The sequence below is a fragment of the Centruroides vittatus genome, unplaced genomic scaffold (genome assembly GCF_030686945.1).
Source record: "Centruroides vittatus isolate TY-2023 unplaced genomic scaffold, ASM3068694v2 contig_862, whole genome shotgun sequence".
In the NCBI taxonomy this organism is placed as follows: Eukaryota; Metazoa; Arthropoda; class Arachnida; order Scorpiones; family Buthidae; genus Centruroides; species Centruroides vittatus.
Window position 1 is genome coordinate 1,826,938 of NW_027122562.1, and position 72,089 is coordinate 1,899,026.

A 72,089-nucleotide genomic window follows, 5' to 3' on the forward strand; every position below is an offset into this window, starting at 1 on the left:
ATAAGTTAATGCAGAGGTTATCCAAGTTTCTGTTATAGCGAAGATATCTGGTTCAAGCTTGGAATAAAAAGAGAGTTGATTAGAGGAATTTTATGTTTAAGACCTTGGCTATTCCAGTTGATAATAGTAAATAATTGGTTGTTCAAATAAGTTTTATCGTATTGAATTTTGCTTTGCTTCTTAGTATATCAGCTTGTTGTATTTATTAACCTAAGACGAAAGAAAGGTATCCACATATACTAATTTCCCGGTATTTAAACTATGAGTTAATTTTTCACGTTCAATTATTAAAGTGTCATTACGTAGTTTGATCTGAGGATTATGCTTTCGCAGTTCGTAGAAAGTTGGGAGTAGGTATTTTCGTCTAATCCTTGAGCTTATAAAGTCCGGTGATATTTGCATATTTTTCCATTCTTCTAGCAAATTCTGTTGTTTCTTCCGTATAAAGGTGGAAAAATGCGATCACCAATTTGATTATTGCCAAGAGTTAGTCTTATAGTTGAATTTGGTAATTTAGTTAGTTGAACTATTTCCAGGATGTCTTCTTGAGCTATGTTTTGCAAGTTTAATGAAGTAGTAATAAAATTATAAATTTCTAGTCTAGAAATAGTTTTAGAATTGGGATAATTATATATAATTATATTATTGTGGTGATGATCATTAATTAGAGAGCCCATTTTAAATTGAATAGTCCTTATCTACTTGTTATTTCTCAACCTGTTGTTTTAGGTTATTTATTTGTTCTTCCATTTTTCTACTGTTCTTTAGTTTCACGGATGTTTTCATGTATAAGGCCAAGATCTTCTTTTATAAGGATCATTTGACTAAAAAGTTTATCGTTAGAAGTGTTAAACAAGTTGGAGATTTTGTTCCATAGGACTGTTGTAGAGGTGTCTGGTAGGTTGTCCGGCTTGTTAAGTAAAGTAGGGTCAAAGTTAGTTGACTCACCTGAGAGACTATGAGTGCTTACTTGTGACAAATTCAGGTTAGAGTTCACGTCCTCTATGAAGTCTTCATAAGAGTTTTTTTCGGAACTTAAGTTAAAATCCGTTATTAGCCTGGAGTTTGATGAGGATGGTTGATTCTTTTTGCCGTCTGGTTTAAAGCGATTCATTGGCGGTCTTCCCCGCTTTGGTGGAGAACGTTGCATTTTTGCTAATATTATTGTTACCTCTGGTGATATTAGTTAAAACAAATATAAACTTTTTTAACACTTTAAGTTAGTCCGAATCAATCAACACTTAAACTTTATGCAGATAACAAAGTGCGCAGAAAAAGTCGCCAGCAGCCTTGACGGTTGGAACACCTATGCAATATAATATTAAGATGGCCAACAAAAATTGTGCAACTTACATACGGTATATCATAAATTGTAATAAAAAAAAGTCATAAAAGCTGGGGGTCATATAACAATTATTTGCTTTTCTATTCTTTTTTACTTATAGCGAATGTTTTTAAAATATAAAGAAATTTTCAATAATTTCAAACATTTCAGATATATTTACATAATCTATTTTTGTTGTTATCCATTCAGTAACATTCGACTCTTAGTGACCCTGTGAACAATGGTTTTAAGACTTTTTTTAAATCTGTAATAGCTTATATAACTATCTGTAACGTACTTTGAGAAGGTCTCAAGTGAATCTTCTTATGCTGTGTTCAAAGTACTTTAACTTCTGATTAGGTTTAATTGATTCCATTGAACAATCATTCTAACTTCATCTTGATCAGAATCTTTTATAAATTCCAAACAATAGTTTTCATTGAAACTTATAATTATTAATTAGAAATTTTTTAAAATAAATTAGATAATATATAGGAAACATTATATAATAATTTATTTTTATATTAACGAAAATTTTCCAGAAGTTTAAACAATTATGAATTAAATATAAAATATAAAACATTAAAAATTCTAATTTTATAACTTAATTTATCGAGTTATAAATTAAGTTATTATATAGAAAATAACTGAAAATAGAGTTACATTATTAATTAACTCTTTTATAAAAATTTTCCGTAAAGAAATTTAATTTAATAATTTAAAAATTATATAAAGAAGAAAACTAAAATGTCTTCAAGCTTCCATCCTGTCTAATCATAATCATAAGGTACAAACAGTTTTCAATTGAAGACATTTTAGGTTTCTTCTATATTTATATTAAATTGTGAAATATACCGTCTGCCTTTTTTAATTCAAATTATGTTAATTTAATAAGTATAATTCTTTTAAGGATTCTTTAAGCGATTTCCATTACAGGTTTCTATAAAAATGTATAGAAGCTCTAGTAAAAATTTAATACTTAAATGGTTAAATTGCGATTAATATTTTAGAGAAAGAACTAAAATTTATAAAAATACGCACTGTAATATTTCAATTAATTTTAAAGCTTCATAACAGGATTCTATTTATATGGATGGATATTGGTTTTCAAAATCCATAACTGACCCAACTTCTTCATCAAGTAAACTTAATTCCTGTAATTCTTTTACTACATTCGTCGGGTTTTATGCAACGAAAACATTGCTGTCTAATTCATCTGAAATGAATCTATGTAAACGTTTTTATAGTTCATAAAATGTATATGGGTCCTCTGCATTTCTCTACCACCGGTCTGACCTCTTTGCCTTCCTTAATATTGGCATCGCTGGCTTCGGGTTATGAGATCGTTTAAGGAAAGTTAATATGGAGATTAATGGAGCTCTTTCAAGTTTCTTTTACTCTTCTGTCTACGTTTGTAACAATGTTTTCATTGACCTGCTCACATTCCGTTCTTCTAATGCACTCATTAGAAGAGCGTATTCATATTGCTTTAATGTACTGTACTAGACAGGCTGAAGGAGATTAATAGAATCAAGGAAATAGCTTCAAACATATAAAAAAAGTACAATAGAAGGGCTAATTAAAAGATGTGAAGGAGGTAAAAGGTTAAGAACCCAAACAAATCAGTTAAAAATCGCCAAGTTCACTTATAATATAAACATCAAGGACATCATGAAGCAAGTATCAAACAAAAACACTCCAAAATAGTTTACAAAAGAGCTCCTAATTTGTATAGTATTCTCAGAAATGACAAAGACATACTTAAAAATGAAGAAAAAGCGAGCGTGTATAGAATTCCGTTTGAATATCAACAGTTAGGAATTAAGGACTATATTGGAGTCACTAGAAGGAATTTTGCTGTAAGACTTAAGGAACACAAATATGACATTAATAAAGGACACTGCAACACAGTTTTGTCAAGTATGCACAAGCGGAGGACTCTGTAGTTAAATGGAGTGAAGCAACTCTCCTCAAAACCATGCGGTCCCCATCATTAGCTTTGCAACAAGAAAAGATTGAAATCTATAAAAGTAAATTGAGAGATGGCTGCATTAATGCAAGGGATGAGGATGGATTAGCTTCTGCATGTTCTATATAAAAGAAAAATTAAAATATAAAAATTCTTAGTCCGTATCCGCACTTATATTGTGATGCCTTTTTATGTATTTATTTTATTTAATTTATTTTATTATTTGTATTGTTGTGGCTTTAATGTATTTAGTATATTTTATTTTGTTATTTATTTTGTTAATGTATCTATTTTTTCGTTTTAAATTTGAACATATAATGATCGAACGTTCCATTTATTACAGTTTTGAAATACGTTCGAATGCCAGTTCACCTGAGGATGGCCTATTACGTTAGGCTGAAAACGTTTGTGTTTAATTAAATAAAGTATTCTCAGCGATAGAAGGTGTTAAATGTTTTATTAAGTGTTTTTAAAAAAGCTCAGTTTGATATTTAATTTAAAAATTTTCATTTTATAAAAAAATCATATTAAATTATTAAGAGATAATTATCTATTACCAAGCGATAAATAACTATGTAATGAAGTAAAAATTTTAGTGTAAAATTTATTATAAAATATTAAAGTTGTAATATTTACAGTTATTTTAAAATATTTTATAAATATTAAAAAATATTTTGTGATAATTTCACTTATTTTATATAATAAGATGTATTATATTATAATAAATGTTGAAAATATTCTGAAAATTTAGTTTTTCTGCAAAGGGCAAACTAAATTTTCAGAATATTTTCAACAATTAATTAAATAAAAACAAATTTTATTATTTTATTGAAAGATAATAAACAGTATATAATTTCTACATTCTTTAAGGGAATAAGAATAGTGTACATTATTTTATGAATACTATAATATTGTAGGCCTAATATTGTAGCTCTTGTTTTAATTGGAGTAATAATACATTACAATAAGTTATATTTTAGACAAAATGTAGTTTATTTATAAGATTCTCCATAAATTTTTTATTTTTATAATTATAAAATAAGCATTATATATTATTACCAATAAATGTTACTTAGTAGTCTTATGTTCTTATTATTATTTTCCATTTTTCTTATTGTAGATAAAATCTTTTAAATAATACTAATAATAAAAAAACTATGATATTAATAGCTCAATGAAAATAAATTTTAAATAATTTTGATATAAATCACGTTTATCATTTACTAATAAGCGTGCACGGAGTAGTGCATTAACACGTGAACACATATTAAAGTAAACGGAAGATTATCATCATGCGACAATAACAGTATAATCACGTGTAATGCATGTGGATACGATGTGTTCGCCAAGCCGCCAAGGACAGCTAGCATCAAAGTTACAATTAAAAAAAAAAGAAAAAAAAATAGACAAGTGATGAAGAGGAAGCTACCTTCACCCCTCAGATTATAGCATCCCTATCTAATCTCATACTCATTATTAATATATATATATATATATATATAACTTGAATGTTAAGTAATGCGATTTACTGTTTATAGTAACCTTGACCGAATATATTTGTCCGTGTCCCCTAAATTAATTCTGTATTCATCACTGACATTTGGAAAGTTTCCACTTACGAATTTAATACCAAACACCTAAAAATAAATCGAATTCGGCAGGGGGCGCTTCGAAATCCTAAACAAAACAGTCCAACATCTTTTATAAATGTTTAGAAAATGATGAATTTGACAAGGAAAAGGTCTGTTCTGAAAGATTGCTTGAATTGTAATAGAAACGAATACGAAATGAAGGTAAATCCTGTTACATATGTTAACGAACGAGAAAAACAACTGACAACGATTGAATTGAGGAATGGAGTTAAAATGCCTTTGCTTGGAATTGGTAAGATTTATTTTTTCAATTAAAATGTTTCAATTAATTAGAAACGTAACACGTGCAACAGCTGACGTTTGATTTCGATTTGTGTTTTTGTAAAAATATACAAAATTACATGCGTGTATGGTAATTGTTAATAATTAATAAATGATTAGAAATTAAATTTTACGATTTTGTTAAATGTTTCAAGGATTAATAGTTTTATAGATTTTGAAATTATTTTCACTTGATTTTGCTGTTCATACCTACTAATTTGGAAAAAAGATAACTAGATTAAGAAAAAAATAATAACATCCTGTTTCTTTTCATGCTGTTATTGTTTTTTCCCTTTGATTTTACTTTCTTCTTTATTTTTTATATTATATGTACTGTTATTTTCTGCATATTATATTGTTTACAATTCCAGTTTTGTATTGAAAATAATTACTTGTTATTTACACTGAAAAAATGAGAATTATATAAAATTGACAACTAATATTTAACATGTGAGACTTTTAAAGATAAGAAAATAAAATTTAATCTTATCATAATTGACACTTCTAATTAGACTAATTTACTTTTTATATATTTTTTTCTTATTTAAATTTTGATATTATGAAATTGATTATTAAATTTAAAACTTCTTAATATTGAAAATAACTTTTTTTTATAGCTTGATGAATAATTTCAGGATTATTACAATTCATTTATAAAATTTGTTTGCTCAGCTTAGATAATTATATGAATTTTTACTAAATTATAATAATATAGCAAATTTATGTAACATTATGTTACTTAATTCATTTAATGCAAATATAATTATTTACAGGAACATCTCACAGCGGAGGATATTCACATAATGCTGTTGTTTATGCTCTAAAGAAATGTGGTTATAGATTAATTGATACTGCGAAACGATATGGTTGTGAAATATTTTTGAAAGATGCTATAAAGGTGTTTATATATTATTTTGAATTCCATAGTATCTAAATATAAGTAGAATTAATGATATTGGAGTACTAGTTCAAAATTTCTTAGCTATTATAAGATAATATATTTTATGCTTAAAATTTTAACAACTGTAAACAATGTACTTAAATCAGTTTTATCAATGCATTCTATTGATAATATAAAGAGATGATAACATTAGTATTTTTTATAATTTCTAAATAACAAAATAGATTTATCTATAATTAGTTGTGTATTAGAAGATATATAATAAAAATTTATATTATTATTAAGTTTAATACTAATTAAAAATTTTTAATAACTATCTTAATATTTTATTCAGTTTGTAAGTTATTCAAGGCATTCCAACATAGACAATTATTAATTTGATATATTTTTTAAATTTAGGAAAGTGGCGTGAATCGAGAAGATATTTTTTTAACAACTAAATTATGGCCAACAGATTATGGCTCCGTATCTACCAGAAAAGCTTTTTATGAAGCGATGGAGAGATTAGGTGTAGATTATTTAGGTAATTAGTGATTTAAAAATTCATTTTATTATTTATTTATTTAGGTTAAACATTTTAGATATAAATTAGTAACTTCAGTTATCTTTAGGCTACTTATAAATTTCGGAAATGAATGAATAAAAGTTTCAGAGTTATTAACAAATAGAAGTTATTTGGTTCTATTAATTTTATAGATATGAAAATTAGAACTATAAAAATTTGTTATTTTTCAAGTAATTTTGATTTAAAAATCTTTGATTTTTAAAATACCTTGTATAGTTTTTTTTACAAGATTTTTTTGTTCAAATTTATGTTCATAGTAATTTTCAATGACTTTAGTTAGATTAAAAATGAAGTTTTGTATCCTATAAATAAAAATTATTAACGAGAAATTTTCTTATAAATTTGAATTTTTTTCATGGTATATAATATTTTTAAAATGAGTTTTAAGTCTTGATGGTTAAAGTAAAATTACAAATAACATTTTGTATGAAATAAATAAATTCATTTTTAATTTTTCCTTCTAGTTTAGAATTGAAATTATGAAATTTTTAAAAAATAAATTTATTGGCCTTAATGAATATGCTTAACAAAATCTATCTAATTAGTTTTTTATCATCAGGAATAAAAATAAAACTAAATTTTCATTAACCTTATTTATAGTAAAAAAATTTTTTGTATAGCCAATTGTTTATATATATCAAAGTTTGAATGTAAAATTTCCAGAATACAATTCAATTCTATATAAAAAAAAAAAAAAAAAATAACTGCATTGCATAAACAAATTTTATAAGCAACAATAATAAATGCCATAATTTAAAAATTCCATATTATGTTTCAAATAAATATTTTTAGCCTAATCTAGGCCATATGCAGCATTGGACAGAACTGAATATTATTTACAATTTAGATATGAAATGTTAAATTGTTACATTTTGAATAATTTTGAAAACTTAAAATAAAAGTGATTTTTGAATTAATTAATATAGTTTGGTGCCAGTTACATTTCTCCATTATATCATATATTTATTATAATGTATGTTTATAATATTTAATTCATTTTGTCGCATAACTAGATTAGATTATATTATATAAATAAAATCAATTTGGAATTTATAATTAAGTAGCTATTTAACTAGATTTGATTACATAGTTAATTTATAAATTTCAGTTTGATTTCATTTTTACTGTTTTTATTTGTTATATAATGTTATATATATATATATGATATAATATATTCATATATTATATAAACATTTCAAAGAGTAGAAATTATAGATAGTTGTGTTACAGATGATTCATGAACAAAAGTTTTACAGCTAGTATAGTAAAAATATAAACAATATGATTGTATAATGGTTCAAAATTATGTTATATCTTCAAACAAAAATGAGTTTTGTTTGAAGATATAACATAATGAAGTTTGAAAATCAGTTTTGAATATAAATGGAATAACTTGATAATATTTTCATTAGTTTGCTGGAATTACAGATGTTTTTTCATACATATAAAATTTAATTGATAATTTTAGAAAAACTTTATTTTGGTTTTAATAATTATTTTGTTTACAAGATGATAATACAACTTTTTTTAGTCTATTAAAAAATTTTGTCTAAATTATTCTTTTACTTATTCATCTTTTATTTCTTTCTTCCTGTTTTGTGAACAAAATGCCAGATCCACATTACAGTTAGATCTAGATCTTATCTCAAAATTTTAAGATCTTTGAAAGGAAATTTTATTATACATGGAGATATACCTAGTTTTAACATAAGTTTGATGTTTAAGAAAAAATCTGTTTAACATTAAAATTTATAAACAATAGTAATTTATTAATTAAATGTTTCAAAATAAAAAAATAAGAATATTAACTTAATATTTTTAATATGTATTATTAAAAGTAACATGAATTTCCTAACAGAAATTATTTATTTAGAACACATAGTAATAACTTATTTTACATAAACACATTAATAATTCTAGCTTTTAAATGGTGAACTACAATCTAACTTTTTTTATAGAGTTGAAAAATAAAGATTTTAATAAATTTTCTTTGCCATTGATAAGCAATGTTTTCATTCTGGGTTGCAACATCTTTCAAAAAAAATGTTGCAACCTAGAATTTAAAAGAAACTGTCTAATAAAATCACAGATATACAGTATTAACATTAACTAACTATTTTATCTCAGACCCTAAATATTCTATAAGAAAACAAAGTAATTTTAATTAAAAGTTATTATCTTTCAATTATTTGCAGACAGCACAATGCTCATTATATAATATTATGCTATTATTATTCAAGAGCCAACAATAAAAAAACATACAGCAGTAAGTGAAATATATTATTTATATATCTCATTTCTGCAAATTGAGTATTTTGAGTTTCGGTTTTAATGATTATGTATATAGATAAATATATAGGAAAATTGAGAGTCACAAAACATGTTCTTACATTAAGGTGTGAATTATAGCTTAGAACAATTTTTAATGTTTTTGACATCGTAGCCTACAAAAAGAGGTTTATGTCAAGATCATTTAATTGTGTGTAAGTTTTTTGATTGTATTCATCTGTTATTTTTAGAAGTTTTACTTTAAGTTGCCAGCTGTTTTGTGATTCCTGGACTGGAATAAAAAGCATATAAATAGGCAAAAAATCTCAAACTTTGTTTGTATAGCCCTTAATTTTCAATAATGAAATTAGTCAAAATAATCCTGGGCTTCTATGTACAATTATGTATATAGTTTAGAAAGCTTATGCAATTGAATAAAGATGATATATATATATATATATATTTCAGAATCTTAATTTAAGAATATCACAATATAGTATGATGTAAAACATTGAAAATTGAATTCATTTCAAATGAATAAGATAAACTATGGAAAATAGATTTTAATGAAAATAAAGCAATAATAATGTCAAGTTGATTATTTACCTTTCACAGCATACAATAGCGAGGTCGAGGCCGAAGTTTTAAATGCAAAAATGTGTATGTCAGATGTTCAGCGCTGCTTTCCTGTAAGCCTGGAAGTTTGACAATGACGTTTGGAATGTCGGGCATGATTCCACTGACTTTCCAAACACCATTGTCAAACTTCTAGGCTTACAGGAAAGCGGCGCTGAACATCAGACGTACATGTTTTCGTGTTTAAAACTTCGGCCTCAACCTCTCTAATAAAATTACAAGTAGGTTATACTTTGTGTACAATTTAAAGTATAATATTATAATACAATTTAAAGAAAGAGAAACTTTATTAATAAACTACCAATTTAATAATTAATAAAGTATGATGTAATATTCAAAAATCTGTTACTACAGTTAGTTCAATTTATTTTTATTGTTTAAGTAACAATGATTTATAAATTTGTCGTTTCTTTGTAAATGCTAATGAAAATATTGTGGATAATTTCCATTTTCTTACTTTTTATGTATAGATTTATAGCATAGATTTTTAAAACATACATCTAAAATACAAGGTAAATAAATGCTTAAAAAACTAAATAAAATATCTCAGATACAGATTAAATTAGGTTCAAGTATCAATTGTTTACACTTTTAACAAAGTATTATTACTATAATAATAATAATAACTCTCCCCATGGTCACCACCTGGTTTTGGTGAGAGTGCACAGTAATTTTATTGATTCATAGAGCAATGCAGGCTGGAGCACAAGCTCCTGATAGGGACACCCATGCCAGTAAAGTCTATGGGGAGAAATGAAGCTAAGAGTGACCACACCTACATTCTGTGGAGATATTTAACATGATAGTGTGGCTGTTGGCCATATTAATGTATATTTTTGTATTTGATAAATTTATAAATTTAAGTTAGGTTTAAGATTTCTTTTGTTTCTCTCCCTTTCCTGTTGACAAAAAAAAGACTTCCTTTTTAATCACTTTACTATCTAATTGTTTTACTACCTGATGGGGAGTGATGCCTCCAATGAAAAACAGCGTTGTTAAAAACAAAGTAATAAAAAACAGAGAGGAGAGGAAAAGAAGAAAGAAAGACAGAAGGGATCTCGGCTCTTGACGAGAAAGGTCGTGGAGCACGGGTTGTAAGTTGGAATGACATAGGATAGGAATTGAAGCTCGACGAGTGAAGTTGAGACGGAGAAGCTATCTAGTGTTAAAGTAGACAAAAAACTTCCTACTGAACTGCCAGTTTTATTGGACAGATTTGACAGTGGATTATCGACAAAGTGAATGAGAGGTACCTACTGAAATAGATGATCGGAGGCATCAGTAACCCTGCCCCGTGTCATGGAGCACCCAGAGCAGAAACCCGGGTATTTCCACCTTCCCCTTTTTCTGTACTTATATTCTCTCTTTCTTCCGTTCTTATAGTCTGTAAGTAGGTTTAAGATAGATAAGGACCCTTGTAATATTAGTAGTATTGTTTTATGTATTCTGGACTTTGTAATTTCACTGCCTACACATTGGGATCCAGTGTAAAAAGAACCCTGTAGCGTAGCGAATAAAAGTATAGTTTTGTAAATTAACAAAGTGTATTTGTTAATCCTCGCTTACCATTCTCTGTCAGTTATCACAGTAGTAACCAGGTCTAAGTGTGATACCAGCTTGCACATCACCCGGGTTAACAAAGTTGACGTTCGTGGGTTAGGCAGAGACTCATGTTCAAAAAATAGGCCACAGTCTCCCTTGCTTATCAGTGGTTAAAGCAGTGCTGGCCTAAGCTAGGCTACTGCAATGCCCTCAACAGATGTGAGGAACCAATCTAGCCTTGGTGTTTGTGGCAATGCATCCACAGACCACAAAGGCTGGAAAATCATGCCAATGGATGAAATGGACAATAGAAATGAACAAATTTATTATCCATACTTACTACACCATCACAAGACTCAAACCAAACATGACAGCATACAGACAACAACTACACCATAGATTTACACAACAATATCCTCCTCACTGTCACTGAACAAAGGGTTGTTGATCAAAAAAAGAGCAATTATACACAACAGCCTTATACAAATAACACTTGAATTTATCAAACAACATGTTGCTGATCAAATACATCAACAGACATTTAACATTAATGAAGATCATGGAACCTGCCAGGATAGTCCAGCAACAAGCACTGATAATAGCACATACACAACAACAATCACTAGTGATACTACAGACACTTCTTCATCCACCACTGATAACATAAACATAGATTCAGTTAATATGCTTTCACTTTTATTTCAGGAAACACTCACTAAATATACAGGTACTGTACAGATCCCAAAGACTGCGAATACCAAAAATCAACACATCCAAGGTAGTAGGAAAAACACTAAATTATGTAAACAATCACTTACACTACATTCATTTAACTTCTACACTCTTAGACATTCATACATTAGTTTATTCTGGGGCAATCACAATAGTGACATACCATTGAAAATACAATCACAGACTGTATACACACAAAACACAACTCTATCACAAGCCTGCCTGGCAGAGAAGGATATAAACACAAATAAATGACATTAGCAATTAGGAAGGCTGACACAATACCCTAAAAACAACATAAAACTCAAATTAAAGAAACAGCTCAAAAATTAAAAACGTTTTCAAGAAAATCATAACACACAAAACATGAACATCACAACACACACATTACAGAATACATTGATAAACGAAAACAAAAACTCTCAGCCAAAGCATATATACTCAAACAATACAAAACATATTTACTACAAAAACAATAAAACAAATTATTTACAAACAATGAAAAACTCTTTTACAGACAAATCAGTACCAAAACAAACACTGATACACAGCACACCAACATAAGAAGAACTCATAAATTATTGGTCTTCCTTTTGGTCCAGTGCACACAATGCTGATGCAGACAGAATTGAGGAGGAGAACAAAAACTTGTACAGCATACCAACTATGCCTATGTCTGAAATAAACATACACGACATGTGCTAATATGCTGTTAACAGAACACACAACTGGAAGACATCTGGTGTAGACAACATTCACAGTTTCTGGTACAAGAAGTTTACATCACTGCACTAGGAGCTAGCTAAATATTTCAGTAATTTAATCAATAGATTGATAAAAATTTTAAAATATGATTACAAATGAAGAATAATAGAGAATGATTATATTAAAGTTACATTTAGATATTATTAAAAAGTTATTATACCAAAAATATTTATAAATTATCTACTTATTACAACAACATACATTTTTAATAAATTTATCTTATTCAATAAAAAATAAAAATTAGAAGTAACAATAAACAAACATTATTATCGATGTCACGTTTTAGAGTTTTCACCTCTAAAACGTGACATCGATCACCACTTACAAGATAGCAGCGCTCGATGTCACGTTTTAGAGATGAAAACTTTGGTTGCAACTATGCTATTGTTTCTTCTATTTTTTCTTATAATTTTCACATTGATGATCGATAGGGTGTTTCCCACGCCAAATATTGTATTGCAAGTTGAAGAAAAACACTGAGATCAGTGTATGCGTGTTCCTAACGGTTTGGAAAGAAGTTTTAATTCAAATTATTAAGCATTCTGTTCTTTGTCGGATTATTTTCCGTTCAATTTTTTCACTAAGTTTCGTTTTCGCCTGATGAGTGTTTTTCTTCAACTTAGAATTTTCACATTATATCCTTTTCAGACAAACTCTCAAGGAAGCGATATTGAAATCAATTAAAATTAAAATAACTCATAATTTCTAAATAAAATTGACTTTTTTTTTCTTTAAACAGAATTTTTTATTTTAAATGGTTCAAATTATTAATATACATATGAAATAATTCTTTTGCAGATTTATTTATGCTTCATTGGCCTCTTTGTCCTAGTACATGTTCTGACAAATGGAATTTATTGCATGATACTTGGAGAACATTAGAATGCCTTTTAGATGAAGGTATTATTCCTACTTTGGCATTAAATTATGTAAGTTTAATTATTGTAATAAAGCTTATATATTTGTTCTTAGGTCGCATTTCTGCAATTGGTGTTAGTAATTGTAATATTGATGATCTTGTAAAATTTCAAGAAAATTGTACCATAGTACCTCATGTTAACCAAGTCGAATTTCATCCTTATCACAATCCAAAGGATCTTAGAGACTACTGCAATGAATATAAAATACAATTTGAGGTAAATTTTTAAATAATTTTATATAATTGCTATTTAATGAGAAATATTCATGAAAATAATTTCATTTATATATTTTATTAGGGTTATTGTCCTTTAGGAAAAGGTAAACTATTAAAAGAAATGCCAATCATTGAAGTGGCAAAACGTTGTAATAGGACACCAGCTCAAGTTTTGATTCGATGGTCAATTCAGGTATATAAAATTCTTCCATTAAAAATATAAAAGTGCAATATCAAATTCTGATGCCTAAATATTATTTATTATCCTTCATAGAATGAAGTGATTACAATTCCCAAATCAACAAAGATTGAACGAGTTAAGGAAAACTCAATGGTAAATTTATGAAATATTGCACTTAATGTTTTCAGTATAATAATAATAAATTTATTAAATATCCATAATTTAAATATGAAATAACTTTTACATTATTATTCATACCTCAATATGCTTAATTTTATATACAGAGCATCCAAAAAGTTACTGTGCAGTGAGAAATTTATAATGACATTAAAGTTATATGTATGATATTACATATGAGACCTGTAAGTTTATATAAATACCATACATATAACTTTCTCATTGCACAGTAATCTTTCAGACATCCTATATGATAAATATTTAGAGTTTTTAAATATCAAACTATATAAAAGCATTTTATCCAAAATATTCTGTAGTAAATATTATAGTTTGAAAATTTGAATTTATATATAAATTTTTTTCAATTGATCATATGAATATTTCTAACTACTGCAATAAGGTTGATTGTAGTTGATACAAGTTCAAATTAGTATAAGTTATCATTTGTAATCTGAAGTTAATTTATATCAGCCAAAATTTGATTTTAGTGAGCATTTTCAGCAACTAAAGTGTATGAAAAAGAAAAGAGGGAAATCGTATCAAACAATGTTGTTGAAATATTTTAGAAATTAATAAATACATTTTTTGTTTACATTTATGCATCAACTTTATTGAGTTGTTTTTCAATTAAATGGGTAAAATTTAATAGTAACGAAACAAATTTTATAAATAAAATCTCTATTATTGCTTTTCATTCAATAAGTCTGGTTAACTAACACATTTTAATTATTCCTAGCTATTATATTTTTTCCTTTGTTGTTCAATATATTTTAAGTTTTACAAAAAAAAAAAAAAAAAACATTTTCAATGGTTTGAAACTAATTACATGACTTTTTGTTATAATTGTTTCAGGTAATATTATACTTTCGTTTTATACTAATCATGCAATGCTATCACAATTACTCATTCTAATTGTGACCTGTTTCTATTTAATAAAACATAAACAATAATTTTTAAAAGTTTTTTTTAATTTTTACTCCTACTATTTTCTTATACTTCTGATATGTTTCAGTTTGAAAGATTTTCATCTACAAGGCATTCACTTAAATTTCTATCTTGTGGCAAAAGAGATTGTTCCAGCATTGCACAAGTGTAAACATACTTATTCCAGTGTTAAAATAAACTGATGGAAATCAATTTAAGACAATTCAGCATAATATAGAAATAATCTGACTGCGAAGGATAAAGACTACATTGCAGAAATTGATAGAAAAAAGTGGGTTTTATTTTGTTAGAGACCATATAGAAAATGACTGCATTCAGTGGTAATACAAAGAGGTAGATAGTTGAGAGTGGTGTTATAGATGGCATGTAGCATTTTTAGTGTTACTGTTTTACAGCTTGTTATAGGTCTCTCCAGTTGACATGTGTGTCAACTGGAGAGACCTATGACACTACTGGGTACACATCATATACTTATGTTTTTAGGTGACTCCACAGGAAAAAATCAGAGGGTCAAGTCTGTAGTATGACATAGCACTGTATTGTATTGGTACCAGACACTGGCTGTATTTGTGTCAATGGCAAGTCATTAAGCCATTTGTCCACCATCATGTTCAAGATATTCAGATAACGTTTACTATTCAGTGTGCCATCAATGAAAATGTTCACTCAGAATCCACAGTAGACATTTAGGGTAAAACACACTTTGTGTCACATATGTTACAGGCATTGTGGAGCATGTTTTGTCCAGTGGTGCACATTGTAATAGTTAAACAATGCCTCACCAGTACCTAAAATATACTGAAGAAGTCGTGGTTCATGATATACTGTAAATTTAACATTGCATCATTTCAATCACTGTTCAGCTTCCTTTGCATGTTGTGCTGGTTGCAGATAGCAGCAGAATGGGTACATGTCATGGTAATGTATTTGTGTCTGCTGCAGTCTACAACCTAATCAATGCTGGAAAGATCTCTTTTGCCTCTGAATATATGTTTAAGTAGACACCCTGTATATGTATCTGCTAAATTTTAGATTCAAAATTAAACATACATTTTATATATCAAATAGTTTTATGGAAATTTAAAAACATTGATGTAATTACCTAATAAATCTGAATTTTTAATCAAAGTATATAAAAGTTCTACTTTAGCTTTCAAAAAAAAAAAAAAAAAAGGAATGTTAAGAAGGGATGCCTATATTTTATATCAGTATCCTATTCCCAAAAATGGGACGTTCTGTAGAAAATTGTTAACCTTGAACCTATTTTCCATTATCTTAAATGGGAAAAATTATAATACATTACAACGTCAACTCAAAACTCCCAACAAATTTCTGAAAATGACATACAAACTATATAACTATATATTAGAATATAAAATGCTTAAAACACTGACAAGAATATTGTAAATAGAAGATATTTAGAGAATAATATATTACTTATAAAGGATGATATCTTTGATGCAAATTATAGAATAATAATACATATGGATCATCCTCAAACAATTGATTGATTTTTTAATATAGTTAAAAAACAGTTGCTTTGTATGCAATAACATGTACAGTGGTGCCTCATATAACGTACTTAATCTGTTCCAGGTGCACGTCCGTTAAGTGAAACGTCCGTTATACGAAACACATTTTCCCATAGAAATACATGTTAAAACATCTAATTCGTTCCGCAGCATAAAATAACTGTGCTGTATCATTAAAAAATGAACATGGGGTGCATTCTTTCATTCCTCGGTCGTCGAACGGCAAAAACGGCCACTTGTAGCAGTAGTTTACGGTGGAAAGCAACATGGTGTCTTCCATGGCTCAGACAGTTTCGTTTCCGGATCCATTATGTGGTTTTATGAATGAAAATTTAGAAATTGTGAAAGCGCGAGTTAAGCGCACGTGGTGATGTAAGTGTCTTTTACGATTTTTTTTCGAATGGTAGCCGGCATTCTAATTTTTTTCGTGGCTATTTTGAATGCTTTTTCAACAAATAATCCATTTTATGGTTTAATTTTACAATTGGGACTCTTCTTTTGCCTTTAAAAGCTCATATTTTAGAATTATGCATTCCTCCATCACGATACTATTGATAGTGCGGGCGCCGCCATCTTTCTTTCTTTCACCGTCATTCCTAAATGCCTACAAACAGCAGCGCACTCCCGTAGTAGCGGAGAAGCAGATCGACCGCTATTAAAGAACGCACCCACGGAGCAGTCACCAATTATGCCGGAAAGTCCGTTGTTCGCAGCGTCCGTTATTCGAGGCGTACGTTATACGAGGCACCACTGTACTGTCCAATCTCAAATATCATGTGTATTATTTCCCCTGCTATATCATAAATAACAGAAAAATGATTTGTTTTGAAAAATGCAGACAAAAAATGTCAATAAAAATGGTACTAAAATGCAATGCATTTTTAATGTTTCTGACATTTCTTTAATTGGAGAATTTAATGATATCAGAGCCTAAAGTGTGTTTGAGGCTTTCTGCTATAGGAAGTATTGATATTTTATAACATTGACACCTTTTTCAGAACCAGATATATTCAAAGATGCATAATTCATTTTTTGATACTCAAGATGATTTACAAAATGTCTACACATATAATTGTGACGTTCAAATCAATTATATTTAGGATCTAACTTATGACTTTTCTTACATATTGTTTTGTTAAAGAAGTTGTATTAAATTTTTGGGGCATAATTATAAATTCTTATGTAAATATTATCTGAAAAACATTGTATTGAGAGAGATGTATATTTTATGAAGTTTGGGTATTAAAAACCAAAAGATGATGTTCTGGAAAGATGAAAGAAAGATTAAATATGTTACTTATGTATTTTGTGTTATATATACAGTATATTTTATATATGTGAATATTCTTAAGCAACTTTTTTGTGATTCTAAAATATAATTGCAGAAATAGAGAAGTTTTACTGTAACTCAAACACCTGTAACTTGAATATTTCTTTAACTTGAAGAAAGCACTTGGTAGATCTCAATGGGATAGCATAGAGATTTAAAATCTCCAACTTGAATTTTGTCAAAGTTGAAGGTTTTCATGGTCCCCTGATCCCCTGACACTAATTTATATTACTTTTAACTTTCCTGAGTTGAATTTTAATATTTATTCTATCCAAAATGATCCTAATTATCAGAATTCCATAAAATTTTCAGACAGTTGTATCTACTGTCCAACACCCATTTGTAGACAACATTCCAGTTTAAAGTAAAAGGTCCTCTCACTTTATCTCAACAAGATGTATCTGCAAAACTGTTAGATTTCACTAGTTACATTGAACATTTTGCTGAAAGATTTTACATGAGCTGTTAAAAAAAAAAAACTATCAAAGATAATTTATATAATATAAGAGAGATAAAAATACAAATTATTCAGAATTGGCATTTTTCACTCTATTGTTCTCTAACGTGAATTGTCTGTAACTCAAAGCTTTTCCTTGCTCCTTGAAGCTTCAAATTAGAGAAGTTTTACTGTATTTCAAAACTTTCTTGATAGAGTGAACAAACACAATATTTTCAAAATATATATATACAGTAAAATTCACTTGTAGTCATTTTGGGATTCAATTATACTGATAATATCATTCATTCAATTATTATTATCAGTATAATTGAATCCCAAAATGATTACAATAAGTGGATTAGAATTTTCACTACTACTAGTTCAAATTACTTATTCTACTTAATGTTATCTTCATTCAATTAACATTGTTAATTGAGTGAAGATAACATTAAGTAGAATAAGTAATTGGAACTAGAAGTAGTGAAAATTCAATTATACTGATCATTCATCATTCATTCAATTATTATTATTAATGAGTAATTGGAACTAGAAGCAGTGAAAATTCTGATTTTACTAACTTTGCACTAAAAAGATATTTTACAAATTTTTTTTTTTTTTTTTTTTTAGAGGATTTTTAACTTGATGATAATTGTAATTAATAAACCTTCATTACTAATTTAACATTATTTAATCTGTCTCGCATATAGTTTAAATTGCTGGCATTTATTTCCTAAACTACTGTGTTGCAAGCAAACAATGATTAAAGCTATTAACATTTAACATTTTAAAGCATTGATTAAAATCGATTAACTCTCCAACCCTGCTGATAATGCACAACCATTATCAGCAGGGCTAGGGACTTAGTATTTGTTTTTGCTGACTTTCACTTCAGAATTGATGGATTATATATATAATCCATTATTTCCTCACTGACATGTAAGGCCGCGACTCCACTAGCTGTAAAAGGGCCGTAAGGCCGCGACTCCACTAGCCGTAAAAGGGCCGTAAAACCCCTCACCGTAAAAGCTTTTAATCACGTGACCATGATATTTTACGCCTGAGCAGGTCGTAAAACCAACGTAAAAGCGAGTTGAGCAGTGTTCAACTTTCGAAGTGAATACGACCGTAAACCGGTACCATCCACCAATCAGAAGTCAGTTAAATCTAGGTCATCGTAACACGGTGCGAAAATGGCGGAAAATGAGCTTTTATGTATGTTCTCTCGTGGCTACTCTAGAAGATCTGGAAAGATTTATCGAAAACATCTGAAAATATTCATGTATCTACGACAAGAGGTATCCCGATTATAATAATGGACGCCTAAAACACGCGATATGAACGGCCAAAGGAAAATCCTTCAATTTAGAGGAGTATATAATAAAAAAGCTAAGCTTATAAATGCTGTATATTATCTTAATAATATAATAATAAAAGTAAATATATGAAAGTAAAGATATTACTTTACTATATTTGTAATTATAGTATAGAGAAAACTCGTAGAATATAATTATTGTCTTTATATCGATATATCACGTCGCGGCCTAATTCTTTAGACTAATTTACTAATCAGCAGTGTACTGGTAAAGTAAATACATATTATTTGAACATAGATAAATATAATAGTAATATAATAATAATAGCTGGTGGGCCTGGCGTTGCTCGGGCAAAATCAACGATAGTGAAGATTAAGATTATTACATTATAGTCAACATTACCCATTTTCACAGAATGCAAGAATTGGGATCCCCTGTTTCCAGACTAATTAGAGAATTTTTATATGGATCTAAAAATATGTTCGATTTCCTGCAAAAACGAAAAAACTGCATCTGCGTCTTGCACGTCGCTTTCTCTTGTTACTTAATTAACACTTCTATTGTTACATAGCACTTTTATAGTTCACAATTCTATTGTTACGTAACATTTTTATTGTTTACAATTCCATTGTTACGTAACACTTCCATTGTTGACACTTCTATTGTTACGTAACACTTCCATTGTTACGTAACACTTTCATTGTTGATGGAAGTGTTAAGCCTTAATCATGTCTCTCCCCCCGTGGGGAGGAATTTCGAAAAATCCCTTCCTAGTGTGCATTCTCATGACGTACCCTAACTGTGTTCCAAATTTCAACTTTCAACTCCTAACCATTTGGGCTCTGCACTGATTTTTATTATTAACTCGTCTCCGTAATGTATTTAGAAGATTTAATCCTGTCCCACTTCCCTATGGGGATGAATTTCGAAAAATCCCTTCTTAGTGTGTGTTCTCATAACATACCCTAACTGTGTACCAAATTTCAACTTTCAACTTTCAACTCCTAACCGTTTGGGCTCGTCTTGATTATATATATAGATAATGAAGAATTTTTTTGTACTTACCAAAAGAGGATAAGATTTGATCAGATGATGGCTGGTAGTTGATGGAGAAGGAAAATGAATCAGTATTTGAAAGTTTTGGAGTGTTGGATGAAGTTTTCTTTATACTTTTACACTAGAAATTTCTGATGCAGAGGGCTATTAGAGCCCTCTGCATCAGAAATTTCTAGTGTAAAAGTGTATGCATAGAATTGAAAATAATTCTGAATAAAAAAAAACTGAAATTGGATCTTTGCTTTGTGCATCTTGAAATATACCAAAGTAGATGTGATACCATTTTTTAAAAGTAATGCTTTTTTTTACATTGTCCTTTTTCAGTAACAATATTTGTTGTCTGCATATTCCATAAATTATTTTAACTTAGCAGCGTTAAGAGTTCTTTACCTTTCCTTCATCAGAAACTTACATTTGTATTAGAGTTCATCTAAAGTGAATTCTTCATCATGGGATTGCAAAAACTGATCATCATCCAGCCTCTCTTACAAGAACCAAGAGCTTTGCTTTTGCATCAGATACTTCATTAATTTCTCTAATAGTCTGTAATGATTGAGGACATAATTTATTCCATATGTCTATGGAGTCACTTTTTCCATGCAGCATTGATGAATTCTGTAGTTTTCCTAATGTCAAAGTTGCTTTAGTGAAGCTTCTTTATTCACCTCAGTACTATCAACCAGATATTGCAAAGCAATTGCAAATAATAAACCTTCAATGTTGCATTAATACCCTGATCCATTGATTACAACAGAAATGTATTTGGGAAAAGAAAAAGAACCTGAACATTACAATCAGCAGGCCTATGATGCCCAGGAGCATGAGGAGCAGTGTACAAACAATATTGTTATCTTCAGAATATTTATTTATGAAGGATAAGAAATAGATTTTGATATAGTCATTGAAGACTTCCCTTAAAGCCCAAGCCTTGTAGATTGATCTCCAGGCAACAAACTTCAGGATTCCCTTTACAGCATGAGAATTTTCAAAGTGGTAAACTAGCAATGGGTTCACTTTTACATTGCCAACACAATTACATCCAATAAGCAAGATAACAGTGTGTTTAAATGCTTTATATTCTGAGACTTTCTTTTGATCTTGAGAGATACAGTAAAAGTACATGAAGGCATCCATTTCCAACAGAGACCCATTTTATCAAAGTCGAAGATTTGATTTTGCATTGTACTCTCCTCTTCCAGTAATCTTGTGAAAATGTGCCGGAAAAGGCTGAGTGTATGCTATATTTATTTATACGCAATCTTTTTCACATTCTTCTGAAATGAGATGAGGCTTTCTGTTTGAGTAGGATTTCTTACATTTTCAATTCAGAGTCAGCAGATATTGCTTCTTTGATTTTTGTATCATCCTTCTTAAATCTGTCATCAGTGATTTTCTTTGAATGATAAATTATTCAAACAACTACGAAAACTCGATAAATTATCACAATAAAGTCATCCATGCCGTTTGCCATCGGGCTATATAATGGCTATATTAAAATTATCAAACAATTTGACCCTAGAGGGAGGCGTTAGGCGCCATCTCGTAATAAATTTAATAATTTATTATTATTATGTTTATTAATTATTAAATTTATTACGAGATGGCGCCTAACGCCTCCCTCTAGGGTCAAATTGTTTGATAATTTTAATATAACCATTATATAGCCCGATGGCAAACGGCAGTGGTTGACTTTATTATGATAAATTATTCACTTTGCTTTTTCATAAGCTCTTTAAACATTGATATGGCTTCTGTTGTATAACCATAGTTGATCAAGGTAATCCACCATTCATAAGATACATTTGAAATTTCTCAAATAACTGGTGATGACTTATTACGTGATGCAAATTTAAACAACTTACAATTGTTTTACAACTTTTTATCTTCTCATGATTTGCAAAAATCATATATATTATAGAGTGAGATAACCCTGAAAATAATTTAATATCTTTCCCCCCAGTTCAGTCGTCTATCATGTCCATCTTTTGTTCAATAGTTAAAGCTTTTTGTCATTTCGTCTTTCTGCACTATTTAATTTTTATTTATTTATTTTTATTTTGTTTTGAGCCCATAACCCTCAAATTGCACAGAAATAATTCCTTTATGGCAAAAAGAAAAAAGGCTGCTGTGCCTGATAAAGTGGTTTTAAAACGGCTTGATAAGCAAGCCAGTGGCAATGCATTCTTATCTGGTTGTATTAAAGTGACTTTGCTAGGCAACATTCCCAAAGAGTAAATACAATTCAAAACGTAAAAATTAGACATGTGCATAACTGAAGATTATGTTGCCAGTTTTAGAATAATATAAATACTTTTTTAAACCATAATATTCAAATATTACTTAATATTTCTTAAAAGTTTTTCTCAAAACACTTGTGATACCAAAAAAATTATTAGTTCAGTTCTATTTGTTTAATTTAAACATCATTTAAAAAACATTTTTATCAGTAGATAAAATGTTTTTTAGGAAACGATTTAAGACTATTGGCAATCATAAAATCAGAGATAACGTAACATAAGTCCTGTATGACTTCTTGTGTAGGTTAAAATATGAAATGCCCAAAGATTATTTTTTATATCATTATATCTGTTTTTCTTCTCTTTTCAGATGTATAAACTATAAATTTTAGCTAATTAAATAGCCTAAGTTTATTATATTTTTTGATTCTTCACTTAATTATGTATTATAAGGCATCCTACAGTATGTATGTCTGCTGAGTGTATGCTATATTTATTTATATGCAATCTTTTTGACATTCTTCTGAAATGAGATGAGGCTTTCTGATTGAATAGGATTTCTTACATTTGATAAATTTATTGATATAATTTTAATATGTTTAAAAATTATAATCAGATATTCCTAAATTTTGATGTTCTTTAATTCCAACTTTTTTTTCAGGTTTTTGATTTTGTAATTCCTGAAAAAGAAATGATTATTTTGAACAATTTAAATGAAAACAGACGTTATATTGATATCAGCAATATGCAATATAAAATTGACAATCCTCAACCAGATGGATATAAACTGAAAATGATAGCTGATAATGGAGAAGAAAAACTGTATTATAGGAATCACAGTTAGTTATTACAAATAAGAATTTATAGTTTTTGTATATTTAAATATTTGTAAATATTTATGTATATAGTAATTTTCATTTAATTGATTATTTAATGTATATTGTTATTTATTGTCTATAGTTGTGATTCATACAAATATTTAATTCACTATTGAAAATTTAAAAAGAATGTCTGTTGAACATATCATAAGACAGAACCATTTAATTTAAATATTTTCAAATGTTTTTAGGAAAATAAAAACCTGACGTTGGACAAAACTAATGTATTTAGTTTGGATATTGTTTTGTTTTCATCTCTAGTGTTTTGATATAAAATTTAACAAATGCTGTTAGCAGTGCAGAATAATTTATTGTAAAATTTATACATAAATTTACAGTCTTGTATACACATAAGATACTGTATTTGTGATTTAAAGTGTTATAATATTTCAATAAATTAAAATTGTAAATCATAATCTGTTGTGTTTATTACACAAGAAATTCAATGTTTGTTTCATTTAAAAATACTTTTATTCTATAATATATTCTAAATGAATAATTAATATAAAGTAATTTTTAAACTTATTCACAAAAATGGAACAAAGCTACCTTATTTCATATACAAGATGTTATATTGATGCTAAATTATATTTTCTAGTACTTTATAAAGGTACAATGTTCGTGCTTTGATTTATGCAACGTAATATACACGCGATTGAGCGAGTGACCTATATACAGTATGTATTAATGCTTTGAATCTATATTTAAAGTATAAATATAATATAACAATGGATATAATATAATATTTGAAATATAATTTATTAGAAAAATTAAGGTCATTGCAGAAAACATCCATTTCGCTACCAAAAAAAAAAAAAGCGTTTGTTTAATTCGCAAAATTAACACGCAAAATTTATATTTATGATATTTAACTAATAAATTTCTTAATTCTTCAAAAGTAAACCGGTAAATTTTAAAATTTGTCCGCAAATGCATAAATTAGTGCAACATTGATTGATTGGTTGCCGATTCACTCAAGAGCACCAATCTTTAATGCTCTATGACCAATCGAAATCCATTTTTCTATTTTGAAAAGTAAAATTTTCGTCACCTGAAAATAAAGATTGCTTTAATTTTTTAGTTAGCTTGATTAATTAATTAAAAATCGGCCACTGGGAGTGCTCACATTCAAATAAACGTGTTCCATTTTGTCAAGTAAAGTTGGTATTACTCTTTAGGCGTTACGGGATAAGAAACAAATCGTCAAACTGTTCATTATGGTGCTATAATATAATACTTTATTACTGTACACTTATTTACAATAATCTGAAAGGTAAATGACGTAAACTACTATTTTTTAAAACTATTTTCGCCCTGCAGGCACTAAGATGGCGTACAGAACTTTTACGGTTTAAATAATAACATTTGCTGCTTCTGTCTTCAATATATAAAAATATAACATACATAAAAATGTATAAAAGAAATATTTAACTTTGAAGAATTATTACGTGTTTACCATTTTTTAAAATCAAATTTACTGGTAAAAAGTATCAAATTACCTGTTTGCTTTTTGATACTGTTTTTACCTGATTAATGGTAAATTTTACCGGAAGTTCAATCATTATTCCTATTAAATACAAGTAGCTATATTTATTTAAATCTTTTGTACTGATTAAATTGCAGCTTTCAAAAAATATTTTCAGTTGATAATGAAAACTTTTTGAACTTCTTTAATTATAATCTTAGTTATGAATGTGATAAAAATAACCTTTAATTCTTTGAAAAATAAATTGTGTTTTTAAATAACTTAATTTAGACATTTGATTTTAGAAAATTAATATGTTAAAAGGCAGATCAATGATTAAAAAAATTAATGTACAATTTTTACTTTCCTTTTTAAAAATTTTAAATTATGATAGCAATTAGTAAAAGAAAAAAAAAGATCCAATAATATAGTTTTGATACGTTTTATTTGAATCTCATGATTCAATTTACGCTATTACACGAGTTTTATGTTATAAATTGAATTATTTATACTCAATATTACTTTTAAATGAACTGGTTTTTAAATACAGACCTAATTTTTGAAGACTCTATAACATAATTATTTATTACATTCTAATTCTGTAAATTCAAATTACTTAAACAATTATTTATTAATTTATTTAGTCAAAATTTTCATGAAATTCCTCTCCAGTATATGGATATTAAAATAATAGGAAAAAATACTGAATTTTGTCAATCAGAAGTATTTCTTCTTACATTTTACAAATAATCCATATAATCAATATCTAACCTTATAAGTGAAAACTTTATATATAATTTTCCATCAAAACCGATTCGTTCTGGAGTGTTACATCAAAAAATTCGTGCTTATTATAAGCTACAAGATACATCATAAATAAAGATAAAAGTTGTTTTTGTCGTAAATGCAATTTTTCTAATTATAGATTGTCTTGTGTAAAGTTTTCTTACATAACTTTTGTATATGTAAGTCTATTTTAGTATATTGATAATTTCGTCTATTTAACTAGTAAGTTCATAAACTATGTGATTTGTAAACTGGAAATCCTAGTTAACAGCGTATCTACCCAATTAAAACTTAGAAAAAAATGTCTTGATCTCGACTGGAACCAAATTCATATCCTTCGGTATTGTGCCAAATGTTTTAACCAGCTAAACTAATGACATAGAGTTAAGAAATTTCTCGAAAATTACGAAAATTTCTTAACTATTTCTCACTACTGAGTCTGATTTTGATTATTGACATATATTCATCCTATTTTCTAATAGTATATACCCAATAATAAGAAACTCTATTAGAAAATAGGATGAATGTGTTGTGACAGTTTAATTGCTTAGAACATTCGTAATATGCTTGTAAATCTCGCTTTACGAAAGCACAGATATATTTTTCTATCTGGATTTTGGCTTTCTTTTTTTTGTTAAATATGTCGTTTATAATTTAGGATTGTTTTTTGTTTTAAGAATTATTACGTGAAGATAAGAAGTGTATTAATTTCTCTCTTTGCTTAATTTTTTCCTACCACAATTATAATGTTTTGTTTTCTAAATTAGGAAGGGCTCCCTAAATTAATATATGATACTAACAACTTACAAATCAAATAACATTTATTTAAAACATTTTCGAGACCAACAACACGCCATCATTAACAGAACGTTATTCAGTGTGTTCACTTGATTTTCTATCAGCTCTCTGAACGACCAAGTTGAATGAATTCTGGTAGAATGTCTCATGTGATATACATTTTCTTAACACTGGACAATACTGAACTTATAGAATTAACATGAGAGTGACGTCTAAATATTGCTTTGTAATTCTAAATTTCAAACAAGAAGCGTTTTTTTATCGTAACAACAAACGTTCAAAACTCAAAGATTTAAAAACATTCATAAAAATAATACATTTAAATGTAAAAGTTTTAAATAAATGTTATTGACTTGGAGGTTTCTAAGTTGTTAATGTTAAATGGTATTTATGGTTTTTTTTTCGTTTAGTTTTTCATAATTTTATCTTTTCTACGGATAGTTTACTTGCCTAATAAATTTATTATAAATTTTTAAATAAAAAATAAAAAATTGTATCAGGTTTATTAGAATGTTTTATATTCACATGTCAAATTATAAAAGTTTTTGAGGAAATTATTTATATTAAATTTCTGTTAATTCAAAATTAATAAAATATAATTTAATACCAAATAAAAGTTTAGTTGAAATTAATTAATTTTATTTTATTTTACAGATTTAGTTATATAAATTAGTTTTATTTTGCAACATTACTTTTATGCTTCATTTGAAGTTTCCACTTGAAATTCTACATAATGAAATTATTGTGTGAAATTTAATTAGATTTCTTTGTAATAAAACAAATTTAAATGAAAATAAACTTTTAAAAAATACAGTTTTTATGCTAAATTTATGATTTAATATTAAATCTTCATAAAATTAATTTTTTCTAATATCCAAATTCAATATTTCTTTTTGAAGTAGTGTATTTTTAAATTTAATACCAAATTAGAGTTAATAATAAATTTCAGTTTATAAAGTTAAAAAATTCTATTTCCATTTAAAATGAAAATTTACTTTAATATTAAGTTTTAATCTTTAAAAAACGCTTAATTTCACTTTTTAAATATAGATTTGAACAAAAGTAAACTTATACTTTTATTTAAAAAAAAAGAAAAAAATACCAACTTCCTGTTTATGTTACAGAGTAAAATTAATCTTATTTTTTTAATTTACTAGAAAATACATAATCTTGTTTAAATATTGTATATATTATAAAACTCTTATGACACTTAGGAAGTAAATTCAAAGCGGGAGGGCGCTACAGATGTGATTCTAGACGTTAACATCGCGCACAAAACAAGTACACGTTTCTGAGCTAAGTATAGCATTCAGCAGAAAAGATAACGGAAACTCTCACTTGTAGAAAAAACGAGGCAAGTATATTATAATTATTAATTAATACCTTCGAAAAAAATCGAAAATATCTTTAAGAAAAACGTTATAACATAATAGCGTAAGTACGCATTTATTTTGTAGGTCAAGAAGATTGTCCGTTGTACAGGCTGATAGCTTAAAATATCTTACTTATTGCTGTCTGCAATAGTAATGAATATTTACTTTAATCTTATAAGTATAATTGTAAACATTTCTAGATGTAAAGAAATAAATAAAACGCGAATTCGATTATCATTACGCTACGATTTATACTTTTAATAGATTAGCTTAATACTGTATATTTGTGTACTTAATAATTATTATAATTAAGTAATTTATTTAAAATATTAAGAAGGGATAAAATAATTTAATTTTGAAAGCAATAGTTAAGATGTTTAATTAAGTTTCCACTTGTGAAGCGTTAAATGCTAGGAACAGATATACGATAGTGTACAGTTGATTTCATCTGTTTGAACGTATAAACATAAATATATTTATATGTTTAAAAAGCGCAGCGAGATTTTTTGTAATAAAGCCAAAATTCCATGACTGACTTATGAATTTCGAAATTACTGTTTGTTTGCGAGTCGAGTGTCGGTTCGCTGACCCTATATAAAAGTGTTCAGTTTTTTTGAGTCGAGACTTCGACGACAACAAAGCGGATTCGATTCGAATAGATAGGACTATGCTCATTTATTCTTAGAAGTTTGGCAAGTGGACCGTTTCCTCTTCATTTCCAGTGCGTAATTAACCGAAACTGACTTTTTAAAAATCGTTTATCTAGACTTAAATACGGAAGAAATTTTTAATAATTTTAAGAAAATTATTTTACAAATATAATTTTAATTATTTTTGAGGTGTTTCTAAATGGTCAGATTGTTAAAATAATATATTCGCTATTAATTTTTTCTACAATGTTTTATATATATTTATTCTAATAGAAGGTTGGGTGATTAGTATTTAGGAGGATATTAAGAAAGATTACTTTGATTCGAACAACTACATTGAAATCCGTAGACAGCATCTGCTCATGTTGACTACAATGCCAAGATTGACTTTGTATAACCCAAAAAATTTATTCATCGTTTCCTGTTTTATCAAAGAACAAAGGAATTCTTCAGAATGAATTCTTCACTTCCTAGAATAGTTTCGTATAATTTGAATAATTTACCTTTCTGATTTTAATTAACGTTCTTTTCCGTATTATTATTAAGTCTCTTTATAATATTATACATTATCTCGAAGTAATCACCGTAGAAAAAATAACAATGAAATATTCTTATAATGTCAAGATAATTTTATAATAAATATAACATAAGGAATAAGTAATTATTAGAATGCCAATCCTTAATTTTCTACCTGTACAAATTTTATAAATAGAATGTCTAACAATACTGAAGTGTAATAATAGTGATGCATATTTTTATTTCAGGATAATTAAATGATTCCTGTTATCTGCAATTATATTCCATGACTTACTATTCCTCAAAGCATTATCCTAGCAAGTCCTTAACCACTTATCCTCGTATATCACTTCCTAGTAGAAGAAGATTACTTACTACTACTACAACTCCCAGTGCAACTACTGCAGTCAATGAGATTAAAACAGATAAAGAAACCAAAAAGAAGAAAACTAAAGAAAGAAAGAAAAAAGAACCCCCTAAGCCCGTTTATTGGGAATATCTTCCTGATATCTTATTAGAAGATATATTTTCATATCTGAGCATCTCTCAGAGGCACACAGCATCTCAAGTGTGCCCTAACTGGTTTAGAATATTTTCTTCTCCAAATGTGTGGAGGACTTTTGTTTTGGATGATAGAACTCTAACAAGACGTAAATTTAATTATTATCTTGGTTATCAATATATCTTGGATCATCAAAGAACTCAGATTTGTTTACATAGAGTTGGTCGCGCTATCCGCACACTTATTTTCAGACCGATTCCAAATTTTTTTAATTTATACGAATTTATGTCAATTGTTACATATTTTTGCGAATTCTTTGACGAAAATCCCATGTGTTTGGTTAAAAACTTACATTTTCGATTTGCTTGCGATTCGGCTTCTAATTCTTCAGAAGAAGTTTTCGGAACTGGAGGAAGATTGCTTCAAGCGTTAAAACGTTTAATGAAGAATCTAATCGGTTTAAGATATTTATCTCTTCAAGATTTATTGTTAGATACGCCTGAAGCAATGTTTCTGTTAGATGATGTTGTGCAAAATTGCTCAGAAACTTTAAGAACTCTACGAATTGTAAATTGTACAAAAGTTCCTTACGCATTCATGCACGTTGGAGTATTTTTAAATTTGAAGACTCTCATTGTTTCTCCTCAACATCTGAGTGATGATATTGTGATTTTGCTGGGTCACACGAAGTTAGTTGATCTGTATATACTTCAAGTGAAGCATACTGACGTTGCAACACCCGTATCGAGAAAGACGTGGAAGGAATGTCGAAAAATTTCACCAAAACTTCGTGTTCATCTCGTTATCGATGGAAAAGTCAAAACGGAGGTGAGGATTGAAAATTCCAAGCTAAATAATCAAACCTTAAATTAAATATCTAAACAATAAACAATTTTGCATTTTAATAATTTTCAAAAAGTACTTTAGTTATTTTTTAATTTATCTTTTTAAGATCTTATTTTTACTATGAATAGATTTTATCTTTATTATTTGTATGTAAAATTATAATTTATATTAATAACTAAGCTAATAAACAATGCTCATTGCAATATTGCATTTTGTGATGTTTGAAATCAGATTTAAATATTGAAAATTATTAAAATAGGTTAAACTGCTTTTTCAGCATTAAAAAAAAAGCTAAACTTAATAGCAGGAAGTATTTTTTTAATATCTAAAATTGTTATTTTTGGCTGAATTGTGCCCAGATTTTTTCAGATGTCGTAAGCAAGGACAAGATAATTTTGTCCACACAATAGAAATATATCTTCCTTTATACTCAACGCTATTAATAGTTTGAAAAATTACTTGAACGTGCAATTATCTTTCTAATTATAGGTAATGTGGCAAGAAGGCGCTCCAATAAGATCTATAATTTATAAAACACCATATAATAGAATTACAGTACAAAGTGCATTAACAGCAGCAACTATGTATACAAATGATTTGGAATGTTATGCCTTCATTGGAATACCAAGATTTTATATGCCAAAACCGTTCCAAGAAAGAGGTGATTCACCTCTGGTAAGAACATTCATGTTCATTTATAATTTTTAATGAATTTAAAACTTACTTATATAAAATATTATACTGTATTTAGGTATTACTATGTCGCAATTGTCCAAATATAAAGACTTTAGTGATTAGAGAACGTGTATCGACGGCGACAGTATTGTTAATGGCTTTCTACTGTAAGAATATAGAGACTTTTATCGTAAGAAGAAATGCCATAATTAAGAGATGCGATTGGCCAAGAAATCCCGATTGGACTGATGAATTCTATTCTTGGTTAAAGACTGCTTCACAATCGTATGAATCTACAGCTAAAGAAGTGTCTTCAATATTAGGAAGAGCATGGAAACCAATTGGAGATCAAGAATTTAAACTGTATAGAATTAATTCTTATTTATAAAAAAAGAGAAGTTTAAAAATGTGGAAAAACTCGAAGTGAACGTGAAGAGATGTGATTGTGGCAAGATCGACTGTTTTGCTTAATTTTGCTTCGGCTATCGCTTAATGCAGATTGTTTTCTAATATCTGAGATTATATCGATATTATTAATTTTTTTTCATTTTAAAGTTTATAGTAAATTGCTTAGAAAAATAAAGAATGGGGACCGGCTCAATGCACCATTACAAAATTCTTTGCTTTGAAACTAAAAATTACTAATTCTATTGATTTTCAATGAGCTCAAAAAATATTAAATCAAATTACATTTAAATTTATTAATAAATTAGTTTGATTAAAGCTAACTTATTGATAAATATGATATTTTATCCTTGTGAATATAAGTAAATTCATTTGTATATGAGTGTCTATACATTAAGCTGGTCTCATAATGTGATATTTACAATAAGAATAATATTTTTTATTTAGGAATAAATTGATTTTCTTATTTTTACTGAAGCTATCCATGCTTATTAGTTTGAATATAATATTACCACATATCAAATTTGGATTGTTTGTTATATTTATTATACAGTTTGGATGTAGGGCCTATGTTAAATTTAATCGAAAATATAATCAGGCCATTGCTTTGTTGCTCAGATTTATAATGGAGCATGTTACGATCTCAAAAAATATTTAAAAAATTATTGCAAAAATATTACAATAAAGTTTCAAGAAAGAACTTAATGAAATGCTTTGATGCTAGTTCACAATACTATATATTTGTGATTAATGAATATTTATTAATGACTATTTATCTTTGTGTAATTACATTATTTTGTATATTGTAATATTCCTAATAAATGATTTTTGCCTAATTATATTCTTTTAACAATTTAAATATTATAAACACAGTAAAATTCTTTGAGTTGGTATCCTTCTAAACTGGATTCTTAGTTGGAACCGGAAATATCTATAATGACTTTTACCGGCTATTTATACCATTCGACTGGTAAGAAAAGCGTGATGAAGTGTTTTAAAAGTTTTTATTAAGAATAGCGTTAATAATTAAATAAAACTACGTATAGAAATTGGCTTATATTTTGTTTATTGTTTTCCTGTTCCACTAGGAATATTCTTTAAATTAGACAAAGTTTTATGAAACCGTTAATGTCCAACTTAGGCTTTTCTTTATTAAAATATAATTGCTCGAAGTTGTCAAAATTAAGTTTCAACATTTTTATTCTTAAAGTAATACATTTAAACATTGCAATTTTTGTGAGATTATATTATAAGATTCTACTGTGCGTTTATGCTTTCAGGCTAGACTTAAAACTTCATTTTTCTAAAATACTTTCACTTTCCAGAAAACAGTTTGTCTAAAGCGGTTCTCATAAAACTTCTAATTTTATCTATAAATGTAGGAGACTGATTTTCATTATTATTTTCAACTTTACTATGTACAGGACTTTTTTCTGTTGAACTGCGTGTTTTTGGTATAGATTTCAATTTCCTAACACAATCTCCTTGTAAACACATCTGTAAAATAATGACAATTATAATAATAATAGTGTAAAATATTAATTATATATGTATTGTATTATAACATACGGTAAACGAATATATTTCATGCAAATAGTACCTGAGCCAGTTAATTTTACAGGAAAATTTTAATATTCCGAATCCGATGAGTTAAAAATAGCAGTATGTTTTTCTTTTAGAAATACTGTACTTTAAATTACCTTGTTTTGTCCACAACTGCTACCTTCCAAAGCAGGGTGAGCGGGTGTTGCCCAATAGCCTTGAACACACCAAAGTTCTCGACAAATGTTCTAAAAAGTTATAAAATTTATAAATATTTTAACGAGAAAATATTTATAAATTGAATAATTTATAAAGCTAATACTTGCATTATAAGGAGGTTTAGAATTATTATAAATTTTATAGCCTTTTCCAAGAGCGTATTCACATTGAATTCTAGGTGGATATTTCTGCCCCGGTAATCGAGGATCCATTTCTGAAGTTAAATCACCGGCATTCTTATCATCCAATAAACAACTGGACTGAGGCATCCTGAAAAGTTTTTTTTATTTATATTATTGATATATTTTGAGACACGAGATAATTTTATTATACAATTACCTGAGGAAATCTTCTAGATATCTATTGCTACAAGGTGACCAATTAGTTTTTCCAGGTCCAGTTTTTGGCGACATTATGTATTTGTCTGGATTGCAAGAATTATTACTTCCATCGTGCATCATCGATAAACTATAAAATATTAAGCATTAATGTTTTAAAATACTGTATATCAGAAAAATATATATGATAAACATTGAAGATAGAATGCTTATTATTATTATAGGAGATAGTATAGAAACATTACATTATAATTATATATTAATATATTATTTACCAATGACCCATTTCATGTGACATGACATAAGCAGCTTCGAAACTGCGAGCTTCACTAATTGCACAACTGTAAGAATCTCGGCACATTCCGTTAACCCAAGCCAATCCTATTAGAAAAAATAAATATTGTTATTTTATAAAACGTATTTATCATTAATTTTAATTATCTTAACATATTTATGTTATGATAATTAAAATTATCCTAATGTAACTATGTAGATACTTTTTATTAAGTGTGATAGTCAAGATAATTCAAATTAATAAAGTAAATTTAATTTTATATTCATTTAACGGTATTGTAAATTTATAAATGGTGAGCAAATTTTAAGAATTTCGTGTATAAAAAAATTTGTGTAATTGTCATGAATTATGTTAGACATTATTATTTTATTATTTTATTTTATTTTTATTTTATTAAGTATTTTGTTATTTATAAATACGGAATTATTCTTGAATAAATGTAATATTTACTTTGAATAATCTCGCATCATATAACTATGATATGAAATTATAAATCGTGATATAAGATAAAAAAAATCAGTCACAGCTTTCAGTTTTATACACGTAAATAATTTTTAAATAACAAACGTACAGAATATTTTACAATTTCCAAATTAATTATTATAAAATAGTTTTATAAATGAAAGATAGTCTTGAATCCTACATCATTAGAGATTCAAAATCGTATGGTGAAATCGAAGTGTAAAAATTGACGGAAGATTTAAAGCTGCTTATTGACAGTGATTTTCGTAATGTTAAGTAGCTGAAAGTGACAATCTAAAATTTCTGTTTATCAGATCAAAGAACATAATCTCAAATTGGGCTTGCATCGTAAATGATAAAAGTCAAAATGTTTATTTTATCAGTTGTTATAACTGGTAAAATAACTAATAAATTAATAATTTCAATATTAACGAAGAATAAATTGAAATTAATAGACAATTTCAAAATTTCAGAAAGAAATGACGGACTTGAAATCAACGACTAGTCTTGCAGAATGACTGACTATAAAAGACAGAATAGATGAAGCGTTTAGATCTAGAAGTATACACAGTGCATCTTTATATGCAAAGGTTCGACTTGTTCAAAATATGATATTTACAAGGTACAAGTAGATTGTATAGAAGCAATACAAAAAGGAAATTGATGCCTTTGAAGTATGATGTTGACAAAGAATCCATGATTTCTCTAAGACAAACAAAGGAGATCAAACATAAGATCAAATGATAAGACTGAGTTTTATATTTCGGACACGTCATTCGAGGAAACGGAGCAAGAAAAAGGCATCAAATTTGGCAAGGTCAAAAGTCAGTACAAAAGAGGAAAGATACAATTACAACTGCTATGATACAATGTTGTCAACGATCAGCTATTTCATTACAGTATTAACACAGTTCAGAATAATTTTAGAGTTACCGTGAATCGACATTGACTCGACAATCCTTCGTATCAATACACTGCTCGTCAAAAGTTAAGCACAGATCACAGAAAGATAAATAAAAGCTTAAATAGCACGAAAGTTTAATGAAAATTAGTGTAGAGGTATGAGAACTAACATTTACTCCTTAAAATTATGCAAAATGTACATAAATATGCAAATGAAGAACACTGGGAAAAGACTTGCGCCTTCCCAGAGAGTACTATTTTATCTGAAGGGGTACTATAGGCTATAAAGAACAGAAAACAGAATTGTTACGGTGCAAACAGTATATAATCATGTCCCAAAGAAGACGTTTACAGGATTCAGAAAAATGGAGAGATTGGCGACTGATCAATTAATGCTAAAGCAGGTCACATTCTATATTGACCTCGACATTTGTATTCAAACCTCTTTTTTGTATTCATATTTATTGTTACTTGTATTCATCTTTTATTTTTTCTGTTAACATTCACTCATTTTCCCCAAATGTATGTAGTGTACACACCTAAAGTATGCATGCATAACCCTATGAAAGTTTTATAAATTTAAGTGGTTTGAAAATATTGTCGTTTTTGTAATCCGTGCTTAACTTTTGATGGTCAGTGTATTTTTAAAATAGAACTTTCATTTTAAAAACTTACGAACATTTTTGATATCTGAGTTTAATTCACGATTATTCATCAAACTTATATTAAATTTCTTGTTGAAGATAGAAAATTAGAACCGAATAATGAAAAGATGATGCTTAAGAAAAATTAGTAGTGGCGATAATTTATAACAGCATAAATCAATACATAAAATATTACGTACCTAAAACCTTTTTGTTTGAAGCACTTCCCGTTAATTTATATAAATCTATTCTGAAAAAAATAATTTATAGTTGTTATACAACTACATAAAGATATCGATATTAAATTAATAATATGTTAACAATTCTAAAATTACACAATTCTTAAGCATTCGAAATTTTATTGATTAAACTTGTAATTAAACGTAAAAATTATTTTAAATTAAAAATCAGAAGAATTTTTCGCACTTAAATATGAATAATTTAGGAATTATTTAATAAAAACGTTCCATAGAGGTAATGAAGATCGCTAAAAATAAATAAATACAAGTTATTAATTTTAAAAAAATATTGATTAGTGTATTGTTAATTAAATATTTAAAGTAATAATGATTTTTTTTTAATTAAATGATAATCATTTATCTTGATGTTAGCTTTAGAATCTACCGCATCCGTTTATCTATCTGTACATTATCGATCCTTCTTTATAATTTATTAAATAAAACATATTATAACTTATTAATTAGTTACCCAGTTAATATAAATGCAAAATTCCAATCCTCTTTACTTCTTCGTTTTTTTTCTTTTTGCCATAAACAAAAATTATTTAAATATCTATCTATATCTCCATTAGCTTTATCCGGAACATTCTATAATGTTACATAATGTTTTACAAACCTTTTTACTTATAAAATAAATTATAAATTAATATATAATACAAATTCCTAATTCAAAAATATACCTTTTCATCAACGTTTAAATCCAGTTTAACAACACGAATATCAATTTGAGTTTTCAAAGAATCGTATTTATAAATAAATTGAACCTACAACAAATTTATTTACATTTAAAAATAAATGAATTTAATTAAAAATTTAATTACTTAAAAATTAAAAATCACCTGATTTAATATATTTAATATAGCAAATTTAACGTTAACTTTCTTATCAGAGTAGTGATCAATTAATGATTTGTCAACAAAAACAGCCATCCGGATGGTGTATCGTGGTTTTGATCTTCGTCTTCTTACGTGCACATTAGGAACTTCGTTGTCTTCTATATCAACTGGTGGTGCTTGAAAGATAAATAATGACAATTTAAATTGCTTCAGAGATTAATAATAATATTAAATGATAACAAAAGGTAAAGTTTTATGAATGCACACAAAACAGGAAATATTATTCCATATAATTTCCTCTTTTCAGAAACTTGCCATTGACCGAAATATTATACTTCCTAACCTAATTACTGATATATAGGAACATCTATATAAGTTTTTTGAATACAATATTGTTAAATTTCGAAAAAAATATTAGAAAAATATATAGAGCAACACATACATTTATTAAATTTATATTCGAAAAGTTCAATTATGATTGTAAAGCTGAATTGTTTATTATATATAAATTTAAATCCGGATTTACTTATACTGGCCTATCAGAAGATAATAATTTGATTACAGACTTACAAATAAAAGAAACTGTATGTTTATAGGCCTGTAGGATGAAAGAAATTTCATTATAAAAGACAAAATCCGCCCTAATTCGTATAGTTGATAAATAAAAAGTTTAATTTTATGGGTTGAGTAGTTAGGATGTTTGTCATTGTATACGTGAATATGGCGGAAAAGGAAACGTCGAATAGTTTAAAAAGAGAAAGTCAAGTTGAAATAAAATTTCACTTTTTAATTGATGGTATATAAGAATGACTCTGCTATAAAAAAGTTAGAAAATATTTTATTTATGTGCTTTATTCTCTGTAAAAGTTTCTCACCAATGTGGTCAGTAGCGCAAAATTTTTCTATATCTTCAGTATTCTTTAATAGTACGTGAGGAACTGATTCTTTCTCTATTGGAAAATCAAGATGTGGTTGCATTGAAGAAGCAGGTTGCATGGTATATTTTCCTTCTGGTATAACTAATAAACCATGCTAGAAAATAAAGCAAAAATTTTTAAAACACCGAAATTTCGCGATCAAGACGTACTGTACTTCGACTAATTGTTATCATATTAAAAACACTGATTATACCATGTAGTATTATTATTTTATATATTAAACAATTATTTTACCATTTTACCATCCCCTTCACATGTAGAAATGGCTGCCATTCCTCCACTTTGAGACAAAATCTTTCCGTGAAATAAACAAGGATTAGATGAGTGATTTTCATACGTAAATCCTTCAAACTCGAAGTCTTCAGATAGAAGCTCATTATTAGGAATTAATTCTATATAAAATGTAGTATTTGATGTTCTAATTATAAGCAATTTCTCTTTGGTGTTATCACTAATATCTCTTTTATCTCTTGGCGTATGATAAAGAAGTGGATATACGATGTCATCTAGCATATAAAAATTAATTTTTAATAAAACAGTTTTGGTTGGAATTAATTTCTTATAGTTATCAGTAAAATCAAATGAATTAAACGATTTAATTGAATTAATAATGAACACTTTATTGATATAAATTACATTATTTTACCTGATATTTTATTTTGTTTGAGCAGAAAACAATTTCTTATCTGAATTACCTAAAACAAATAAATAAAGTGAAAATTTCCTAGTTAAACGCCAATAATTTATTATAATTAGCAAGATATTTCAGCAAGCAAATTAATTAAAACAGATAAACAATTAAGTAAATCATTAAATTCGGTAAAGGATCGATAAATTCGCTACGCACGAATCCTATATAAATGTTAATTGGTTAATTAATTATGGTTAATGGCAAGAAAAAAAGAAAAAGTGCACCTATGTGCATTCTTACCTGTATTATAGAAAAGAACAAGTGTAGTTTTGAAGCCCTCATATCAGAATAGATTTATGATAAGCGTGAGTTGGATTATGTTATTCATCTCTGCAGCCATCCAACAATCAGCATTCCCAGGGTATAATTGTAAAGGAAATAATATATAACGCCATATGGTGAGTCGCTTTGTTACTAAAACTCACCTAGCCGGCAGGTTTCCTGTCCAACCATATCATGCAATCTACTATATGTATACAATTGTACGTCCGTTCCGAACTCTCTGTCATAACAGACTACTTACCAAGCACAATGACGTCAAACATCCATGTTGAAAACCTTCATCATCGACTATTACCTATTCAAATGTAATTTACTTGTAATGATTTCATAACTTAGCAAAATTAATTTAAATCCAAACAATTAGTGTTTTACAAGAAGGATTTTTAATTCGTCATCAAAGTCTTGTATAAAAATATTTTAAAAATTCTAATATAAGTAATATATTTATTAAGTTTAAATATAATAAAATTTTATACAGATTTTTATACCTTTATGTAATAATTATAAGAACAAAGAATAATTTTATTTTAAGAAAAAAAATATATATATATTTTAAAACAATTACATGACTGTTTTTAAATGTCAAATTATTTATGGATGATGAATTTCTTATTTTTTAATTAAGATACGTCAAAATTTAATGGCGATTGTTATTAAAAACATAATTATATTTTTAAAAATAAAAAAAATATACTTTTATTGGAAGTTTCTAATGAAGCATTTTTAAAACAGTTTTCACTCCACAGATGCGAGCAACTAACCAGAACGACCTTGCGTATATGAATGAGGGTTATACAGTCCATACACTTTTAAAGTTTTTAAGATTGTGAAAGGAAATTCATTCGATATAACAATTAATTGTTTCTAATATCTGTTCAAACTAACAATGCATAATACTTATTGATAATATTAGAGTGGATGAGTAGCATTTTCGAACGGATCCTTGCTGTAAGAATTGCTTTATTATATGCAGTGACATGTTTTGGATGAATCGATTCGAATAAATACTTCTTGCATAATAAAATGGAATAAGCAATTGTCAAATTATTAAAATATATTGATTAGAATTGAGCAAAATAAAATAATGAGTAAAAATATTTGAATGAATTTAACGGCATAACAATTTAGCTTCTGGAATATTGTTAAGGTTAACCATTTTGTAGTAGATTTTATAAAATAATCGGTTATAAATTATATTTTATATCATTCTAATTACTTCTAATCTTAGAACAGATTGCAATAAAATGTTTCTGATAACATTAGTTTTATTAATTTTATATATAACAGTGCTCAACAAATGCCCACGTTTAAAGAATTTATACGTACGACTTCATTAAAAGGACTGTATACAGAATTTTATTAAAATCAGACAGGTAGACAGTTACATTTTAAACTGAATTTAAATTATTTATTTTATTTATGTTGTGATTTATAAATAATATATTCATTTCTTATATATTATATCGATATATCTATTATACAAAAGTTGGTTGCTTAATACTATAATGTAAAATACTATTTCAATGTAAACATTTCTATAAATTTTAAAATTTAATTATTTTATTCATTTTATAAAGGGAAATAAGAAGTAGAAACGTTTGTATAATTTTGATACAGAATTGCTTATGAGCATATGAAAAGACACGTAATATACTCGACGCCCTGTAATGCAAATATTTATATAATTAAGTAACATATTATTGTTATAAATGTGTTTAATTAAAATTTTAACATCACCTTAACACGAAGGAAGAGAGATAAATGTTAAATAAAGAGAAAAATTTATGAGAAAGTGATTCAAAAGTTAGGAATTATTTACAAACTGTGTCTAATTTATAAATAAATTTTTAAATTTATAAATTTTTATTATTATACATTTTAATAAAATATTATTAAACGAATTACATTTAAATTTTTAAATTAATATGGAATTACACAACGAATTTCCGGTAAATTAACAAGTCAATTGTTTTCGTTGTTAATTTTAAGACAAAACTACAAAGACAAGTAAAATAATTTTATTTTAACAAAATTCCATAAAAATTAAATTAAGAAAAATTACAATTATAATTTTTATCAAAAACTTGTTAAATAAGACTAAAATAAAATTTATTTATCAATCTATGCTAACGAAAATCATGGCTTTACTGCTAATAACTGAAATTAAGCGGAGAAGCCTGACATTTTCTTTATTTTTAGTTACTTTGTTTTTAAATCTGATTTGTTATAATGTCTATAAATGATTCATGTTATATATTGATATAATTTATAATAATGATAATAATATAAATATATAATATTAATATTGTTATATGTAAAAATAAACTGATTCACTTCAAGACTATTCTGATGCTATGAATATGTTTTATTTTAGATGTTTTATAAATTTAAATCGAATTTCTTAATCGTAATCATAGTTATCTTTCGGGGATTAGACGAATAGGGACCTGTTCCGGCTATAAGTTATAGTTGTTTAATTCATCTTATGACTGATTTTCCTTTATTTTCTCTTCCAATGGATTTGAACATAGCAAACAACTGCATATGTTCATGCTCACGAAGAAAATAAATTATACGTTAGAAATAAACTAAAGGCATAATAAAATATATTTTAATAAAAATCAAATTACTATGTTGCCTCCAGTGACCTCACTCGGTCACTGGTAGGCAACATAGTAATTTGATTTTGAATTTGATAAAACTTCACTCCACCATATTCCATTTAATCTTTTGACTGCTCTCTTATCTTGTGCTAATCTTGTATTAATTTCTTATGTATCTCTTCCATTTTGATGAATTTGTATTCCAAGATAATCGTAATGTTCATATCCCTCAATCTTTTCTCCTTCTTTCAGTTTCATGTCTGTTTTAGCCCCTCCTATGCTTAAATATTTTGTTTTACTAATGTTTATATATAATCCCCCTTTATTTTATTATCCTTTTATTTTTCTTGCCATGTATTCTACATTCTCCTTATCTTCTGCCATTGCCACCTGATCATCTGCAAATTGCAATGTAAATATTGAACCAATATTTACCGTTAATATCTATTCCCATATTGCAACATTTCTTTTTCCATATTTTCAATACTACTTCCACGTATGTTTTAAATAAAGTTGTTGAGATACAACATCCCTGTCTTAGTTCTTTTGATACCGTAAATCCTTCTGATATTTTTTTTCAATTTTTATTTTCGTTATGGATTTTCTATATAATTCTTTAACTGCTTTAATAAGTGTGTTATTAATATTTATCTCTTCTAATGTCTCCCATAATTTTGATGTTGGGACATTATCATAATGTCTTCGTTAAGTCAAGCCTTCGTTAAGTCAAGCCTTCGTCAACAAATGAGTTTCCTCTCCTGTTGCTAATATTTTTCCATAACCTGTTTTATACAGAAAATATTGTCCATACATGATCTTGCTGTTCTGAATTAACTCTGCTCTTCTTTTTCTTTTGTTTGATATCCTTCTTCGATTAGATCTCTTATTATACGTCCATATACAAATATACCTCGAGTTACGTCGTTTCGAGTTACGTCGTTCTCGATTATACGTCGTTTGTCAAAAAAGTATATGGAAAAATAAAAATCAAGTTTAAATCATTTTATTCGAATTTACATCCGCCCGCTACAAATATTGAAGTTGTAATATCACTAGAAAAGCGTTAAAAACACATAAAATCATATTAAAATATGTACATTTACAGTAAATGTTAACATAATCATCATAAATCCTAAAGAACGAAACATGAAAACAGCTGTGTTTGTGTTGTGGTCTTATTTAGCGGTCTTTAAGTGCTCATTATTGGCGTTTTCCACCGTAGTTTCGACTTACATCGTAACTACACAAGTAAATTCGACTTACGTCGCCTTTCCTGGAGCCAATTACCGACGTAAGGCGAGGTATACCTGTAATCTATTAAATGTTGCTGTTACTGTAATTCCTCGATAGTTCTCACATTTTTGTTTATCCCCTTTTTTATAAATAGATGTCAAAAAGCCAATTTTCTATTCTTTTGGAATGTCTTCTCCATTAAGACACCTTTCGAATAATTTTGTTGTCATTCTAAATAATTTTTCTGTTCCATTTTTTATCAGTTCTGCTGGTATTCCTCCTGAACCACTTGCTCTATTTTTCTTCGGTTTCTTACATGCTTGTTTAATCTGTTTTGTCTCTAAATGAATTGGTACATCTTTTTCTATGTTTATATCTTCTGTCATAAATTGAATTCTATCTTCTGTTAATAAATTTTTATAATATTCTTCCCATTTTTTAACTGAGATAAACTCCTTTATTACTATTACTTTCATTTCTAACATTTTTTAGGAATTTCTATGCTTCAGTGCATTTTCTTCCTCCTATATACGTTTCTATTTCTCTACAATTTCTATCCCAACCTAATATTTTCTTTTCCAAAATTAATTTTTTTTTGCTGATGGTCTAAGTTCTTTATATCTTATTCTATCTTCTTTTTTTTAATGTTCATCCATTTTAAGTAAGTTACTAACTTACTTAAAATGGATTTTTTGGAATGGATTACTTAAAATGGATTACTTAATTTTTTGTTGTATTATGTTTTCTACCTCTTTGTCCCAACAGAATTTTTAAAAAGTTCTTCATGTTCTTTGATTTGTCCTGGAGCTTCATTTGTAGTGCTGTTTTTATACTTTCGTATAATTCTATAGTGTTATCATATTCTTTTTTTTTTCAATTTTTGATCTAATCTTCTCTGAAACAGTCTTCTCGTACTTTCTTCTGCTAAGCTTTCGAGATTAAACTTAAGATCTTTGATTACTTGCATTTCCGTTGTTTTTTCTTTCTGTGTCTGTATTACTCTTTTGTAAGGAATAATGATTTTTGCTCTTACTAGATAGTGGTCTGAGCCACAGGTCGACCTCTCTGTGCTCTTACATCTAAAATTTTTAATTTGGGTTCTTTGCTTTGTAATAACATAGTTAATGATTGATTTCCACTGCCTAGTATGTTGAGTCCAAATATATTTATGAATATCTTTATGTTTAAGAAACCCATTATTGATTTTAAAGTGATTTGTATTACAAAAGTCTATTAGTCTTCTTCCATTGTCATTCGTTGTATTTTCTTCGAATTGTTCAATAATTTTGTTATTTTTCAATGATCTTGTTCTTGCATTAAAATCACCCAATAACATTACAGTAGAGCGTCGATAAGTGGAACCAATTGAGGACTGGGGTCCTTCCAGTTAATGATTTGTTCCAGTTTCCGACTTTGTACGAAAAAGTACATTAACCTGTCCGATGTTCAAATTTTTCTCCGTTGCGTATCGCTTCCTGTTGAATTTTTCTCCGTTGCGTGTCGCTTCCTGTTGAATTTTCGTCGATTTTAAGCCTAACGAAAATTTTTATAATAATCATCGAGGCTATCGTATCGTTAAAAATTATTTCTGCATTTTGTACAAACAAAATAAATATATTAAAGAATATAAAAAAACATGAAAATTATACTTTAGAAGTAAATTTAGTATCAAAAACATTCGATTCAGCACGACACAGTCCGACTGAAAATCGTTTCACTTTCCGGTTATTCCACTTACCGACGTTCCACTTATCGACGCTCTACTGTATTTCTTTTGTCTTTCCAGTTTCATCTATCACCACTTGCATCTTGTTGTAGAACAAATCCTTACCTTCATGGGTTTCACCCTCATTTTGTGCATAAATTCCAATGATAGTAATTCGTCTTCTAAAAATATTTAGATTAACTTTCATCATTCTTTCATCTACTGTTTCAAAGCTGGTAATATTTCTCTTAAATTTCTTTTTTATCATCATGAGAACACATTTTGCTCTTTCTTCTTTTGGCACGCCAGAGTAAATATGTACATAGTCTTCCATTCCCGACCCTTTCTTTTTTGTTTCTGTTAAGTCACAAAGTCAATTTTCATTCTTTTTATTTCTTTAACTATCTCTTTCTTTGATCTGATCCATTGTACATTCCATGTAGCAAAATTCATTGTCCGTTTACCTTGCCTTACCATATAATTCATCCGGCTTCATTTTTCTGGAGTTTTCTGTTGCGGTATGATTTATTATTATTATTTTTATAGGAGATAGGGTGCAGGCCCATCGTCCACGTTAACAAAAAAATAAAACTTTACTCTGAAAATTAAGCTTTTTGCCATTTTATAATTATTAATCATGTAAGTTTTTTAAATAAGTTACCATAACAGATGGTGCCACATGCAATTTTGAATTATGTTGCCGGAGAAAGTATGCAATTCAATTGAATTTTTAAAATAATGATGATCACCAAATTTTTAATATAATAAAACTTAGTCTCGTTTGTGATAAACTTTGTGATAAACAAATAGATAAAAATATTATCGATTGGATTTTAAGTAATTACTGACCAGAAATTATGTTTGAGAATATTCATATTGCAGAGACGAGTTCTATAAAAGCAGAATATAGTGAAATCTTGATATAGCGTCCTCCTAAATAGCGCCAATGTTTACTTGCATACGGATTTTCCTCTTAGTATTAGAGAGCCAGTCAGTAACTGCGACTTGCTAAATGTGTGATTTTTCATTTCAAACGGTTTTTTAATCATTAAATTATGTGACTTTCAAACACTCAAATTTATGTATAGCTCTCATTTCTATGAATAATTCTTATTATTTGAGATACTTTAGATTAGCGTCGTGTTCGATTTAGTGCCACTTTCAGAAGCGAACGAATCGACGTTTGTAATTTGTATTATAGGATTCAGCACGATATATTTGAGATTATAGAATTGGTCTAGAAACCAGTATAGAGAATAATTAAAGAAAAAGAAAAGTTAATAAATACTTACTTAAGTTGATAAATTTCTAAACATATTGAAGTATGACAGAGATGTAAAACTAAGAAGGCACTCAAATTAATCAAATGATTTTAAAGGGATTGATAAAGTAAAGCTTATAAGAAGTTTCTAAGAGGTGAAAGCAAATCGGTGTTTATTTAGAAACTCGGGTACAAAATCATATTATCCAAGTAGATCTTCATTTAAGTCAATGAATTTTCTCTAATGGAACAAAACTCATTTCCTTCCTGTATATGTAATAGGTATTATTTATAGTCTACTTTGCATATTATCTTGTTTAATTAATTGCATAATCTATAATGAAAGTACTTCAAGTGTAATTAAATTCACTTATTATATACATACAATGATATATATATATTTCTGAATATACTGTATTCCAATTTGTTATTATTCAATGGCATTGTCATCATCCGGATCAAGATAATTTTAAGTGAATTTGAGTTTCAGCGTATTGAATAATCTATTAAACTTTAAATTTTAACTTTATTATTATTATCTAATTGACATTTGTCATTTGTCTTCGATCATTTGTTACAATTAATATCTGTAAAGTATTAAATATCACGATTTAGAAAGAATTGGTTCTAGTAATTAAATAAAGTATATATTAAAGCCTGAGAAGAATGAATTAAGACTGGGAATATTCACATATATAAAGCTTCACTTCTTTTCGAAAACCATACAAAAAAAGTCCAGAACGAGTCGCTTAACTTTCCCAGTAGCATTTAAAACCGCGCGTGGCACCATCTGTTATAATATTTTATTTAAAAAATTATATATTTTTAATACTATAAAATGGCAAAAAGCCTAATTTTGAGAATAGGTATGGATTTTATAAAATACTGTAAATGCTAATAACGAGTTAATCCGACCGTACTGGAGATATAACACACGGATCCCCCTGAACACACAATCACCTAAATTGAATAGCATCAATCTTCCTAATACACAAACCGCCCTGCAAAATTTCAGAAATTTTCGACAAAAAGGACAAAAGTTATTAAGCGTCATAGTGGGTGAACGAAATCATGCCACAAACATACAAACATCCATACATAAAGAAAAACCCTCCGAAGTTTTTTGCATTTCCCGACGTTTCAAAGTCCCCAGAATTCAAAAATATAAAAATTTTTGGGTCATTTTTTTACCGATCGCCATACTTCCGTGTGTCATGTATAACAGATCTGGGAGGGTAATAGAAAAATTAATTAAAAAAAGCTATTGGTATTTATAAAAAACATATTTATATTATTTTTTATAGTAAGTTTCTACATAAAATGCCGAAAAGGGTTCTGTCTTTGATCTTACACCAAAGGGTCTTGCTTCTCCGCTATTCACTCTTGTATTAATAAAAAGTAAAGTAAATGATTTTATAATTCAATGAATCATGTAATATGAGTCATGCCATTATAACAGAAACGTGCTGTTGAATGATGCAGCATTAAAACACATCATATCATAAAATATTTCAATAAATCATTATTAAATATTGCGGATATTGCAGTTGAATTCAAATACCTTAGAAATGATTTATTATAAGAAATTTCTTTATTTTATTTTAAAATTATATTCTAACTATTTGAAAGAAATATTCACTTATGTTGTTATAACTTATTTTTAAATTTTATCAGCATTTAATTTGATTTATTAAAAAGAGATTATGTATAAAGCATTAAAAATTTTATTAATAATTTTAAAGATATTTATTTTTATTTTAAAACTATTTTATACCAAAATGAGTTAAAATGTTAATTTATAACATTATACTTCATACTATATATCAATTATAACATAATTAATTAAGAACATTTACAAAAATAATAAATTATTGTTTAGGAAATGGATTAGTATTGAAGCATTTTGTGATTAATTATTAATGTTTCAATCATCGAAATACCAATTCAAATTGCAGTTTAATTATACCAATAATTAAATCATTTATAATTATTCTGATATATACATATACTGTAGCTAGTGCATAATATTAGAAAAAACGATTTAAAAATTAGAAATATCAGTTAATTAAAACTATAAACTCTGAAAACAATAATGATAAAGAAATTATAACTACGGATATTAATGTGTTGTTCAATAGTAAAAATAGTGTATGAAAAGAATACAAAAAACGCATGAAAAGAATACAAAAAACACATGAAAAGAACAATAAATAAATTTCAAAAATTATTGTCAGTATAAACCAGACCACTAAAGTATTGGAATAGGAGGTAGATGATGATGATGATGATGATGATATTGACATGATAAAAATTAATAAGCATGATTTAGGAAGTTAAAACTACAGAAAAACTCTTTCTAAACCAAATTCTGTCCAGTAAAAACGTGTAATAATTTATCTAACTTAAAAAAAATAATAATTGATTGTTATTGAAAAGTTTTAGGTCAGGGGTCCCTAACCTTTTTGTACCTAAGAGCACATTTCAGAATACTGGCTGGACGACGGGCACCATTTATTTTTTCAAGGTGAATTTATATTTGGACATAGTTAACAGCGCCAGATTAAGCCTTTAGCGGGCCCTAGACAAAATTTAAATTGGGGCCCCATTTAAATAAGTTGCTTCTAAACAAATCTTATATAATGTGACATTAGCATGGGTGACACCCGGCGCGGATATCCTGGTGTCACCCAGGAATATTTCCAGATGGTGCGAGAGATGGCGGAGATTACTTCTGACACACGGATGGATGGCTGTTGACCTTTTTTTTTTTACTTTTTATTTTTAGTTAACGACTGCTGAAATTTCTAGGTCACTCCAAGTTACAGGCCGTACACGTTTCCCTACTTTGATTTTACGGTATTCAGAACGGACCGTTTTACTTCATTTCAGGTATGGGAAATTGAATTGGTGCAGATTTGGCGGAGGGGAAAAAGAGATCGGTCGCATTTCGCTTTGTGCTTTCATCTGTGTTGGATGCCATTTCTACTTTTGAATGGTTAATCATTCAAAGTGAAAAAACTTTTACATAGCATTTTATTGAAAACCGAAATATTTTTATTTTTATCGTGGTCGCACACTGGCGGGCACACGTAAAACGATTGGCGGGCGCCATGGTGCCCGCGGGCATAGGGTTGGGAACCACTGTTTTAGGTTATTGCATGTTGAATTAAATAATGTTAGTTTTACATTTTTAATGCTAACAAGCAAATTTTAGTAAATAAGATTCAAATTTTTCCACCGATTTATAAATGCAACTTTATTTATTTTGTATTTAATTTATTAAATGAAAAAAAATAATTTAAATATACATATTCTTTCTTAATATAAAGGCAACACATGTTAGTAGTATACATACGATACACTTTGGACTATATCTTTTATTTAAAAAGAATTACTAGAAGAAATATGATTAATTATTAATTCATTTTTAATAAAAAATATAGTTCAAAGTGCATCGTACGTATACTACTCATATTTATTATTTTATTTATATATTATTTTAAATACAGATTGCTTTATATGCAAGTCAGGAAAAATAATTTTAGGATAAAGTTTCTCTTTTAAAAATATTAACATTTTAAGATATCATTCTCAAGCAATCTATACAATTATAATATAATCAATAATGGATGTAATTTTAATTATGTTATATGGCAATATTTTCTTAATGTTATTTTTGTAAAAACTGCGTAAAATTTTACAATATATTTAGATAATTTATTTACATTTTTGCATTAAAATAATTATTTTCGTATTAATAAAACTTTTGAAAAAATAAAATAGACTTGATATCATTAGAATAGAATGAAAATTCATCAATCAGTGGCACACTCTCATCTAAATGCTACGCTCTCAATAGATGATGCAAGCATATACAGAGAGTTGACACTAACATATATCGCTAACTTATTAAAGGATGTCCGATAAACAATGTAAATAAGTCATTAAAATGTTAATGATTTCATTTTAGATGAAATTAATTCAATCATTGATGATTAGGATATGTATGGAGTGCTTTATGGAATTAATTTATGTGTATATAAAGTATTTCCTATGTACATTAAAAATAAAATTATACTTTAATATTAAAAAATAAACAAATTAATGGTTTTATATTTTACGTTGTAAAATATAAAAATATCTTAAAAATCAGAAATAATGAAAATCACACATACTAATTATTCTAACTTATATGACCAGAAATATCCTTTTATTTAATAATAAAAGAATGCAGGTCTTGGGAGGCCAATGTGGAACTGACATTTACATAGACCTGACACAGATTTCTTGTATATTTCTGGTATTGGTCAAATTTTATTATTTAAAAATATATGTATAAATAAATACATTTTTTACACTGTTTAATTTATTTTTATATAAGCTACTAGGACCTCAAAAAAGGTAATTGGCTCAAGTTCTCACATTCTCTCTGAGTGATCTTGTAATATGATAAGATCCGATAAACATGGTGTAAAAAACAAAACTATTCAATGTATTGCAACTTATTAACATTTTGGTAATCTGACAAAATTCCTAGCTTGATGAAACGTATGTCAACATTACTAGTAATCTCATATGTTGCTTCCAAATAATGTTTTTATAACGAATCCCGAAAAAACGTATAAAAAATATGCCAAGTAAAACAAACTAAAAAAATAACTGGCTTAAAATAAGGTTCTACTTGTAGTTGTATATTTCTACATTATCAAGTATAAAAAGTAAATTAATTAGCAAACTAATCTGTTTTCTAGTTCATTTCCCTAAACTTTTAACAAACATTCATCAGAAACACTAATTGTTTACAGCTAGAAATTTACTTCGTATCTATTAATTTTTACTTTTAGTTTATGTTTAGCTCGACAAAACTTACTCATATATTTTTTGAGAAACTTGTACGTAAAAGTAGCTAATATTTTCCAATATAAAAACTTTGTAATATGAAATAATATCTTATTCACTTTCAATAATTTTGTATTATTATTGCCAATTATATGGTAACGATCATAAGTTTCGGTTTCTCTTCGAGTGACGAGATTTTAGCACACTTTGTATTGTGTTATATAAATATTAAGATATCATCATATAGTTTGATAAGAAACGGCTAATTTCAAAAAGGTTAAATTGTAATTATAGTATACGAAAAATAATTTGATAGTAATTTTAACTTTGTAAAATTACAATATGAGTGAAGATAAATTTTTTTATTAAAAATTATTCCGAATAATGATTGACTTCTTATAAATATGTCTTTATAGAATATTTTTATTATATTATATTAAATTCTGTAATTTTTCTAGATAGAAGATTACGGAAAAATGATGATAATTTGTCTCATTTAAAAATAATAAAAATTAATTTAAATATCGATGATTCATTTAAGCTAATATTTATCTGGTGACAATTCATCAACTGTATTAAATTTATCAAACTTCATTTCGATATTTTTAATTGGAATCGAGAAATTTCAATGTAAAATCCGTATTTTCTAAGAGAAAATACGATAAATACAAATCAGCCGACGTTTGCACGTTGAGAGTCCAAACGTAACACTTGATATATTAAGTTCTCCCAAAAAAAGAAGGGAAAAAACGGAAATACGAATTTAGTAATATAAATATACAGTAAGTTTCCATATTTATCAAAATTAGTCAAGTTTTTCTACTTTTCTCTAAACTTTTTAAGTCTTACTTTTTAACGTTCTTCGTTGTTATATATCGTAATCCTGTTTGTGAAATATCAACCAATCGATTTACTTAATCGTTATTTCTTAAAAGAAATACTTTTCTCTTCTTGCGGAATCATAGAAATCAGGTCTTTACTACAGAGTTAAGAAATATTCTATTTCGAGTTTGTTTTTATAATAAAACAATTTTTAATGAAGACCTATAATGTGTGAATAATTGATTGATTAATGTATATCAGATGGTTTATTTCACTGTTTACTTAATGGCTGATATTTCACATTTTTTTAATATTAATTTTTTAATGTAATTATGAAACTGTATCGAATAGATTCTATCAAAAGGAAATGTGTATTTCACTAATTATTTTAATTAGTAATTTAATGTTATTCACAGAAGTAACACCAATAAAAATATAGCTTCTGATGATCAGTATTTTGTTATAATATTTATTCTTTTATGCTGAAGAAAGTTTAAGTTTATTCCCTTTCTTGTTGTAAAAATAGTCATATAACTGATATCCATCTTACCGATTTAACCTGAAGATAACACTAATTAGCATTTACTAAATATACAAGTAGAATGTTATATTAATACAAAATAAGCCGTTATATTTACTCTAATGGAATAGTTTATGAAATGTATAATCATTTGTATAAAAGAGAGATTTCATAGTTTTACATGCTTATTTAAAAATAATAGAATTGTTATGCTTGTTACGTAGATACCATTTACAATATTAAGATAACTTAATTAAATGATAATCAAAATCTCTAGTTTATTACTTAATTTAAACGGCTACGATGATAGATTATTTATCTTTAATTTATTAATTTAATTACAAATAATTATATATTAATAATTTTGTGAGCAAATAATTTCTTATATTTTGAAGTATTTTTATATAATATCTCAGAACTGAATTTTTGCAGTAAAAATACTCTTTATAATCTTAACATAATTTTATTTATAATTCTATTAGTTCTTGTTAAAAATACAGTAAATATTCAAGTATTATAATATCAATCAGTTCAAATTAAATGCATGGTTTTTCTTTCGATGGTTATTTTAAATGTCTGAATAAAAACTCTATAGTAATAACTTGGATATATAACAAAACAGTAGAATATCTTAATCTATAAAAGGAAATAGTTCAATAAACTATTGAAAAAAGTGGACTAGTCACCTAACCACATTCATTGTTATTTAGTTAGTAAATACATGAAAATGTTGTAATTGTAACCAGTGATGAAGGACAAGATCAAATTTCCATTCATCAGGATGACCAGAATGAGGCATATGTGAAAATATACTTGTACTCCATTTGAAGATCGGTTGTTGATCAAATGTTGGTCCAGAATATGCAATAAACTCGTAGTTCTTTTGCATAGAGTAACTTGTCAGCTGAAAGTAATTAAATTCAACATTTTAAACAAACTTACATACAATTTTAAGTATTATATACGGTCAGTATAATTTTAACTCTTATACAATATTGGACAGACAATATCTTTTTTCCTGGTATAATGTCATCGTACAAAGGACTGTATACTCATAAAAGCCCTTGCATATCAGCAAAGAAGAACAATACAAGAAGCGAGTTAGACCCATAATAAATATATTATGAATATACATGAATATATACATGAATGTATACATATGAATATATATATCATAAATGAAGAATGGGAATCAAAGTCCTGAACGTCATCATTCATAAAAAGTTATGTGGCAATAGGGTTAATAAACAAATAGGTTATATTGAATATTACGATATTTAAATTTCAAAAAACTATCGAAGACGAAACAAATTTTTTAACATTGGTGGATGGTCTCATGTTCGCATCTTACTAACGGGTTGGCCATTTCCGAGTGTTATTCGCCTAAATAGAGGTCAATTTCCTGTACAATCTTCAGGCACCACCCTTGGCAAATCTCCCATGTGTTGTGTTGCCTCATCCCATCACTCCAATCCGAAACTTGAAAAAATATTCACATAAGAAGTTTTAATAAATGGAATTAAAAGTAAATAAATAAAAACGACAGGCAATTCCCAGCTATCGAACTTAATGCGTTTCTAAATGTGCATGAAAGTCGATTGACCGAAAGTTGAACAATACAATAGAGTGTTGTAAAAGGTGTTCTGTTTCCACAGAACTAAAACGAAAACTCCTAAAATTTCTTATCAATGCAGAAAAGATTTTTCATAGTGAACAGTATTTGAAACGAATATAATACATTAAACAGAAAACACGCAATGAAATAAATTTTTATAAATGATTTAATTGTTTCCGAAATAAAAATTCAGCAAAAAAAAAAAAAAAAAAAAAAAAACGCCATCGCACGTAGCTCAAAATTTTTTATCAACTAAAGATATATAAAATTGGAAATATTTTGGCTTAAAAAGGGATTAAGAGGTATCAAAGTATCTTAAAAAAGACTGAATTGTGCGAACATCAAGAATGCCCGCTCTACTTTATTGTAATATATTAATGTCGTATAATATGTATAATTTATTTTAAATACCTACTTTTATTTACGATATTTTTCAAAGATTATTAAAATGTAATAAAATAATTTAAATTTAATTGTTCGGAAAATAGATAATGGCTATAAAAAAGGGATTCATTTTCGCATGAGCTGTTTTTGATATTTTAATAATATTCATCTCTCACATTATAAAATGGAAAGCATAAAATTCACAGAAAATCCTTTATGAAATAAAATAAATCTAAGTTACAGAAACTTTTTTTTAATCTCTTTTGTAAAAAAAGTTTTGTTGTTATAAATTTATTTGGGTTTTGATTTGAATTTTAAAAAATTCAATATATGAAAAATTGCTAAAATTATTGTAAATATAATTATATTAAAGTTACTAATAGAAAATGCTCTGTACAGTTTTAAATATCTACCTTCATGTCAATTGATCCATAAGCTGCATTCTCTAAAGAAGGAAATGGAAACGTTCCATTTGGAGGATTGAGATCCAAACGCGCAGCAATAGCATAATTAGCACTATACGGAGGAGTACAGTTACAACGAGAAAGTGGATCATTTTTGAAATCGTTGTATCTGAAATTAAAATTAAATTTGCAATAAATTTTATTTTCTATTTTAACATAAAATTATAAGAAATTAACCTCATCAGATTTATCATTGTCTTTAAATCGGTAACTTTTTCTTGATCTCTTTTGAAAATTAATGCTCGTGGTGCTCTGTCATAGGTGAAATAATCACCGTATTTCTTTGCCAGTTCTGGAAATCCACTCATATTAAAAATATTTGAATAATAACTGCAAATATAGAAACGTGATTACATTGAATTTAACCATTTTTCCATACATCAAAAGATACTCACGGTCGGTTATAAGAAGGCCAATATCCATGTCGAATCAGCGTATTTGTTTGATCTTTACTCTCGATACAGTTTCTAGATTTAAAAATCAAAGTTTATATTTTTAGTTCGAATTATTTAATTTTATTTTTCACCTTTACAGAGATGTGGATAGGAGAAATTTAATACTATAGTATAATCGTTAATAAATTCAACGATTATGTATAGATTTATAATAAGAAAGTAAGATTTTACTTTCTGTTCCTGATATTCAGAGGTATAACTTTGAGAATATTATGAAAAAATTATTGGGGCTCTCATCAATGTAAGAAAATATAAATTATCACTTTTGAAATTGCATAAAGAATTTTTATCTGATGGTTTCTTTAGTAGTGAATGTTAATTTAAAAGTATTAGTATAAATTTTTGTAAATATATAAGAAGCGCGGGGCTCCAGATCACCGGAAACTGCAGTTATGCTAATGACTGTTCTGAAAGCTATCCATAATGCACTAAGATTGAAATCACATCAAAAACTCAGAAATATGAAATTCAGTTATTAACTAAGCAATTTAAGTTTAATAGGTATTTCCATGAAGTATTAATGCCTCATATTGCCTCAATTAGGATTTTACGGTCTGTGTAGTTTGCTTTTATAAACGAAGCTTTCGGAAGTTTCATTAATTTAAATGGTCTTCCATGACAGTAAAACGTCAGTGATTTTAACTAAATTTATCCACAATCAGATATCTAATTCCTGATAATAAAAGCTTATATAAGACTAATTTTCAGTTTTCCATTATAAAGTGGTCAGTGAAGCCTGGATTACATAGCAATAAAATAAAAAAACTAAAGCTGATGATAGGAACTGTAAAAAAAAAAATATATTTTTAGTTTACCTCGACAGAAAAGTTAGTTGGGAGAGAAAACTTACAGTACGTATCTTTCGATACAACACATCCGGACCTTATTTACACAGACGCTCTTGGACTTACGATATTTCAACATATGATATTTCACATATACGATGACCGATGCGAGTGAAGTGGGAGTAAGGAAAAACGATAGAATTTTAATTCAAGCTGCTCTACTGATGCGCTAAGTATCATTTTTTGAGACTTCTTATTTTATAATATATCATCATATATCTTCTTGCATTTTACATTATACCCATTATGGCTGCAAAATGCATAGCTGGGTCTCAATGAAAAACTTAAAATAATATGAAAGCATGACAGTTACGGCAATCGCTCGTGAGTACGTTACGTTCTGTATAACCTTGTGTATAGCCTATTTGTTTTATTTACTTTTATTTTCGATTTACGATGGGGTTACCTTCTGAAAAGAACGCAACCCCTTCGTATGTCAAGAAGAGACTGTATAAGAAAGATTTATATTTACATTTTAAAAATTTAATACAATACTTTTCACAAACAATATGCGGGCATTTTCTTTTCAATACTGAATGTATTAATCGTGTAATTTACGTACATCGATAAAATTCTATTATTTCTTTTTCGACGTGTGGCATGTTTATGTAGTCATCCATTTTCCGCTGCTCTCTCTTGCTAGCGTAATGCTCTCGTTGTTGAATTCTGTGAACAGCGAGAGTACTCTCGTATCGAGAGTACTGCTCTAGCAAAGGAAAAACCACGTGAGCAAGAAGAGAGGGGCGGAGCCTTTGACGTCATCGGTTGTGCTAGGGCACGTTTGCTAGCATTTTGCTCTCGCAAAGTGCTAGTTTGCGGCGGCTCTTAGTGTATTTGTGTGTGCGCGCGCGCGCGTACACGAAACAGCAGACGTGTTAACATGCAATTTTATATTCATTTAGTTAAATGATAGCCATATAGATTACATTCTATAATTTATAAGTAACTGCATAATAAAACAAATTCTTTGAGTACGTTTTGTGTAGGTAATTTTGAATAAATATAAAAAGAGCAAAAACAGTTTGAAGATAATTTTTAACAACATTAAAAAAGTCCTTAGTTAAAAAGTTTTCTTTTGTTTTCTTGCTGATTTAAACTGAATATTTAGAATAAATTGATAAAGAACTGTATCAAATTTGAACAAATCTTCGTCTTTCAGATATGTTTAAGTTTCAAATTAGATATCAAATTTTCTTCGTTTGTTAATCTATATTCATTCTAGTTTTTCTCTATAGAAGACTCTGTATAGTAATGTCTAATTCAACTTTTAAAATCAAACTTTAAAATGCAATGTAAAGAAATTAATATAAATAAAATATTTAGTTCACTTTTAAAAAATTTTGGTTTAAAAATGAAAAAACAAATGTTTTAAAGTTCAATAAGAGAAATGCATATTTAACTTATTTACTTATTATTAATTTACATGTACACACAACAACCATTCATCATAAACTGTACTTTTTAAAAACATCGATATAAGAATTATCATGAAATTAAACTTACGGCAATTGTTCCAAGATCCATAGTAACTCACTCTCAGGTTTATTATTGGGAACAAACTTTTTATAATCTACAAGCATCCATTGATTATTATACCTAAACAGTTAAATAATACTAAAATTCACATTTTAAAAATTAACAAAAAAAGGAATATGTAAAACCAATTCTCACGTTCCACTGTTAAATAAACTGAAAATGTCAGCCCAATTTCTTCCTCCAGTAGCCAATCTGTTAGCCACAATACTACGAATCCATTCTAACACCACACGATCTGGTATTACATATTGAAATGAACTGGTGTTTGTATTTGTGATTGAAGTTTCCAATGCTAACTAAATTTTAAATTACAAATAATATAAAAGAAATAATATATAGAAAAGCTTAATAAGGCTTTTAATAAGGCTTACCAGTCCAGAGGATATGATATAAAAGTCGTCTCCAGAAAAAATGCATCCAGGATAAGAGGAGAAACTAGTCGTGTGTCCGGGTATTATTTTGCTATCTACAAATTATTTAGGAAAATAATTCTAAAGTAAGCATATATTAATAGTTTATGGTTTTTTCGAAGATACTAACTTTCAGTGGTATTAATCCTTAAAGGCATAACATATTTCTTAAGAATGCGCAACATTGTCGTATAATTATTCCATGTGTCATGAGCTACATACAAATCTTTATATCCTGGCAAGAATTTAATTAAAGCGGAACAATGACCATTATCGATAATATGATTTCGATCGGTCTTATTTAATATAATTTCGAGATCTAATAGATCACCAAAGAGATTAAATAACCTAAAAAAAATAAATTGTTGTAAATAAACTGATGCTTCTTTAAAACTTCTCCAGATAATTTTATCGGATAATATTTTTTATACAATTATCAATGACAACTATTTGAAAGATAATATTACAATATTAATATTTTATCTTGACATTTTCTGTGTAAAATTACAAAATAATAAATTAATTAAACTATGAGATACCAATGCGATATCTATTACAGTAGAGCGTCGATAAGTGGAACCAATTGGGGACTGGGGTCCTTCCAGTTAATGATTTGTTCCAGTTTCCGACTTTGTACGAAAAAATACATTAACCTGTCCGATGTTCAAATTTTTCTCCGTTGCGTGTCGCTTCGTGTTGAGTTTTCGTCGATTTTAAGCCTAACGAAAATTTTTATAATATTCATCGAGGCTATCGTATCGTTAAAAATTATTTCTGCATTTTGTACAAACAAAATAAATATATTAAAGAATATAAAAAACATGAAAATTATACTTTAGAAGTAAATTTAGTATCAAAAACATTCGATTCAGCACGACACAGTCCGACTGAAAATCGTTCCACTTTCCGGCCATTCCACTTACCGACGTTCCACTTATCGACGCTCTACTGTATATTCTTTATTCTAATATTTATTATATTTCAATAAATAAACAATTATTTTCATAAATAGAAAGATCAATTAATTTTAAAATTTTAAAAATAAAAGAAATTAATTTTTTTTATTGAATTAAATATCATTTGCATTTACAGAATAATTTTTGTGTAATTTATACGTAAAGGCTTAAAGCACAAAAATTCTTCTGTAAATGCATATATTTAATTTCTGATACTTTTAAACATTCTTGTATTGCCACGGAAAAGTTTAAAACTTATATTTAAGAAAAATTCTGCAAAGTACATTTTTTATGAAGCGAAAATAAGGCCGAGCTTTCAGTTAATGTAGAGCCTAAATGTAATATTGCGGTTGTCAAAATAGTCTGTGTGGACAATAATGGATTAATGAAGTAACTTGAAAAAAATGTTTTTGATTGCATTACTGTTGTAATAAGTTTGATAAACTGTAACAAAATAAAGTAAATCTTAGAAATATTTTAGTAGAATTAGTAGTACTTGACTACGAATACGAAACTTCGAAATATCAATATTAAAACATAATTCAGCTTTATGCTCTTGTTTTATTACTATTTCTACAATGACTATAAAAATATTTATGATATTTTTGATAAAATATATCATTTTCATAAAAGTTATATCTTATATTACACGCGAAATTCTGTGAATTAAATTCTCAATTTTAATTGTTCATTTATAAAATAATTTTCTGTCTTAACTTCTATTGTAAGGCCTTTTACAAGAACACGAAAAGAGAAACAAAAACAGAAATACAAATAAAATACAGTATTACAAAGCACAAAACATTTACTAAAAAAGCGAAATCGAACAAATATATAAATAGTAGATTCATTTTATCATTTTTAATGAAATCTTTTACAGCTAATTTCGATCAAATGCATTTTTCTGATAGGGTAATAACTGTTTATTTCCTCCATTTTAGGCAATATGTGATTTCATACTTTAGCAAACGAATAGACACATGAACGATGTGCAATTTCCAAATTTATCCTTTGGTAAAATTATAATTTTTCATCGTTTGAATTATTATCTTTTCTTTAAATTGTATAATATAAATTGGAATTATTATTACTGTTACTAATTCCTTGAAGCCAATACTGGAAGCATTTAAGATTATCTGTTTGATGTATGATTGTATTGTACAAGTTTCTTCTGATATAAGTAAGGCGAGATGAATGCAAACCTGTCTACATTCAAATATGAACGCAAAGAGTTATTTTTCATAATCCGAAGCTTATGTACGATATATCGGAGTGCATTACTCCCATATAATAATGTCATAATTCAGCTTAGGTTCCACTATACAGACGATTTATAGTAAAAGGCTGTAAATATATTTTTTAAAATGTTTACTAATCCAATAAACGAGTTTGCAGAACGTATTAAATTACTTTAAAAATGAAAAATAATTATATCATTTGATTTCAAGATATTTTGTATATCTTAAAAATAATTAATTCTATTCCGGGATTTCCCGGGATTCAGGGAAAAGTTCACTTTTTTCCCGAAATCCCGGGACAAGCAAAAGACTGGAAAATGAGAAACCCTAGAGGCAAGTGAAGTGCATTGACTAAATAATTAATATGGTGTATATGTTCCAAGTTAAATTTTCACCGATACACAGACATAAGTATTTTGTACAGTACGTTTTATTAATTTTAAAATTATCGACGTATAAATCAATCTCTTTACCTTTATATTTAAAATTTTATTCGCAAAAGTACATAATTATTTTTATTAATGCCAATTCTACCTAATGCCAATTAAAATATTGATTTAAATTACTTAATATTAAATTAAGCCGAGTAATTATTTTATCAGAAAAACACAAAAACAATGTCATCCTTTTATAGAATGTCAGATTGCCTGAGTAAGATTTGAAAAATATTATTGAACAGCAGATTAAAGAGTACCGAGCTTAATATTGAGCCCTAAAAAGGCAATGGAAGATATAAAAAAGCACATTCATACAGCATATTTAAAATGCTGGTCTGGTATCCAGGTAGAGGTTATCGCGAGTTCCTGTTATATCCATCTTGGATTTAAAACGTTTAATTCCACAGAGTCAAAAGCTTTATTCAAATTAATAAAGAGAATAGCAAAAATTCTTGATTTTTCAATTAGACAGAATTTAAAAATAGAATTTATAATTAAAATTTTTAAAATAAATTAAATACTTTCACAAATTTAGTCTAGTATTAACATAATAATATTGAAAAATTCAAACAATTACTGTAAAATATAAATATATTATAACTGTACAATTTATGCACGTCATTACTAGATTTGAAGATACGTATCTTAACATTAAACGTTTATAAAATTATTGTAGACGACTTCTTAATATAAATCGTGTGTTATAAAATTTCTTTAAAATTTATCAAGTTATTGTCAATAAATTGTTTGATTTCTGGAAACAAACTTACATTACTCCCATGATATCCGGTCTGGTATCAGGTAAGGATGGAGTTCCTTTATATCCATCTTGTAAGCCTTTCACTTGTTCTAGTACTAATGCAACCTGAAATGTCGCTGTTAGAAAATTATATGGTTATAACAAATATTGAAATTTACTTACGTGTTTCCAGTAGGAATCTGTTTTGTTTTTCTGAATATTTTTATTCATGAAATCCATGTTTGTTTCTAAAAATCTTTTAAGTTTATCGCAGTATTCTTTTTCGTTTTTGCAATAGTGTACATACAAATTGTTCCAGTGTTTAGAAATGAGATCAGCTGTTAAATATCCTTCGACCAAGCCTGCAGCATAAGCTTGGAAAGAATCCGAATACGATGGATTGGTGTGAACTTCCAAATATGACCATCTGCAATATTTAATAAGTTAACTCAGATAATAGTTATCGTCTCCTCTGGCTTACAATTAGACAGAGAAAAATTTCTATAGGAAAAATAATGCTACGAAAGTATCTCAGATTTAGATTTATATAAAACGAGATAAAAGATTTACCATTTTTAAATTGGTTTCGCTTTTTTTTTAACAGATTTCCATGACGAAATGTTATTAAATTGGAAGAAAACGGAAAGACTTATCGACCTTTGTAGTTTATTAAATTACAATTAATACTTTCTTGCCGTGTAATTTGCTAATATTGGTTTTAATTTAAAATCTGGTCTGGTATCAGGTAAGGATGGAGTTCCTTTATATCCATCTTGGATTTAAAACGTTTAATTCCACAGAGTCAAAAGCTTTATTCAAATTAATAAAGAGAATAGCAAAAATTCTTGATTTTTCAATTAGACAGAATTTAAAAATAGAATTTATAATTAAAATTTTTAAAATAAATTAAATACTTTCACAAATTTAGTCTAGTATTTACATTCACTAAATTCACCTTTTCTGAAATATTTGAGATTTCTTGAGATATAAATGTTTGTGCTACAGATTAAAATTTACCTTTACTATGAATATTTTAAAATAAAATCTTCAAAACAACATGCCACTAAGCGGTGCACAGAATTTAATTAAGGAAAGCTTTTATAAAGTAGATCAGTTTTCAAAGCCAATTGTAATAAAGTGCATTTTGCCATTATCTCTTTTAAAAAGAAATTAAATAATATTGTGTTTTTTAGAAATTACAGAATTGGCTTATTTTAAAATAACTTTAATTTGAAAAATTAATACAAATTAAACTAATGACGAGCAATTATTTAGTGTGACATCGTCACTATGCCAGACTGCAATTTTTAATCATATTTTTAATTAATTTGATTTAAAATATACACTCTCCACCTCAAATTAGTAATGGCTTGCCCCTGCACATCATACTTTTCTTGTTAACAACTGAAACATGTCGGACATCTATCTAATACAAGAGTCGCCAAACTTTTTAGATCGTCGACCCCCACCAAAAAGTTTGTGTTACAAGCAAAACAAAGCACTTACTATTTTAATACATTTCTTTTAATTTTGCACTTTCTTCATTTATTGTATATTTGTTAATAATAATTTTTGTAACTGACAATCAGTGAGACGGATAAGCTTGATCCTTAGGTCCCCCTTATCTTTAGCTTAAGCTTGATAATCGATTCCCCCAATAATGTTATATCAAATCCTGGGGGTCGATATCGACCTTTCGGGGGAAAATTTTTAAATTGAAATAACGTGACTTCCAGTTTTCTCAGAAATTAGTGCATAGTTAATCGAAGCCTCATACCCCCAAGCTTTCCATATCTGGTCTCGACTTTCATTTATATAACTCTATTAAGGAAGGACAGACAAACATACAGACTGTGGAATTTATAGGTCTACAATTTTTTCAACTTGCAGCCCAGTAATAATGATGATTATATTTTTAAAAAGTCATTAAGCACCAAATACTATTGGTATATGTAAATACATGGTATATATATTATTGCGATTAATATGTAAATATTTTGTTACTATTTATTAATTATTTTAATTATAATTTTAATTATAATAATGAAATAATAAAAACGGTTTTTAAACACTAGCTTAAGCTTTGATGGAAACTGAGCTAATGCTAGTAGCAAACACTTGGAGTAGAATGCTCGAATTTCATTTGGTAATGGTTCAACTCAGAGAAATTATCACAATGCCTGGAGCACGGAGATGAAGTAGAAAATTGTATATTAATTTGTTTAGATCTCAAATCACATTAGGATGAAGTGGTCATCCTAAAGTGATTTGTGATCTAAACAATGAGAATTGTGATACTGTCTAAATAAAAACAAAGCATTTATTCAGATCTTTGATTTAAATGAAAGACAATATACTGATTGAGCAAATAAGATTTAAATTTAAGCAATACATTTAAAGAGTAGGCTATATAAATTAAAATTTTTACTCTCTGTTTACATTTTTTTCTTACGTAATAAGTTATAAAATAAAAGTTGTAGATGTTACTATTCTGGATTTGTAGCAAAATATTTCGTTTGTACGATAATATGAATATAAAATATTTTTAAAAAGAAAGTTTGAATAGAGAATTTGAAGAAACTATCTCATTTTACAATTAAGCAAAATGTGAATTATTCAGATAAATAAATACGTCGATTTATATGTTTAATAACTGTCATTTTTTCTCTTGATACGTCGTGATAGTCTTGATAATAGCCTTATCTCGCTGCGTCGCAGTAATCTTAATCACAAACTAATTGATTGAGAACAGATCGAGGAAAGCCATTAGTTTTTTATATTTAGTGTTTATAATTTTACTCCTACAACCTTAGAGTCGTTCAAGTGATCTTTTGTATCGATTCTTGTTCATTTAAGCAATAAAAGAAAAAGTTTCAAAGTTTCATTTCTCAATAAACGAAATAAACTCATTTTGAACCAGTTTTATTTACTAATTAAATTTTTTAATTTGGAAGACAAGGCCTTCTTTGTATTCTGTAGTATAAACAAGAAGTAAAACACTGATTATAAAAATATTAATGATATAATCAAAATAACTCGGTTTACTAATTTATGACATCGATTATATCATTATATAATTCAATCTCCATTACATATATGTAAGATAAAGTCAATCCTAAAATAAAATTTAAAAATATAAATCATTAAGTATCTGAATTTCATACAATGAAACTCGAATACTGTAGACTAATAGGATTAGATGTACACATACAATATATTGAAATATAGAAAATATATTTGTAATTAACGGCCCTGAAGTCTACTTACCCAGTGTTGGATATGTCATCTTGTAAACTGCCCCAAGCCACACAGGAGGAATTTACAATCGAATCTTTTATAAGAAATTTATTTTTTTCTTTAGCCAAAATAACTGATGCATTTTTCTCATGAAAACACGATACATATAAAGGTAGCAATCCTAAAAACAATACTAATTTTATTTTATCCATTAAAAGATACAGTATATAACTTATATAAAGGTATTTTACAGACTACTGCTTATCAGGAGTCATCTATTAATAAACGGATAAACAAGTGTCTGGACTATGTATTTAAAGTATCAGTTTTTATCACGTGAAAACAATTGATAATTTTGGATTTATAACTTTAGATTCTGTCTTATAAAATTCAAATAAATTAAATAAAAATCGATATCTTATACATACTTAGAGTCAAATGTTCTCTATGATTTTTCTGGTTGAAGGAATTGTATTAAGTATCTGTTTCCTATTGAATTTTTATGGTTAGTGTTATATAATGATGTTTAATTTTAGTCATTACATGAAAACAGAAAACGAAAACACTAATCTGTATAAAGATTGTTCGAAATGAAGCAAATTGGCAAACAAAAGTTCATTTATAAATAAAAAATTTAGTATATTTCATAAAATTATCTTTATTGTTGATTTTAATTTCATAGTTTTATATGAATTGTACTCATTCTTACATTTTTGAAGAATTTTACATGTATTGTATCAGAATGTTTTGATTATTCAAATATATTTACTTTAATTACTCATAATTATTTTATTATAGGTTATATCGAATATCCAGTTTAATGCTAAATCTTATATCTATTAGATTTCCAACTTCAGCTTGTAAACTTGTCAAAGAAATTTTAATTTTTCTATAAAACTCAAAATTAGTTCCAAATGTTTGTCATTGATATTACAATCCGAACTTTTTTATGTTTTAGGACCGCAGTTCCCAATCGTTTTCGACTTTCGCTGTCCATTTTTCTAAGTTTTAATTTATGTGTTAGTTGGTCCATTATACATCGTTGTTATTCATAAATCAAATACTACATATTTACATATATTTTTATCCATCAAATAAAGACACATGTAGGCAGGGGCACTCATATATTGGAGAATTTGGTACATGCCCTTTCTTTGTTGTCGAGTTGCTCTTTTTTTTAATCTTCAAGGGTGCTCTAAAGTTTCATTTTATTTTTAAATTAGTTATTCATTTTTATCATAGAAAACTTTTTAAAGATGACAAAGTAAAAATATTTGTTATTAACCAAATATTTGTTCTAGTCGGTTGTGATTGTTCAGTCGAGTACCATGGTACCACTGTGTTTTATTAACGCGATTTTGATATACGCAGAAGCATCGTGGGATTAATTAACTGCCTTAATCAAGTAATACCTGTATATACAGTCAAACCTGTTTTTGTGCGGTCTTTTTCTGTGCGATTTTTATTTGTGCGATTTGTTTTGTGCGATTTTTTTTGTGCGGTATATGAAAATTTCAAAATTGGAACATAATTGACTCCTGTAAAATTTTTAAAAACTCTATTGGTTGTTTTCTATGACATCAGCAGGTTTTTTCATTTTTTATTCAGAAAAATTTTTTTCTCATACGTTTATTTCGGTCCCCTCTTATTTTAATAGCTTAAAAATCATAAATATTATGTTATATTTGAACAGATGCCGTAAGTTAGCTCCCCTCCAGCTTTAGACTGCAGGTGTAAAATTTCACGCCTTGTTAAATGAAATAACACTTCCTGCAGCTATATTTATCAAATAAAATCATTATTTAACGATTATTTTTAACTTTTTAATGTTAGATTTGTATTTAAGTGGAAATAATTAATTAATATAAAAATTAAAATTCTTAGAGGATTTTTCCCCATTAGGTGTTGCAGAAAAAGGCCCAAGGAGTTAAAAAAGCAATTCCTAGTTATTTCGTACGGTTTCGAGTTATTTTCTACGTGAGACTTTTTTTATGCGGTCCCTATTCACCGCATAAAAAGATATTTGTTTTTAATTGTGTTGCGAAAACTATTTTTTATAGCCACTCGTGAAGTTTCGCATGATTTTTTTATGCATTTTCTTTTATGCGGTCCCTATCCCCCGCACAAAAACAGGTTTGACTGTGTATAGGAAAGATCAGTGGCACACTAAGGATTCACTATTAGGAGAGCAGAGTTAGACGAATTAAAAAAATTTTAATACGAATTCAATAAAATTCTCACCTTGCATGACTGCTAATTTATAAATAGTATAGAAATTGAATTCACAGAGAATATATATAAAAAAATTTTAACTAGAAAAAGATTTTTGAAAAATTTTCTACTGTTTGTTTTCATTCTCTTTAGAGAGACCAGGTCCCTTGGTTCCCCTGGGTGCACCACTGCGTACGATGCCCATTTTATAGCTTGTGTCTCCCCCCTCTTTTATAGTCTGCGGGCGCCGCTACATGTAGGTATGAGGAGCTAGCCGGGGGTACGGAGTTGGCAAAACTCGTGTATCACTTAATCGGCTTCCAGTCGATTAAACTGGACGGCTTCCTAAGACTTTAATGAGAAACAGGATTCCGTGAGTTGTTTCCTGACACCAGCCTAGTTATAGCGTTTAGGCACGCTAACATTCGTTCACGAGGAATTTCGAGTGGGAGGATCGCGAGTAAGTGGATAGGACATAGGCTTGATGATGAGACAATAATCAGACCATGTTTAAAAACGATAACAAGATTTAATAAAACAAATTAAACGGATTACAAAATAATATATTAAAGCTACATAAATCTGTAGTTGTATAGCATACAACGAGTAACACTACCCGATAAAAGATGAGGATAATCAGATAATTCATCGACGAAAGTAAGACTCGTAACTTCACCAGTATGATGTCTCAGAGTAAATATGAGATCGGGCGGTGGTCTGGACATTTTAGAATTTGATTTGAACGTTCATGTTTACTGAATGTCAACACCAACACGTGTTTACTTCGTCAAGCGTAAGATCAACAATGCCCTCTGTCGGGAAAGGCAACTCGTTAAATTTTAACTAGCTAAAGAATGTTAATAATTTTTAATATTAAAATAATTTTATTTATATTTAAATCAAAAAATCAGTCGTAATAAAATAAATTTTTTAAATTATTTTGGGACCCCAGAGCGGTAGGCTGCCACTATGATCGCTCAGCCGTCTATAAGAATCCGAAACTAAGAATCAATAGCGTGGTTGAGGCCGAAGTTTTAAACACGAAAACGTGTACGTCGGATGTTGAGCGCCGCTTTCCTGTAAGGCTAGACGTTTGACAATGGTGTTTGAAAAGTCAGTGGAATCGTGCTCGACATTCCGAACGCCATTGTCAAACTTCTAGGCTTACAGGAAAGCGACGCTCAACGTCTGACGTACGCGTTTCGCGTTTAAAACTTCGGTCTCAACCTCGCTATTCAGTAAAAGACATTTACCAAAAGCCATGTCATATGAAAGGTATGCGAAAATCTTTCTATGCTAGCTTTCAGAAGGACAATGACAGTGAATTTCAAACATGCAAAAAAAGAAAATGTAAATCTTCCATAGTAATTGATAATCAACCCGAAATATTGGCAATGTCAGAGATGACGGAAAGGGAACAGAAAATTTATTTTTAATTAAAATAACAATGCTTGAAATGAGACAGGTATAATCATCGTAACTATAGTTAAAATTAAAATAATTGCTTATTTTTGCATATATAAGTTAAATTTGTGAGGTTGCCGAATTCGTGATTTCCAAATGTCAGGACTTATCGTATGTGGGGTGAAGGAAAGTGAGGCAAATAGCTGCAGTGACAAACAAACGCGTTTATTTACACTAAGTCTTACAATCTAGTGTGTCTTGCGTGTCTTGTCTTCTGGTGGCTCTTGATGGCTCGGTTGTTGGCCCCGGGGCAGACAGTTGATGCTCGACCATGGGAGGTTGTGACGAATGGTGAAAGCCCGAAGTTCAATCGGATGGTGTCCACTTGTAGAGGCAGGGAAAAGTCTGGACAGTTGATTATAGTTGTTAGCTGGGGAAAGTCTGAACAGTGGTTGACACGGACAGAAGCTGGGAGAAGTCTTCACAAGGGAAGGCAGAGAAAAGTCTGCTTTGCCCTTGAGATCCAGGTTTTTATAAGATCTTTCTCCCCTGGATCTCCAGCTTCTGATTGGTCGGTTTCCTGTCTCTAGGCAGACGACCGACCATTTCGAGCTATCAAAGGTTTAAATTCGACACTGTGTTTTATTCCGATCAGGGGAATTTAATCGCAACTTGAAACCTCTGCTCGTATTCAATTGTTTCGAATTCTTATAAGTCTGATACATAATATCAGCGCTGCATCTCCTTTTAAGGTTAAAAAAAGAACATTTTTCTCTCGATTAATAGCTTTAATATTTCCCGATTTAAAGTATCCTTCCAATTTCTACGAGCATCAGAATCAAAAGCTTGTTCCCCTGATTTGACATTTTTTTGATATCAAAAACACATGAGCTCGAGTCTCGCTCGGGCTTCACAGGGCTCCGGCGCTTTTGAAAATGTTGCTACAAAATGGAATGCAACATTTTTCCATAGGTACGACCGCGCGGAAAAAAACATTTTTCTTTAAATCGGTTATTACACACCTTGCGATACGCGACAAGGAGACGAAGTTTACTTTGCGCGCGCGCGAGATTGGTTTCGCGTTACAATCATGAATATCAGGTGTTTCCGGTCGCACCCAGAATAACGTTCTTCAGTGCTTGGGATACATATAAAGTTTATGATACTTAACAGTTTTTCAAGGTATAATCACACGGATAACAAAAACAGGGTAGGTACAATAATTAATATGACAGAGTAACGTCGTATTTATGTCTTAACAATCGCGTTTATCGAAATAAAATGTCAATAACATAAATTCTGTTTTTGACAAATGATTTTTCTAAAATAGGTGACATAATAGCATCTTACTGTATTTGGCTTTATTAAATTTTTCAATAGTAATAATAAGTATATCTTAAGAATATATTTTCTTAAAACAAAGCATATATTGTATATACATATACGTAGTATATATTTATTTGGTGGATTATCTTAAATGTTTTTTTTTCTATAGAAACAGTGTATACAATAGGAGGGTTTTTTTTCTCTCCCTATTTTTTTTTTCTTTTGTTTTTCTTTTCTTTCTACTGGGAGTCTAAGATCGGTTGTCCATGCCCTCTTCCTCTTCCTCCAACGTTAGTGGTATTTAAAGCGGAAGCTCTTCGTCCTTTTCCTCTTCCTCTAAAATTGGAAGTATTTGAAACGGACGCTCCTCTTACTGATCTACCTCCTTGTGGATTGATGTCGTTGGAATTACATCGCTCTAGTGTTCTTCCTCTTCCTCCTACATCAGTAGATCCTATCGCACCCGCTCGCTCCAGGCAAGCCAGGTAAAATGCCGCTCTCCGACCTTGACCTTGGGATTCGGATAATGGAGATTTCTGTGTAATTTCTTCGGTTAGATCCGTCGAAGTTTTTCTTTCTTTTGTGCTCTTTTCTTCCTGTATCGTAGCGCCCCTCTCGTCCGCTTTAACCTGGACGAGTGAGTTTACCCTATCCAAATCCCTTTGAAGTTCCTCAGTTAACACGACTCCCTCCGGTAGGACGAGAATTTCAGCTCTCGGAGAGTTCAATTTTCTGCGGGTTCTTTCGATCGCATATCGGACCGTTTCTGTATCCACTTCTCTTTTCACCGATTCATGGGATGTCGAAGTAGAAACAAACGGCTCCCACTCATCATCCCAATTATCGGGGCCGTCTCCTTCTCCGATTGAACTATGGATCTGGATTGGTCCCGTCGCCATTCGGTCTGGGTAAAATACAGAAAGAGACAGTCAAAATAAACTTGAGGGAATCATGATTACCGATATATACATATACATTTCAAGGACTATGACCATAATCATTTTCTCATAGGAAACCTTTTTCCTCCCTTTTGTTTTTGTTTTATAGTGGACCGATCTGTATCATTAAATATCTTCTTCCTCCTGATTCACAGTCAAACTGTTCCTTTCCGTCTGTGTTGGGCGTATAAATACTGCCATCGACAAGATGCGATTCACTAAAAGCTGTTTAACTGTGGGTGCGCGGATAGTCATACAATCCCCGTTTTTTGTGATTTGGTTGATGTCTCCTGCGACGTCTCTGGGAATAGACTCCCAAATCAATGTCTTTCCTCTTCCATTCACCTCTATCCGTCCTTTGAAATGAGTTGCTTCATCCCGGTGTCCTACCAATCGGACGAGGAGATGAAGTAGGTAAAAATCATCCTCTGTTTCGGTTTTGATGATTTGGATTATAAAATGATGTCGGTAGCAGGTCGTTCTGGTAGTCCAAGCCAAACGTTGAGGCAAGTCCAGACCGAGTAATGCCATGTAAACGGTATGATTGTTCAAATGAATCACTCGGGGGTGCTTGTCTACTACGTGAGGGATAACCTGGTGATGGGTTCCCTCCCAATGGCAGCCTGAGCTGAGCGACGGACAGGCGCAAGTTCGAAAAGCGCACCGTCTCTCATGCTTTCGTCTATCCCTGAGAGCCAAAATCTCTTGACAACCATTGTCTCTAAATTTACAAGGGAGCGCCAGCATCTCCGCCACCTGATCCAGTAGGAAATTCCTGTTGTCCCTCATCCATCCCCTGCAGGTGGGGCATCTTTGAACCCGTGTCCTGCATTCTGCACATACAACGTGTCCCGTGGAGCATTGATAGACCGGAGGTCTAATGTATTCATAACAAACCGGGCATTGGAAGAGGGTCATCAACGCCGGATCTGTTGACGAAGATGGAGGAATAGCCTGAGTGACTCCAGACACCTCCCGACATTCGGTTGATTCCTGTCCCTCCATTCTTTTATTTATTTATTTTTCTAAAAAAAACAGAAAAGAAAGGGAATAAGTTATTAATATAATATTCTGGATAGTGTAAAGTTTGAGGAGATTAAGTCCCTTATTTTGCTGGGTGACACAGATATCTCTCAGCTTCTTGATTATAATCGTCTCGTTTGTATCGGCAAAGTTTCTATTCCGGGGAGGGGTATCATATTTCCCTCTCGTACGGCCGGAACGAAGATCTTTTCCACTGATGTGTTGTTTACCTGTAATTGATCGGTTCTGCTCGGAATCAAAGTCAATTCTACCAACTCAGTTGGCGTTGCTTCTTGACGTTCTCTCGGTCTGGAAAAAGTGGTCGCTTTTCTCTCTTTCCATCTCTTTATTCGGCGTATGCGATTTCGACAACGCCAAACGGTTACGAGACCTATAATAACTGCTATTATAGTAACGATAACGACTATATTCCAATTTAATAACGGATGATTGTAAGCCTCCAACGAATTTTGAAAGACATCGGTTTTCACTGTCGCGATATCCCTAGAAATATCGCGTAATGCACGTCCAGCGATCTCTAAAGACCAGTCATCCTTTCGTTCTCGGAGAAAACTCGGGGACGAGTTTCCGTGGATGTACTCTTGGAGAATTTTGGTTTCCGTAGTATTAAGTATATCGGATATT

The 72,089-nt window shown here is 28.3% G+C and overlaps 5 protein-coding genes across 5 annotated transcripts; 2 read left to right on the forward strand and 3 right to left on the reverse strand.

Annotated features, from left to right (window-relative positions):
* Window positions 1-4,820: 4,820 nt before the first annotated feature.
* Window positions 4,821-24,137, forward strand: LOC136982722 (uncharacterized oxidoreductase ZK1290.5-like). The gene is made up of 9 exons (XM_067279290.1): window positions 4,821-5,177; window positions 5,980-6,104; window positions 6,507-6,630; window positions 13,414-13,515; window positions 13,588-13,751; window positions 13,833-13,943; window positions 14,025-14,084; window positions 23,622-23,799; window positions 24,030-24,137. The coding sequence occupies exons 1-9, from the start codon at window positions 5,012-5,014 to the stop codon at window positions 24,035-24,037; spliced, it is 1,038 nt and encodes a 345-aa protein (XP_067135391.1). The 5' UTR covers window positions 4,821-5,011; the 3' UTR covers window positions 24,038-24,137.
* A 4,018-nt stretch (window positions 24,138-28,155) lies between these two features.
* On the forward strand, window positions 28,156-32,690 carry LOC136982689 (F-box/LRR-repeat protein 3). The gene is made up of 4 exons (XM_067279258.1): window positions 28,156-28,241; window positions 29,675-30,756; window positions 31,264-31,449; window positions 31,526-32,690. The coding sequence occupies exons 2-4, from the start codon at window positions 29,713-29,715 to the stop codon at window positions 31,835-31,837; spliced, it is 1,542 nt and encodes a 513-aa protein (XP_067135359.1). The 5' UTR covers window positions 28,156-28,241; window positions 29,675-29,712; the 3' UTR covers window positions 31,838-32,690.
* Window positions 32,691-33,036: 346 nt separating this feature from the next.
* Window positions 33,037-39,461, reverse strand: LOC136982687 (A disintegrin and metalloproteinase with thrombospondin motifs adt-2-like). Its single transcript, XM_067279257.1, has 13 exons — window positions 39,202-39,461; window positions 38,917-38,965; window positions 38,505-38,776; window positions 38,208-38,364; window positions 37,336-37,508; window positions 37,177-37,260; window positions 36,966-37,084; window positions 36,458-36,507; window positions 34,229-34,334; window positions 33,955-34,083; window positions 33,723-33,885; window positions 33,555-33,644; window positions 33,037-33,351 (listed from the first exon to the last, which is right to left on the reverse strand). Exons 1-13 carry the CDS (start codon window positions 39,241-39,243, stop codon window positions 33,169-33,171), a joined length of 1,617 nt encoding a protein of 538 aa, XP_067135358.1. The 5' UTR covers window positions 39,244-39,461; the 3' UTR covers window positions 33,037-33,168.
* A 13,409-nt stretch (window positions 39,462-52,870) lies between these two features.
* LOC136982723 (putative phospholipase B-like 2) lies at window positions 52,871-64,807 on the reverse strand. Its single transcript, XM_067279291.1, has 11 exons — window positions 64,573-64,807; window positions 61,489-61,732; window positions 61,337-61,431; window positions 58,066-58,283; window positions 57,897-57,991; window positions 57,661-57,821; window positions 57,493-57,585; window positions 55,085-55,156; window positions 54,867-55,019; window positions 54,639-54,798; window positions 52,871-53,130 (listed from the first exon to the last, which is right to left on the reverse strand). Exons 1-11 carry the CDS (start codon window positions 64,752-64,754, stop codon window positions 52,933-52,935), a joined length of 1,671 nt encoding a protein of 556 aa, XP_067135392.1. The 5' UTR covers window positions 64,755-64,807; the 3' UTR covers window positions 52,871-52,932.
* A 5,740-nt stretch (window positions 64,808-70,547) lies between these two features.
* LOC136982709 (E3 ubiquitin-protein ligase Siah1-like) lies at window positions 70,548-71,426 on the reverse strand. The gene has a single exon (XM_067279281.1). It carries the CDS (start codon window positions 71,424-71,426, stop codon window positions 70,548-70,550), a length of 879 nt encoding a protein of 292 aa, XP_067135382.1.
* Between the last annotated feature and the right edge of the window lie 663 nt (window positions 71,427-72,089).

What these genes read in the sequence shown, in the direction of transcription:
- LOC136982722 (XM_067279290.1), top strand. Translation starts at nt 5,012, where the DNA reads ATGATGAATTTGACAAGGAAAAGGTCTGTTCTGAAAGATTGCTTGAAT. An exon ending in ATTAGGTGTAGATTATTTAG is followed by an intron (nt 6,631 to 13,413) that starts GTAATTAGTGAT and finishes ATTCTTTTGCAG; the next exon opens with ATTTATTTATGCTTCATTGG. An exon ending in GAGTTAAGGAAAACTCAATG is followed by an intron (nt 14,085 to 23,621) that starts GTAAATTTATGA and finishes CTTTTTTTTCAG; the next exon opens with GTTTTTGATTTTGTAATTCC.
- LOC136982689 (XM_067279258.1), top strand. Translation starts at nt 29,713, where the DNA reads ATGACTTACTATTCCTCAAAGCATTATCCTAGCAAGTCCTTAACCACT. An exon ending in ATGGAAAAGTCAAAACGGAG is followed by an intron (nt 30,757 to 31,263) that starts GTGAGGATTGAA and finishes TTCTAATTATAG; the next exon opens with GTAATGTGGCAAGAAGGCGC. An exon ending in AAAGAGGTGATTCACCTCTG is followed by an intron (nt 31,450 to 31,525) that starts GTAAGAACATTC and finishes TACTGTATTTAG; the next exon opens with GTATTACTATGTCGCAATTG.
- LOC136982687 (XM_067279257.1), bottom strand. Translation starts at nt 39,243, where the DNA reads ATGAGGGCTTCAAAACTACACTTGTTCTTTTCTATAATACAG. An exon ending in TGTTCTTTTCTATAATACAG is followed by an intron (nt 38,966 to 39,201) that starts GTAAGAATGCAC and finishes TATTTGTTTTAG; the next exon opens with GTAATTCAGATAAGAAATTG. An exon ending in TTTGCATTTATATTAACTGG is followed by an intron (nt 36,508 to 36,965) that starts GTAACTAATTAA and finishes TATTTTTTTCAG; the next exon opens with AATAGATTTATATAAATTAA.
- LOC136982723 (XM_067279291.1), bottom strand. Translation starts at nt 64,754, where the DNA reads ATGGATAAAATAAAATTAGTATTGTTTTTAGGATTGCTACCTTTATAT. An exon ending in AAGGATTAATACCACTGAAA is followed by an intron (nt 57,992 to 58,065) that starts GTTAGTATCTTC and finishes AATAATTTGTAG; the next exon opens with ATAGCAAAATAATACCCGGA. An exon ending in ATGGATCAATTGACATGAAG is followed by an intron (nt 53,131 to 54,638) that starts GTAGATATTTAA and finishes AATTACTTTCAG; the next exon opens with CTGACAAGTTACTCTATGCA.
- LOC136982709 (XM_067279281.1), bottom strand. Translation starts at nt 71,426, where the DNA reads ATGGAGGGACAGGAATCAACCGAATGTCGGGAGGTGTCTGGAGTCACT.